Source organism: Miscanthus floridulus, chromosome 19 (genome assembly GCF_019320115.1).
Source record: "Miscanthus floridulus cultivar M001 chromosome 19, ASM1932011v1, whole genome shotgun sequence".
Taxonomy (NCBI): domain Eukaryota; kingdom Viridiplantae; phylum Streptophyta; class Magnoliopsida; order Poales; family Poaceae; genus Miscanthus; species Miscanthus floridulus.
In genome coordinates this window covers 31034592-31106680 of record NC_089598.1, presented here as the reverse complement: position 1 = coordinate 31106680, position 72089 = coordinate 31034592, and the positions used below count along the sequence as shown (strand labels likewise).

Below are 72089 nucleotides of genomic sequence, written 5' to 3'. Positions count from 1 at the left end.
TGGGAGGCTGTGGTACCGAGCTTGCAAGAGCCTTTTTCTGTACTGATCTAAAGAGTTTGTGGAGCTTGGAAGGCACACAAAGAAAAATATGTATATTTGGACAAGCAAAGGATATGGCGCGGAAGGTTGTAGGATAGGAAAAAAATGAGTATGGCACTGGACTATGGAATGAATGCGAAACACTCAAAACTAGGGGATAAATATGAACCTAAAGGTATACCTTAGCTCTGATTACCACTTAATGGAAACGGGGATCCCGATCTTCCGTCAGGTAGAGGTAACTATCGTTGTGGCAGAGAATGACACACCGATCCGGCTTCAGATAGAAAGATCGAACCCTGGAATCTTAGCACCACAACTCCTCTGGTTATCAACTGAGACATGGATCCGGTTGACCTCGCCAAGAAGGCTAATCCCTGCCTACGTAACGAAGAACACAAGCAAGAACAAGAAACATAATAACCAAATTGCAGATGAATGATTAATCTCATGATGTTGGGGTCTCACAAACCGAAGAACGGCGAAACTGTTCTTAATAGATTAATCTAAGTAAAACCCAAAACCTAAAGATGGCGGCCGTGTATGAATATAAAGGTCTTAGGGTCATCGCCTACCCTGGACGCACCCCCTAACGGGCTGAAAGACGATACACGGCCCATTGGACCAAATACGGTGACGTAGTACCTAGACAGATTCTGGATGCTAACTTGTTTCGACAATTCCCGTGGATTCTGAACATCTTTTGAGGTTAGACCACTTGGATTGGCTTCCTTATCAAATTATCTTTCCAACCATATGTGGATCGTCGAAAACGGAGTCCAGATACGTCCTGGGTGACCAGTTTAAGGCAGACTGGTCCTGGAGGCCGAGACAGACTCGAAATCATGTTGGACCGGGCCTCCGGTTTCTGTTGGACGTCCTTGCTGGTCATCATTGCCTCCACCTCTTCCTCTAAGTCCCTCATGACCCTATCCAATGTTCCTAAGCAAGATAACATCATTAGGTAGTACTCTATTCTCAAAAGTATGAAAAGGATCGCTTAAGAACGATCTCACCTCTAAATTGAGTTGACGCATTCGAGCTCGGGTCATTGGACCTTGCATGACGGTTGGAGGATCAGCGGGTACATCCGAAGGAGTGATGTCCTCATCACTTGGTGTCTTGATCAGCAGGTGCAGGGCGTGCTTCTTTCATTGTAGTCACCCATAACTACCTGGAACCTTTGGCGGGTCAGAGCTAGGACCACCCCACCATCCCAATTTTATTCAACTAAATTGTTGATATGTTGGCAATTCTAGTTCCTCCATTATTAATATTTGTAAAGGGTGTGTGGGTGTCAAGATAAATGCATGGTGATGTTGGAGACTTCTTTCCCACACACAAAATGTCTTAGGCATGGTGGTCCACTTTTTTCAATTTTATACAACCTAATTGCTAATCTATTGGCAATTTGAATTGCTGGAGCAAAAGAGAATATTACCAGTTTGTGGGTGGGAGTGATTCCACATTTAGTAGATGAGGTCTACCAATCTTACAATAAGCTGATGGCAAAATATTTTTTTGTCGATCATGATCTTGAACATGCAGAATATATCAAACTTCTTTTAAATGCTTTTGAATAATTGTCTTGGCTCTAAATCAATTATGTGCTCCTAGAGGATGATCGAGACAAATCCAACGAAAAAGACATATCCAATTACGACCGATATAGATGGAATCAAAGGCGTTAAGCAATATGCCAATTAGTGTGTAGATCCAAAATGTCATAAAAACGAAGCTTCCTCTCCCTCTAACAATGCAAAGGAATGATACGGTTTACCGTTACATGAGAGAACACTTTTCTCAAGATTAAATACTTGACCTGAATAATGTATCTTTATATGGGTGTCCGGTACCTTTCAATTAATTTAGAGAACGAATCTACCAGTATGTTTATGTGAATGTAATAAGGGCAGCTCCAACAATTGACTCATGAGCTAGATCTAAACATTTTCTTCATATTTTAATAAGAGAGATAGAGAAAAACTAGCTCTTGATCAAGAGCTAGCCTCGTACATACATGTCAACATCATGTGAGGGTATCTTGTAGGGCTATCCATATTATATGCTATATGCTAAAAGTAAGTGGAATCAACATCCTAATCTAAATTAATACCTTGGGTACCAATACCAAGGTCAAGCATTTCAGTGTAAACAGAAAGCACGGTAAGTAATTCCTAGCCTATGATCAAAAAGCAAATAGCGAATTTGGAAATGATGGGCTAAACCCTAGCACCCCAAGTGCAAGAGCCCCAAACTGAACTTGCCACAAATCCTATCTGATCAGTAAAGCCAGCTCTATAAAAGACCAGCTGCATGACCTCAAAATTGACAGTTGCCAGCTCTAGAAGTGAGTGCCAGATCTGGGGGTACCTTGCTGGAGCCAGTCGGTATCGATGCAGATGGGGCCTTGCAAGGAGGACGGCGGCTCAGAAACACCTGGAAGGAGCAAACGTTGACCAGGTCCTGGCGGTGATGAGGGGTGTGGCGCGAGGGTAAACCTACAAGACGAGGCAGTGGGGCTCAGATCTGGCCGGGTGAGACTGCGGCGGCATGGGATCCCGGGTGTTACCGTGCTGGAGGGAGTCGTCGTCGATGGAGGCGGGGTCGGGGAGGGAGGCGGAGAGCACTATCACCGAGGCCCGGCGAGAGTGCGGGGAATCCCTAGCCACGCAGGGGTCAACCAACAAGACAATGAGCTAGGGCTCAGAGGCGGCCGGGTGATAGGACGGCGGCGTGGGATCCGAGGGTTATCTTGCTGGACGAAGGCGCCGTCGATGGAGGCGGGGTCAGGGAAGGAGGCGGAGGTCACTATCACCGCAGGCCTAGCGAGGAAGACGGCGTAGAGAGGTGGGAGCAGATGGATCCGATGGCCACCGACGGGGCCAGGAGATGCGGCGTTGACGACCGACGAGAATCGAGCGCGACACGCGGACGAGCGGCGAGAGTGCGGGGAAACCCTAGCCGCACGGGCAAAGGGGAAAAGAGGACACAGGGAGTGGCATGCAGTGCCCGGTCGTCTCTTATCTCCAGCCGTTCGGCTGGGGCTAGGCTGATAAGCCCCAGCACATTCAGCACAGCAAGGCCTGCCAAACAGGCTAAATGTCTTTGTTTTGCTGTAGAACATTAACATCGCCGCCCAGAATTGAGTTTCTACCGCCACACTGAAGATTTTGTGCGCACGTACATCCGTCATCCTTTCATCGTTCATACAGTTGCTAGCTGTAACATGAAATTTGCAATAGAACAAAGAAAAAAAATAGTGTAAAAGCGACTGCACTACCACCCGCCAGCACTTTTGTAGCATTGTTTGTAGAAGAAAGCCAGCAAGGCGGTGGCTCGGATTTTACTTCTTTATTTATGGATTTTACTTCTTCGCCCGACAGTTGCTATTTGTTTCGACCTACAAGCCCAGCAGGCCCTATGGAACCAGTGCAGGGCCGTTAGGATTTAGGAACCCGTTTGCACTGATGTCAGCAGGATGTAAGCAAACACGCACCCTAATAGACACCTCGTGATGCTAGTCGCTAGTTGTTACTAGTCCACGCGACCCTCGCGTCACTGCTTCGCGGCGGACCGCGGATGCATCTCGGGATATCTAGCGAAAGAAAAAAAAAATTCTCCACAGTCCGGCGGGGTGTTACCATCAGCGATTCGACCACGCGGCTGGCGGTGGGTCCGCATCATTTGGTAGATACTCACACTATCATAAAAATCCTAATATTATCCCAAATCAATATTTATTTTTTTAACTAAAATATAAAAATTTATAATACTTACGTAGTAAGTGTCATTGACTGGTCACGAAAAATGTTTAATATTATATATATTGCACCCTCCATTTTCTCTCTTTTTTTTGGCTCGTGAGGTAGTTTTACCTATACCAAGGAACATGGCAGAAAATTAGAGCAACTCCAACAGATGTGGTATCCATGTTGTGTAGGTTATATTTAGATTATTAGAGCAAAAATTGAACTCCAACAAATATGATATTTGATTTTCTATAATAGCAAGTGGACTATCCTTGAAATCTCGGTAGGCAAAGAAAGCGAGCAAACCCCGCTCGCCATCATCCGAATCGCTCGCCACGTTGGCTGCCCCCCGCGCGCACGCTGAACTCTCCCATCATGGGACCAAGGCCCAGCTCGCTCCAAATACTCACGAGACGTATGTACCGATCTTCAAATCGCAAAGAAGGAACGAGCTGTCCCCGCGGTGACACCCAGGCGGTTGCTGTCGTCGCACCCGCTGGGCTTCGCCAGAGCCAGCGTCTCCAGGTGGAACGTCGGCCGGCTGCGCACGCCACCAGGATGCCACAAATTCTTAGGGCACGTTTATTTGTCTGGCCCAACTGGGCCACTACGCCCTAGGAGTGCAATATGGGCAGTTTTGTTGCCTGGACGGGCTTGGAAGCCAGCCCCGCACGCTCCCTAAAGCACCCCTTGGCCTGGCCCTGGGGAACAAAAATGATTTTTGTTTCTCCCGGGCTTGGCCGAGCGGGCGCAACGGAGCCAAGCGGTGAGGGATTCCGTCACCTCCGTGCCTCTCACCTCCTCTTCGTGTCGTCTTCTCCACGAGCTCGCGAACCACCTCCGCAGCTCTTGAGCTCAGATCCATGCAGCCCTTGAGCTCCTCTAGGTCGTCGTCGGTCATGCTCCGCGCCCTTCCCATCCCGCCGCCGCTCTCCCCTGAAGTGGCGGAAGCGGCGTCCGAGGACTCCTCGCCGGCGACCACCACGGGCGTCGACGCCCGCCGCGGCCACGCCTCCCGTTCCCACATCTGCTGCAGCCCGCGCCAGACGTCCTCCGCCTCGGCCTCCTCCTCCACGGGCTCGTCCTCCTATCATGCGCTGCTGTTATTGGCAGGGAGGCACTAGGCGCGGCTTCGCACACGCTGGCGCTGGCGCCGAGGCGGCGCGAGCGGCGTCGACGGCTGCTGCGCGAGCGACGAGGTGGTGGTCGTCATGTCACGTGCTCGTCGCGATCGGAGTCGGAGCCGGCGCCGGTCTCCATCTAGTGAATACTTTTCTCAAGATTAAATACTCTAGATAGATAAGAGCATCTCTAAATACCGAATGAACTCTCTATTAGAGTTTTTTTAGCAAAGGAAATAAAATGCCCCTACAATAACTTCGTAAAACATCTCCTTAAAAATAAAAAGTTGCTAAACTTTTGTCCAACTTGTAACTTTTCGTGCTTGATAGGAACTCCCTATCTACCTTGGTTCCGAGTTTTCCCCTGACTCCCGCCCCCTCGTGCCTTTTTCTGTTTTTTAGTGCAAGTCATGGTGTTCCCAGCTCCTACCACCATTGTCCGGCCTCCTACCACCACCACCAAGTCCCAAGGTACGTGCTTCTCCTAATCCTTTCCTTGCTGGACCATTGCGGACTCACCAGGACACCGCCTAGCCTTTGTCAGGCTGCCACTGGCCTCGGACCTCTGCCATCGTCGCGTCTGCTGCTCTCAGCATGCCCCTGGACATGCCCAACCGTAGGAACAACCCTACTCTGCCATGGCTGGCTGTGCCAGGCTAGGGTTAGTGATTATTTTTTATTGGATGAACAACACATCAATATGTAGAGCGACATTTTGATTTTATATCGCAACTTAAATTTCTCGTCTTATGGATATATTTTTGACATGTATTGATCAATCATTCTGTCGTCTGTAATATAAATCATGGAGAATTCAAGTTTTGGACTGGCTTGATGAATGGTGAGGATGATGGCATGTCTTTCGATGGGGCTGGCTACAGCCGGCCATGGCATGCCGCGTGCGTGCCCATGAAGAAGAAGATGGATAGATAAGTAGGATAAAATATAGGGTTCCATGTGAGAAGGGGGTAAGAAAAGAAAAAAAAACATGAAAGGCTCGGTTGTTTTAGAAATAGTCTATTGTTCCCAATGCAAAAATCATATAGGAACTTAGGATAGAAAACACTTAGAGATCATATAGGAACTTAGGATAGAAAACATTTAGAGATGGAGAAAAAATAAGGGCGGTGCTCGGAAGAGCTTAAGAGCCGCCGCTGCAACCATCTACGGGCACAATCTCCTCGGGGGAGTACTGTAGCAGCCAGCTTCTGTTAGAAGATTTGGGTTGGCCCAAATAATAATTCCAAATAAATTTCAAACGCCCACTCATACATGCATGATATGGTGGGGGATTTTAGTCCCACATTGCTACTCTAGAAGGAGTTGAGGCCAACTTAAAGGGCTGAATTGGCTCCATCTAATTGAAACTATTGGGGAGAGGAAAGGGAAGAAATACGTGCTCGCTCGCTCGCCTCGCCGGGGCAGGCGATGGGAACGGGCGCGCGTCATGCGTGTGGATGGTCTGGCGATTTCTCGCTTCGACCTTGCGGGTGTGTAGCTTCCTTTTGCTACTCTATATTTTTGCGTGCATGAAGAAAATTGCGCTGGTCCATTTTGGCAAGCAATTATTCCCGTATTAATGGTGATTGCTCTAATTGTTCTAGTCAACTAATGACAGAACAATCACCATTAGTGCTGTGATTGCGCGGCTAATTACTTACCTTAGCTGCGACTCGTGTATATATATTGGGACGAGACGTCGTCCTCAAAATAGAGAATTCATCTCTTCCCTTTGCCACTGTACTGCGCTGCCGCCATCTTTCCCATCCCACCGCCGACATGACATCGGCGCCGGGAGAGTAGGTTTTCGAAGCCTTCGTCTCCTTGTGTCCTTGCACGGGGTAGGGGGCGTATCTGGTTTTTGGGAAGCACCGTCATGACTGTTCGCTGGACGTCTTCTTCCCTCTACGCCAGTGTTCGCCGATCTTCATCGACGGTTTGCTTTGTCTTCTTTTGCGCTACTGCTAGCGCCGACAACCTCACGGTAAGAATGTCTATTCTTTCTCTGTTGTTCGTTCTTATGTTTCTACTGCTACTAGCACTAGAGAGTTCAAATTTGCCTTGGGTCATAGTGCTAGTGTTAAATCACACATCTACGATACATGCTGCTGTTCTTTTTCTCATTGTCGAAATTAATTTACGCGTTACTAAATTGCTATTATTTCCAACAGCTACAGCCGCTGCTGTTTAGCTCAAGTGGATGGGGGCAAAGGTTGCTACTTATTTTGTCAACTTTGGTAAACTCATAGTTTAGCAAGTGAATTATATGAAACACTTGGAGATGCTCTGGTGTATCTTTATATTGGTGTATGCTAACTTCCAACTAATTTATACTGTTAGAGTGCGCAGCGGAATCTGGCCCAGTTTGCTATAACCCATGAGTCGGCGCCCCTCGGACCTAGGTCCACCGGAGCTCAAAACATTCTCAGGCCTTAGGCCTAACTTCAACCCAAAAGACTAGCCTGATAGGTGAGGGCTGCTCCCACCTTATATCCACCATCAACTACCGATTTGGGAGTGCGCAGCAGAATCCGGCCCAACTCGCTATAAACCCACGAGCCGGCGCCCCTTGGACCCAGGTCCACTAGAGCTCACAACATACCCAGGCCTTAGGCCTAACTCAACCCAAAAGACTAGCCTGATAGGTGAGGACTGTCCCCGCCTTATATGTTGTGCTCTCCCACCATTAATTACTGATGTGGGACTAAACCTAACATATACAAAGTGCTTCTGATGCTGTTAGCAAATAAAGATAGAACCTGAGACACAAATTTTTACTTGAAAAACCCTTGTGGGGAAAAATCACGAGCATCAACCATCGATTTTCATTATATGAGGAGATTTTACAAAACGCTGGGAATATAACGAGTCGTCTCATCTCTTTCCGTGTGGCTTACAAGATATATTTATAGAACGATTACACGGTAATAGGGCGTTAATTAACATAACCCGAACCGCGGACACTCCAGATGTTCCAGCCCGTAAGTTGGAATTCCGATCATACTTCGACACATGAACTTCGATCATTCTAATGACCGCACCGACAAGTACGGCGGTAGCCTGGAGAATCGGTGCCGCTTCGCCGTGGAGGTCATCGACGCCATTGTCCGCGAGGTGGGCGCGCACCGCGTGGGCATCAGGCTATCGCCGTTTGTTGACTTCGTGGATTGCGTGGATTCCGATCCTATGGCGCTTGGCCACTACATGATCCAGCAGCTCAACAAGCACGAGGGTTTTCTCTACTGCCACATGGTGGAACCTCGAATGGCGATCGTCGACGGCCGCAGGCAGATCCCTCACAGGCTCTTGCTGTTCCGAAAGGCGTTTAACGGCACGTTTATCGCTGCTGGCGGATACGATCGGGAGGAAGGCAACAAGGTAGTGCCAGAAGGCTATGCTGACCTTGTTGCATATGGAAGACTCTTCTTGGCTAACCCGGACCTGCCTAAGAGGTTCGAGTTGAATGCGCCACTGAACAAGTATGACCGCTCTGCCTTCTACACGCAAGATCCTGTTGTTGGCTACACGGATTACCCTTTCCTTGAAGACGGCAGCGATAATGATGAGTCAAGTTCTCAAGCTTAATCATGCAGATAATCAAACTGATCACAACTAATAATGTGGATGGTTCATCAAGTATGAGTTCATCATTATTTCCACCATTCTTTATTGACATTGTGGGAGAGTCATTTATATCATGTTGTTTCATTCTGTACTATTGTGAGGTGAAATAAATGTGCTTGCTGGAATTATTTGAAAAAATATCTACTATTTTCTAGATCGTCGGGTTTGGAGACTTGTTCAAGAAGAATTTTTGTCACCCGTGCCTTTTCGTAATTCCCTTCTTTGGAAGACTACAATGGAATCCTCTTGCAGCGTTTCATTGTACCGTGTGAGCTTATAGCTTTTTTTGAGCTTACAAAGTGTTTCTTTAGTCTTCTTCTGCAAATTATGACCCTGTTCACTTGAGCTATTTTTTAGCCATAGAACAGTGTTTTCCTCTCACAATATTTCAGCATCAGCATCAGCATAAGCCAAATTTCAGCATAAGCGAACATGACCAATGTTAGTCTAAATCCTTATGCGTCAACTCATTGAATCCTTATTGACTCTATATTCTTCCAGTTATAAAAATATTCAGTCAAAACTAGATTTTGTAAGCCTCTGTTTGGATTACAGGATCTTCAAAGGAATTCTAAAGGAATCAGATTCATGTAGTTTCAAACACTAAAGTAGCGTTTGGAGTGGAGGATTTGTGAATTTTTTTCTAGAGCGGAGGATTTTGCGCTTGTACGTTTTGAAGGAATGAGAGAATCCACCGCCACCTCTTGGTTCCAGTTTCTTCACGAAGTTTGAGAGACTCATGATTACTAATGTTATTGGCGCATGCTTTCATGGAAGCAACCGCCAAGCACAAATTGATTAACACTAAAAAACTAGAGTCCATGGTTTCAACAAAGCACTAGCATAAGTGGCCGACCAGGATATCTTGATTTATTAACTAATATATGCTACTTTATGAAAGAAAAAAATTCTTTATGTAGTTCTTGTTTAGTCCAAGCAATTATGTTTATCACTAATCCTTAAATTCCCGTGGTGCTCATATTCCTTTGGCGCAAACACCAAATCTTTGAAAATTGCAGTGTTTTAGGTTCCCTTGTTATACACACCTATTCCTTTTCTATTCTTGTATTTTTTTTTCTATTCCTCTACTCCGTAAACTCGGGGATCTAAGGTTTTGCTTGCATACTTGAGATTGCGTTCTTGAGTTTTGAGTAAAATATTGCCAACATTTTGTTAGCATCTAGCATTCTAATTTCATTTGTGACTAATCCTAGGAACATCTAAACTGTGGAATAATTAGGTTTTCTAGTGCGGTAACCTAAATTGGGCGAATGGCATACATGTTGCTTGTTTTTTCAAGATGAAGCCTGACTTTTTTTTAGCTTTTTAGTATTATAAGTATGAGAAACAATTTTTAATTAACAACATATCTAGTGATAGTAGTTTTCAGAAGGTCGGTCTCTACAATTTTCAGAAGTTCAATCTTTATGAAGTTCCCATGATCCTTGTGGCCTACAAAGATATCAGCAAGAGCATTGTCCCCGTTGATTATATCATGTCTGTTTCATTCATTGCTTCTTTTATGGAGTTGTTGCCATCTATTGTGACATGTAGTGTACCATAAAAATCTATTGATTCATGTTAACCCTTAGAGTCTTGACTCGCCTAACCTATGAATACCCCGAACACTTAATTCACAACTTGAAAAGTGCCCTAGGGTTGTTGAAGTTCCTCGGTGTAGCATGTGTAGATATTTAGGCGAATTTGAGTATAATTTAATCCAAAAACTTGGTAAAATATTTTTGACAAGCATGTGCACGTGTGATCTATCCGTTTACGTTATATTGATCATATAAAAAGAAATAAAACAATTGGAGTTGTAGCAATATACCCTAAGACAGGACCAAGGCCGCGACTTCGTTCCCATTTGGCGACATAGGGAGCTTACTAATATCGTAGACCATAGTCGATGCAACACGAGGCACGCAATACAGTCCTGCGAACAACCATAAGAAAGTAGTCGTACATGTACTACTAAAGTAGATGTTCTCCTTCGTCGTGGATTGAATTGCCAGGAACAGGAGTGTGCTATACGCCGGGAGCAAGGAGAGAGCACAAAATTGTTGAACAAGAAGTCCTTCACCTCTTTAATCAAATTAAGGCTGATTCCAAAGATCAGTACATCACCGACATACGAAATCAAGAACACACCTTCACCCCTACCATAGAAATAGTACACGCATCTGCCAGCCTCATTCACAACAAAAACTAGCATATGTCAAAGTTTTGTCAAACTTCTCATGCCATTGCTTAGGTGCTTATTTCGGACCATACAAAGACTCAACTCTTCTCCTATGAGTGTCTTTGTCCTAGGCTTCTCTTCAACATCAAGAGATCCATTAAGGTCAGCAACTCTTGTCGCTTGTGTGTTTGGAGCAGTGGAAAATTCCCTCCATGATTGTGGTAACTTTGCGATGATACCACCAGCCAGAAACTTGTTAGGCAACACACACGGGGAATGTTGTTCTTTTGCCATTTCCTTATCTCATGTGCCTGTTCTACTATAGAACGGTCATCGGTCATCTTGTAGTCATATAGCACTCACTCCTAGCATTAGGAAACGCCAAATTTTGTCTCAATCACTTCCCACATTTCTTTGGCAAAAGACAACATGTAGATGTCCACAATGTTTTCACCTAAAACATTTATTATGACATCTCGAAACAGGTTTTCAGCAACCTTGAAAACTTGCTCTTGTTCAAGAGTAAACTATTTGGCCTTTCCTTATGCAATATAAAAGATGTTCATAGTTGTCAACCACAAGACCATATTAGCATGCCAGCATTTGTAATTCATATAATCAAATACATTTGGCTTCGAAGCAACATCAAAACCAGTAACCAAAATGTACCTATTATAGGGTTTTTGGATCGTTAGATGTTTAGGAAAATTCGGGCATAATTAAATCCGAAAATTAGCAAAAAGTTTGTGAAGTATATACATGTGTGATCTACCCATTGACATCATATTGATCATATAAATAAGAAAGAAATCATTGGAGTTGTTGCCCACTAGGTGACATAGTGAGCTTGCTGAGATGTTGTGAACCACCGTCGATGCAGACCGAGGCACACAATTCAGTCCGGCGAACGGCCACTCGGAAGCAGATCTACTTGTATTGAAGTAGCTGAAGTAGTTGTTCTGTTTCATTGCGTACTTGATCATACATAACATTTAATCTAGGTCTTAGGATTTATTGACTTTAGTCGAATAAAATTATAGCAAGGCCAATTAAGATCTAACAGCATGCATGGTGACCGTGTAGACTTGTTGGTGTTAGTAGTAGTTATCGCCATCGTGGGGAGGTAAGCACTGGCGTAAAATTATCTGCCTTGCTAATGGAAACGGGGATCCCGATCTTCCGTCAGGTAGAGGTAACTATCGTTGTGGCGGAGAATGACACACCGATCCGGTTTCAGATCGAAAGATCGAACCCTGCAATCTTAGCACCACAACTCCTCTGGTTATCAACTGATACACGGATCTGGTTGACCTCGCCAAGAAGGCTAATCCCTGCCTGCGCAATGAAGAACACAAGCAAGAACAAGAAAGAGAACAACCAAATTGCAGATGAATGATTAATCTCACGATGTTGGGGTCTCACAAACCGATGAACGGCAAAACTGTTCTTGACAGATTAATCTAGGCAAAACCCAAAACCTAATGACGGCAGAGGCGTATGAATATATAGGTCTTAGGGTTGTCGCCTACCCTAGACGTGCCCCCCCTAACGGGCTCAAAGACGATACACGGCCCATTGGACCAAATACGGTGACGCAGCACCTAGACAGATTCTGGACGCTGACTTGTTTCAACAATTCCCATGGATTCCGAAGAGCTTTTGACATGAGACCACTTGGATTGGCTTCTTTATCAAATTAGCTTTCCAACCATATGTGGATCGTCGAAAACGGAGTCTAGATGCGTCCTGGGTGACCAGTGTAAAGCAGACTGGTCCTGGAGGCCGACGCAGACTCGAAATCATGTTGGACCGGGCCTCTGGTTTCTGTTGGACGTCCTTGCTGGTCATCATCGCCTCCACCTCTTCCTCTAAGTCCCTCATGACCCTCTCCAATGTTCCTAAGCAAGATAACATCATTAGGTAGTAGTCTATTCTCAAAAGTATGAAAATGATCGCTTAAGAACGAGCTCACCTCTAAATTGAGTTGACGCATTCGAGCTCGGGTCATTGGACCTTGCACGATGGTTGGAGGATCAGCGGGTACATCCGAAGGAGTGATTTTCTCATCATCCTCCCCTCTTGAAACTGAGTCGTCCTCGACTCAAGCTCATCTTCTTCTCCCAAATAAGGCTTCAAATCTGCAATATTAAAGGTTGGACTAACCCCGAACTCGGGTGGCAACTCCAGTTTGTAGGCATTATCATTTATTTTCTCAATTATCTTATAAGGACCAGCTGCTCTTGGCATTAATTTAGACTTACACAGCTCAAGAAATCTATCTTTTCTCAGATGTAACCAAACCAAATCACCAGGTTCAAGTTTTTTTTCTACCTTTACTACCAGTAATTCTATACTTTTCATTTATTCTTTCAATATTTGCTTGAGTTGTTTCGTGCAACTTACGAATGAAATCAACACGCTCTCTAGCATCCCTATGTGTTCTTTAAGTGGTAGGTAAAGGCAAAAGATCAATAGGAGCACAGGAGTTAAAACCATACACTACCTGAAAGGGACTTACCTTGGTGGTGGAATGTTCCGCCCAGTTATATGCAAACTCCACATGCGACAAACACTCTTTCCACATCTTCAAATTGCGCTTCAAAATTGCTCTCAACAAGGTGGACAATGTTCGATTCACTACCTCAGTTTGCCCATCAGTTTGGGGATGATATGTTGTAGAAAACAACAGCTTGGTCCCCAATTTATTCCACAAAGTGCGCCAAAAATGACTCAAGAATTTTGCATCGCCATCTGAAACAATAGTAGAAGGCATACCATGCAAGTGAACGATTTCTTGAAAGAAAAGGTCAGCAATATGAACAACATCATCGCTCTTATGATAAGGAATAAAATGTGCCATCTTAGAAAAACGATCAACCACCACAAAAATACTATCCCTCCCCCTCTTAGTTCTTGGCAAACCCAACACAAAATGTCCCATCAATCTGCCTCCATGTGACTCCAACACGATATACCTCCTCCGTCTTCTTAGCACCAAAATGTCCCATCAATCTGCCTCCATGTGACTTCTGCAACAACAAAAGACGAACGGAACCAACTGGAATGCATAAGCGGTTAGCTCTAAACAAAAACCCATCATTGATCATAAACTTATTTCATGTATGTCCCTCTCTACAATTCAGCAACACGTCCTTAAAATTAGGATCAAGCGCATATTGTTCTTTTATTGATTCAAGCCCAAAAATCCGACAATCAAGTTGGGACAGCAAGGTATATCGTCTAGACAAAGCATCAGCAATCACATTATCCTTCCCTTTCTTGTGTTTGATAATATAAGGAAAAGATTCAATAAATTCAACCCATTTAGCATGCCTACAATTTAGATTTTGTTGAGAGCAAAGATACTTAAGTGATTCATGCTCAGAAAGAATAACAAATTCTTTAGGCCACAAATAATAACGCCACGTCTCAAAAAAACGGACAAGTGCATACAATTCCTTATCATACGTGGAATAATTCAGAATAGGGCCATGCAATTTTTCACTAAAGTAAGCAATGGGTTTACCATCTTGTATCAAAACACCCCCAATGTCAACTCCACTAGCATCACATTCTAGCTTAAAAGTCTTACCAAAGTTTGGAAGTTGCAGCAATGGTGTGTGTGTGAGCTTGTTCTTCAAAGTGTCAAAGGACTCCTCATGTGCCTTTCCCCAATGAAACACCACCCCTTTCTTCGTCAACTCATGCAATAGGGCAGTAATGGTGCTCAAATCTTTGACGTAGCGGTGGTAGAATCCTGCAAGACTAAGAAAACTCCTCACCTGTGTGATGGTTTGGGGAACCAGCCAGCTCTTTATGGCTTCAATTTTCATCTCGTCCACCTCAATTCTCTATGGAGTTACAACATAGCCAAGAAAAGAAACTCGATCCGTGCAAAAGATGCACTTCTCAAGGTTACCAAACAATTGTGCATCACGTAAAGCATTAAAACAGCACGGAAGTGATCCATATGTTCAACAAAAGACTTGCCGTAAATCAATATATCATCAAAGTAAACTACCACAAAACGACCAATAAAAGCTCTTAAAACCTCATTCATTAAGCGCATGAAAGTGCTAGGTGCATTTGTCAAACCAAAAGGCATTACTAACCACTCATATAACCCGAGTTTGGTTTTAAACGTGGTTTTCCATTCATCTCCAAGTTTCATTCTAATTTAGTGGTAGCCACTTCGCAAGTCAATGTTGGTAAAAATTATAGAGCCACACAACTCATCAAGCATGTCATCTAGCCTAGGAATAGGACGACGATACCGAATAGTAATATTATTGATGGCTCTACAATCAACACACATACGCCAAGTTCCATCTTTCTTAGGAACCAAAAGTATAGGAACGACACAAGGACTAAGGCTTTCACATACATACCCATGGTCTAAAAGGTCTTGGACTTGCCGCTGAATTTCCTTGGTCTCCTCAGGATTGGTTCGATAGGCAGCACGGTTGGGCAAGGTTGCTCCCGTAATCAAATCGATTTGATGCTCTATCCCTCTCATAGGTGGCAGCCCCGGGGGTATCTCAGCTGGAAAAATTTCCTCATACTCCTCCAAAAGGTTAGTGACAGTAGGAGGCACCGAGCTAGCAATATCATCAAGCAAAAACATAGCTCGTTTGCATACCAAAGCATAGCAAATGTCATCATCAGAAATTTCAGCAAAGTCACATTTTGTTGCAAGCATAACACCACCCAAATTTAATCCCTTCTGCCTTAGAAATAGATGTAGACTTATCCTTTTTAGGTGGGAGAATAGAATTAGCAACTTGCTGATTTTCAGATTGAACGTCATTCAAACTAGCAGCGCGTTCTCTATTAGCTTGTACAATTTAAGCAGAGGTCAAAGGTACCAAAGTAATTTTCTTTCCTTTATGCACAAAGGTGTATTTATTACTTCTACCATGGTGTGCAGCATAATTATCATGCTCCCAAGGACGACCCAATAAGAGTGAACAGGCTTGCATAGTTACCACATCACAATCAACAAAATCAGCATAATAACCAATGGAAAATGAAACTCTGCAAGTTTGTGTTACCTTTGCTTTTCCAGAATCATTTAGCCACTGAATATGGTATGGATATGGGTGCGGACGTGTGGTCAAGCCAAGCTTCTTGACCAATTCAGAACTCACCAAATTATTGCAGCTACCTCCATCAATAATGACACGTGCTCGACGATTGCTGATGATGAAGAAAATCTGGAATAAGTTATGGCGTTGTAGCTTCTTAGGTTGCTGTACTTATGAGCTGAGCACCCACTGTACAATGATGCTCCTATAGGCCACCGTGGCCTCGTCACCAAGGACTTCACCGTCCTCCTCATCTATATCTTAGTCTTCTTTATCCTCAATGTCAGAGGTGCGGATGTAACCATCTTCTGTAGCAATGTATGCCCACTGACTTGGGCATTCCTTCTGCACATGGCCAATGCCATGGCAGCGGTGGCACTGAATGCCCAAAGTGCGTTCCATCGCTGCAACGGATGAGGCACTCTTGGTAGGCACCTGCAAAGAATTTTTACCTAAATCTAAAGATTGTGCGGGAGGTGCCTTAGGTGTAGCAGTAACTCTAGAGGCTGTTGGTCGCTTGCTCGCTGGTGGAGGTGCCCGAAAAGTGGTTGGCTTGGTCAGCCCCGAAGATGGTGCCGTGTGTGGCGTGTATGTGGTGCTGACCTTGCTCTTGCTCTACTATTCATGCCCCTGCAATTCCTTTTCTGCAAGCATAGTGAACTGAAACAACTGGTTGATAGTGTTAAATTCTTTATAATCTATAATGTCCTGAATCTCGCGCCTCAAACCCAAATAGAAACGATAAATGGAATCTTCGTTCCCCTCCATAACACTACAACGCATCAATCCCTTTTGGAGCTCACCATAGTAATCCTATACAGATTTCTCTCCTTGTTCTAAACGCATCAATTTCTTACGCAAGTCTCTGTGATAAGAAGGAGGAACAAAATGATCATGCATAGCTATCTTAAGTTCTTCCCACGTACCAGGTAAAACATTCCGTGCAGCTAGCCCATTCCACCAAATAATGGTAAAGTCCTTAAACTCACTAGTAGCTTGTCGAACTCTATGATGCTCAGGCACAAGGTGGGCACTAAACTTTTGTTCTACTGTCATCTCCCAATCAAGATATCCCTCAGCATCATAATGACCCGAAAAAGGTGGTATTGTGAACTTAATCTTAGCATAAGGATCATTGGGCACACGATGATTATTACCTTGATGGTGGTGGACACCACCCATACCTGTCGTGTTACGGCGAAGACATTGTCGTAATCTTGCTTGTCGGAAGGCTGCTCGATCTATGTTCCCAGTAGCATCATGCACCGTGTCTTCTGGTAAGAGACCATCCGTGTTGCTGCCTGAGACATCGTTGTTGACCGCCACCAAGGTTTCCAACTCAGTAACCTTATCGGTTAGCGTGGAAATTCGTTTGTCCAATCTCTTCATGCTGTTGCCAATGTTGAGTTCAATGAGTGCGTTAGTGATGGCATTCCTGATGGCCTCATTCATCCTTTTTTGGGCATTCTCTATAGCAGCTTGCAGTTGCTCTTGGCTGACACACTCGTTGAAATCCTTGGGACTATTATCTCCAGTCTGATCACCTCCTGCCATTGCAAACACAAAAACAGGAACAAACGGTGAAAGTTATCCCTACCAAATGATTACGTGGTTGCAGTGGTGTCACTTTTCATAGCAAGTGGAAGCGTCTTACCAAGCTCTTACAAAGTTCTTACCAACACAAGCAGTGGGCGGTACAAACGGCGGCTGGTTCGTGATACATGTGAGGCAGTGGTACCGAGATTGCAAGAGCCTTTTTCTATACTGATCTGAAGAGTTTGTGGAGCTTGGAAGGCACACAAAGAATAATATGTATATTTGGCACACTAGTCAGTAACAGAAAGTAACGCTGAATTATAGTCCAAAGTACTTGTTCTCATTGCTGGTCTAAAATGTTCCAAGTGCCAGGTGTGTGACAAACAAGTATGGTGGATAGCAAGGTGCCAGGTGTGTGAAAAACAAGTATGGTGGATAGCAAGAGCAACACAAACAAGGAACCAAAAAGCACACGCTAACACAACTCACTTTGGCCTTCTCTATGTGCTCCTTTAGATATTGTTCCTCTTTTGCCCCTCTCTTTTTTCTATTTTTTGGGTTGTCGTTGTTTTTTTGGGAAACTTCGACTTTTTATTTTTATTTTTTTGATATTTTTTTCACTTCGGAGCACAAAAGAAGTAACCACAGAAAATATGAGCTTAAACAAGTGAAAGGCGTGGCCTGTAGAAAATTCAGAAGATGTGCTCAAAATTGACAAAAAGCTTGTGACCACGACAAGAGGATCTTGTGACCAGTTTTTGGCCAAAATAAAATTTTCTGACACCGCATACGCGGGGACGAACGGATCTGAAATTTTTTTCTGATCAATTTTGATATATGGAACGTCGAAATCTGAGTTCGTATGTGAAAACTAGACCAGTTTTACGAACTGACTCCGAATTAGAGGACAAAACGGGAATAATGCGCGCAAACTTGGTCATAGCAGCAAGGATTTGATGGAAACGATGGGGGAAACACACGAACTGGACTCTAACACGACCTAACCAGCAACAAGACCTCGACAGGGACACAAACTCAGCACGACAAACTCTGAAACTGAAATATGCAAAGGCTATGACGCGGAAGGTTGTCGGATAAGAAAAAAACGAGTATGACACTGGACTATGTGACGAATGCGAAACACTCAAAGCTAGGGGATAAATGTGAACCTGACGGTATACCTTAGCTCTGATTACCACTTAATGGAAATGGGGATCCCGATCTTCTGCCAGGTAGAGGTAACTATCGTTGTGGCGGAGAATGACACACCGATCCGGCTTCAGATAGAAAGATCGAACCCTGCAATTCGTCCCGTGGATTCTAGACGCTGACTTGTTTCGACAATTCCCGTGGATTCCGAAGATCTTTTGCTGTGAGACCACTTGGATTGGCTTTCTTATCAAATTAGCTTTCCAACCATATGTGGATCGTCGAAAACAGAGTCCGGATGCGTCCTGGGTGACCAGTTTAAGGCAGACTGGTCCTGGAGGCCGAGGCAGACTCGAAATCATGTTGGACCAGGGCTCCGGTTTCTGTTGGACGTCCTTGCTGGTCATCATCGCCTCCACCTCTTCCTCTAAGTCCCTCATGACCCTATCCAATGTTCCTAAGCAAGATAACATCATTAGGTAGTAGTATGTTCTCAAAAGTATGAAAAGGATCGCTTAAGAACGAGCTCACCTCTAAATTGAGTTGATGCATTCGAGCTCGGGTCATTGGACCTTGCATGATGGTTGGAGGATCAGCGGGTACATCCGAAGGAGTGATTTTCTCATCATCCTCCCCCTCTTGAAACTGAGTCGTCCTCGACTCAAGCTCATCTTCTTCTCTGAAATAAGGCTTCAAATCTGCAATGTTAAAGATGGGACCCAGCAAGTCAGCCTGGGCGTTCGGTTTTAACCGATGGTTCGGTTCAGTTTCTTCGGTTTTCCAAAATTTTGGTTTTCAGAAAATGACCCCCGATCGGTTTGCTAAAATTTCAAAAACCGACCAAATTCAGTTCGGTTTTTTAGTTCGGTTTTTCTGTTAAAACCGAATAAACCGATGCAAGAAAACATCAGACAGGATTTAGAACTGACAGCACAGCACAGTATATTATTTGAAGACTCAAGACTGTTACAAACTTAACAATTCAATGCTCAAATCAAATATTACAAATTTGTAATTCATTCTTGATAATAAACCACAGTACTCCATTAGTTTTGATAAACAATAGGAAAAAAACAGGTTCTAGCCAGCAGGACTACCAACTATTCGGTTTCTTGGTACTTCGGTTCGGTATGGCACAGAAACCGAAACCGAAACCGAACACCAAACTTCACAGAACTGGAAACCGAAACCGAACCAAAAACCGAACTACCGACTATTCGGTTCGGTTCGGTTCGATGTTTGGCTTTCGGTGAAAAAGCGCCCAGGGTGACCTGCAAGGAGGACGGCGGCTCGGAAACACCTAGAAGGAGCAGACGTCGACCGGGTCCTGGCGGTGATGAGGGGTGCGGCGCGGGGGTAAACCTACAAGACGAAGCAGTGGGGCTCAGATCCGGCCGGGTGAGACTGCGGTGGCGTGGGATCCCGGGTGTTACCGTGCTGGAGGGAGTCGCCGTCGATGGAGGCGGGGTCGGGGAGGGAGGCGGAGAGCAATGTCACCGAGGCCCGGCGATAGTGCAGGGAAACCCTAGCCGCGTGGGGGTCAACCAACAACACGACGAGCTAGGGCTCAGAGGCGGCCGGGTGAGAGGACGGCGGCGTGGGATCCGGGGGTTATCTTGCTGGACGAAGGCGCCGTCGATGGAGGCGGGGTCGGGGAAGGAGGCGGAGATCACTGTCACCGCAGGCCCGACGAGGAAGACGGCGTAGAGAGGCGGGCGCGGACGGATCCAGTGGCCACCGACGCGGCCAGGAGATGCGGCGTTGACGACCGACGAGAATCGGGCGCGAGACGTGGACGAGCGGCGAGAGTGCGGGGAAACCCTAGCCGCGCGGGCGAAGGGGAAAAGAGGACGCAGGGAGTGGCACATTCAGCCCAGCAAGGCCTGCCGAACAGGCTAAATGTCTTTGTTTTGCTGTAGAACATTAACATCGCCCCCCCAGAATTGAGTTTCTACCACCACACTGAAGATTTTGTGCGCACGTACATCCGTCATCCTTTCAGCGTTCATACAGTTGCTAGCTGTAACATGAAATTTGCAATAGAACAAAGAAAAAAAATAGTGTAAAAGCGACTGAACTATCACCCGCCAGCACTTTTGTAGCATTGTTTGTAGAAGAAAGCCAGCAAGGCGGTGGCTCGGATTTTACTTCTTTATTTATGGAAAAGCTGCATTGGCTTAGGGCCCGGTGGTGAGGCTTCGTCTTCGGCCCACAGTTGCTATTTGTTTCGACCTACAAGCCCAGTAGGCCCTATGGAACCAGTGCAGGGCCGTTAGGATTTAGGAACCCGTTTGCACTGATGTCAGCAGGATGTAAGCAAACACGCACCGTAACAGACACCTCGTGACGCTAGTCGCTAGTCGTTACTAGTCCACACGACCCTCGCGTCACTGCTTCGCGTCGGCGGACCGCGGATGCATCTCGGGATATCTAGCGAAAGAAAAAAAAATTCTCCACAGTCTGGCGGGGTGTTACCATCAGCGATTCGACCACGCGGCTGGCGGTGGGTCCGCATCATTTGGTATATACTCACACTATCATAAAAATCCTAATATTATCCCAAATCGCTATTTATTTTTTTAACTGAAATATAAAAATTTATAATACTTACGTAGTAAGTGTCATTGATTGGTCATGAAAAATATTTTAATATTATATATATTGCACCCTCCATTTTCTCTCTCTTGTTTTTGGCTCATGAAATAGTTTTACCGATACCAAGGAACAGGGTAGAAAATTAGAGCAACTCCAACAGATGTGGTATCCATGTTGTGTAGGTTATATTTAGATTATTAGAGCAAAAATTGAACTCCAGCAAATATGATATTTGATTTTCTATAATAGCAAGTGGACTATCCTTGAAATCTCGGTAGGCAAAGAAAGCAAGCAAACCCCGCTCGCCATCATCCGAATCGCTCACCACGGTGGCTGCCCCCCCCCCCCCCGCGCGCGCCAGAAATTAGCTTCCCGCGCGCACGCTGAACTCTCCCATCATGGGACCCAGGCCCAGCTCGCTACAAATACTCAGGCGACGTACGTACCGATCTTCAAACCACAAAGAAGGAACGAGCTGTCCCTGCGGTGACACCCAGGCGGTTGCTGTCGTCGCCCCCGCTGGGCTTCGCCAGAGCCAGCGTCTCCAGGTGGAACGCCGGCCGGCTGCGCACGCCACCAGGATGCCGCAAATTCTTAGGGCGCGTTTATTTGTCTAGCCCAACTGGGCCACTACGCCCTAGGAGTGCAATATGGGCTGTTTTGTTGCCTGGATGGGCTTGGAAGCCAACCCTGCACGCTCCCTAAAGCACCCCTTGGCCCGGCCCTGGGGAACAAAAAAGATTTTTGTTTCTCCCGGGCTCGGCCGAGCGGGCGCAACGGAGCCAAGCGGTGAGGGATTCCGTCACCTCCGTGCCTCTCACCTCCTCTTTGCGTCGTCTTCTCCACGAGCTCGCGAACCACCTCCGTAGCCCTTGAGCTCAGGTCCATGCAGCCCTTGAGCTCCTCCAGGTCGTCGTCGGTCATGCTCCGCGCCCTTCCCATCCTGCCGCCGCTCTCCCCTGACGCGGCGGAAGCGGCGTCCGAGGACACCTCGCCGGCGACCACCATGGGCCTCGACGCCTGCCGCGGCCACGCCTCCCGTTGCCACATCTGCTGCAGCCCGCGCCAGACGTCCTCCGTCTCGGCCTCCTTCTCCCTGGGCTCGTCCTCCTATCCTGCGCTGCTGTTCTTGGCAGGGAGGCTGTTGACACCGTTTTTTGTACGTGATGGTGATCGGAGTGGATTAATCGGTGAGGGGAAGGTTACTGTGTACTTTGATAGCCGATGGAAGCCAGCTTGTAAAGATAGTTGCCGATAGCTGGTGGTGGTCGATGGAAAGGTTGGTTTGGATTCGGGCGTTGCCGATGAAGTTAGAGGTGTTATTGTCGATGCCGATGAGAGGAGATTTGAAGACTACTGCCGATGAAACAGGGAATATGCCGATGAAGGAAGGCTTGAAGACTACTGCCGATGAAATAGGGAGTATGCCGATGGGAAGGAGGACGGTGAGATTTCCATCGTAATTGAGGTGGACAGGGAAATAGATAGAAGTTGATTTCCTTTTTTTTATATTAGTTAGAGTATGATTCATGTAAGAGTCACGTGTTTCCTTAGATATGGGATTGGTGTCCTAGTTGTGTTTGGTTGTGTCTCTTTAGATCAGGGTATAAATATGGAGTAAGGGGCAATGTAAGAAAGATATCAATCAATATCAAAACCAATTTTTACTCCTATTTGCATCTACTTACTTTTCGGCGACTTCGTCAATTTGCATATTTTCTTTCTTTTTACGAGTTCTCATTGATTCGGCGAGCTGCATCGTTTCAGTACGACCTTCGGCGATTCTCGAGTTCCGCGTGAACACCTCTTGGCCGTGACTTCCGGGCGTATCGCTGTTGTCAGGACCAAAGTGTTCGTATCTTCATCCTTGTCGATTAGCAGGTCAAATCGACTGGCACGCTTTGGATATCGATTCGGGTATTAGCCCTTTGTGTTTGCAGATCTACTTTTGCATCAACACATCTTTTGGCACGCCCAGTGGGACCAATCAATCAATATGTTCAATTCCGAGATCGATCCAGGGAACATCATCGCAGTATCAGAAGAAGATCTCAAGGAAGAACAGAGGCAAGCTATGGAAAAGGCTGTAGAAGAATACAAGCAGCTTTGTCTGAGATCGTTTAGCTTGAACAAGAGTGGACAAGTCATCCAGAAGCAAGATTTGCCGTTACCTCGGCAGGTTACCTTTGATTCCAATCCTGGTAAACTTCAAGAGATGGTTAATTCTGCAGTAAATCATGCTTTGATTAATCATTCCAGTGTGCTGTCCAATACTGTTCATAATGCTGTGGTTCGAACTCTCAAAGAAGGACAAGCGGCACCACATTACGTTGGGCCTGCCTATCATCAACCAGAGCCAGCATCTGTAAAAACTCCATCGGTTCCTTCGGCCGTTGTGGCTACAGAAGTTACTTCCCCTCCAGTATTGGCAGGCTCACCTAATATACAATCTACACCGATACAATCAGATCAGGTGTTACCAGGAGGGCGAGTTCAGCTTAATACAGATCTATCGGCATCAGCTATGTCAGGCCCTGTGTCTCAGAATAACCAGATTCCTACTAATTGGTGGGGATATGGCATGCCTCCAGAGTCATCTGCTTTCAATCCTAGATTACCTCAAGTATTTGATGCAGCAGGAAGAGCGCCTATATCATCGGCCGTTTCACCGATGGCTCAAGTGCCTCAATATGCCGCAACTACTTCTGTACAACCAACTCCAGGAGGTTTCCAGATGCCTATGATTCAAACATTCAATTCAAGTCCATCGGCGAGCGTACTGCCGATGCAGCAGAAAGCCCCTGCTATGAGTCAAACTGGGGTTCAGTTCATACCTCAAACCGGTTATAATTATCCAACAATATCAGCAAATTACCAGCCATCGGTAAGTTTTGTACCGATGAGTTCTAATAATGATTGGTCAGGACAGTTACCTGTTCAACATACAGTTCAGCGAAATCAGCAGGTTGCAGGGATTCAACAAGGTCATATGCAAGCTGGTTTCCAGAATCAAGCATCGGCAGTCCAGCCGATGAATCCTTTCCAACAGGCTAATGGACCACAAGTAGCGGCAAATATGCCGATTGCTGGAGACCGTGGGCTACAAAGATATGTGGAGGGATGTCAGCAAGCACCTCCTGTAGAAATTCAACCAGTTCGTCAGCAGGAGGCTGATGCTTTTTGGGCCGATAAGATAGCAGAAATTGTGAAGGATCAGTTTGGGATAAAGCCCAAGGTCAATACTTATTCTTATCGAACTCCATACCCTCCTGCTTACGATTTAATTCCTCTCCCAAATCGGTACAAGGTACCGGATTTCACTAAATTCTCTGGGCAAGATGATACATCAACAATGGAACATGTCAATCGCTTCATTATTCAATGTGGAGAGGCAGCTAACAGAGATGAGTTAAGAGTTCGATTATTTTCATCATCTTTGTCTGGATCAGCATTTACATGGTTCATTTCATTGCCACCAAATTCTATTATTACCTGGGTTGATCTAGAAAAACAATTTCACAAGTATTTCTTTGCTGGAATCCATGAAAAGAAGCTTACCGATTTAGTAAAATTGAGACAACGTAATGATGAATCGGTAGAGAGCTTTGTACAAAGGTTACGAGATGTAAAAAATAAGTGCTACAGCCTGGTGCTGGATGATCGGCAGCTTGCCGATTTGGCTTTCCAGGGGTTATTGCCACATCTTAAGGACAGATATGCTTCTCAGGAGTTTGAAAGCCTCAGTCATCTTGTGCAAAGGATCTCTGATCAGGACACTAGGGTTTTTGAACCTAAAAAGAACTGGAGTAAAAAGGTATCATTTGTTGAAGAGGTAGGAGATTCTGACTCTGATGAAGAACCAGTTATCGGCTTAGCTGAGTGGGTTAAGAATAAAAAGCCGATATCATGTCCCTTTGGTCAAAAAGAGCCAGAAAAGTTTACCTTTGATATCACCAAGGCCGATAAAATATTTGATCTTCTGCTTCAAGAGGGCCAAATTAAGCTGTCACCTAATCACGTGATTCCATCGGCAGAAGAGTTGAAGAAGATTTTGTACTGCAAATGGCACAATGCAACTTCACACAGTACAAATGAGTGCAAGGTATTCAGGCAACAGTTACAATCGGCTATTGAATCTGGGAGAATTAAGTTTGGTACTTCCAAGACCCAGAAGCCGATGAAAATTGATCAACACCCTTTTCCAGCAAATATGTTGGATGCCAAAGGAAAGACCAAGGTATTGACATCAGAAGCTGCTGAGAAAAACGCGTCAGTAGACCCCCAACATCGGATAACTACCGATGATGCAAAGAGTAAGGGTTTGCTAGGGGAAAGCAGTAGTTCCAAAAAACCTCCTCGACCTGGCATTGTGATTACTCATCGAAGGCAGCAGGAGGGTTGGCGTCAACGTAATGACCGATATCGGCAACAGCAAGAAATGAGACGTCAGGAAGAGTGGAATCGACATAAAAATCATTGGAGATGTCCGTTCTTCATCCATTGCTGGGAAGAAGGTATTAAATTGCCAACTGTTGAAAATTGCCCTGAGTGTAATGGTTATTACGGAGTCAATCGTTCAGAAAGGATGTTTCAACGTGGTAATCAGGGTTTGTCTATCAACGAACCGATCAGAGGCAGAGCATCAGTGCATGATCGGCTGGGGGGCAGACTTAGTGTACATGAGAGGCTTGGTAAACGCGCTGGATATTTTCCAAGGAATCAAGAGGAGCTTGAGGAGATGGCAAACGCAAGAGTTCCTGATGAGGAGATATTCTACAGGGACCCTAATATACGTTGCGTAGAACTAACTAGGACTTGTTATCAGCCGGTTTGGAAAACCAAGTTTCCTCGATGGTGCCCAGAGGGTCTGACAAAGACGCAGAGGAGGAGGATGCAACGTGAGCGTTAGGAGGATTTATACCAGGAGGAAAATTCCTCCAATGAAAAGCCTGGTCATCAGCAGTGGCAGGTAAAACACAAAAATAAGGGTCCATCGGCAGATGTTAATATGGTATTCATGTTGCCGATGGAGTTTTTGGCACTATCTGATAATGAGGAAGAAGTTGTTCTCTCTGATCAAGTAGCTCAGTTAACACTAGATCCAATGATGGCCGTTTTTGAGAAACCTACCGATGACGAGAGACAGCATCTTAAGGCTTTATTTGTGAAGGGCAGAGTTGATGGGCAGCCTGTGTCTAAGGTACTTATTGATGGAGGGGCTGCGATTAATATTATGCCTTATGTGATGTATCGGAAACTTGGTAAGGGGGATCAAGACTTGACCAAAACCGATATGATGTTGAAAGATTTTGAAGGCAATGTGTCACCGGCTAAAGGGGCAGTGTGCGTGGAATTGACCATCGGCAGCAAAACCTTGCCAACGACGTTCTTTGTTATCAATGGCAAGGGTGCATATAATCTCCTTCTAGGGAGGGATTGGATTCATGCTAATTGTTGTGTTCCTTCTACAATGCATCAATGCCTCGTACAGTGGATTGGGGATAAGATTGAGATCGTCCCTGGTGATTCTTCTTATATCATCGCATCGGCAGAATCAGATACTTATGAGCGAACTAAATGCATATCAGGAGAAGCTTGGGAAAAAGAGTTCCTTAGAGTTGCTGATTATGAAATTCCACCGATCCAAGCAGTCGGTTCTGAAGAGGAGTTTTAATGGATAGGTTTGCCGATGATGGGAAATTAGGTCAAGGGTTCACATCGGCAGATGATTTAGTAGAAGTAGATATTGGTGATGGTAATAGGTCAAGACCTACTTTTATTAGTGCTAAGTTAGATTCCAAGTGTAAGCAGCGAGTAACAGATTTATTAAAAGAATATAAAGATTGTTTTGCTTGGGATTATACTGAGATGCCTGGATTAGACCGATCGATAGTTGAACATCGGTTACCTATCAAATCTGGATTTCGGCCACATCAGCAGCCAGCGCGCCGATGCAACCCTAATGTACTTCCTGACATTAAGGCCGAAATAACTAAATTAATTGAAGCAAAGTTTATTCGGCAATGTCGATACGCAAAAAAAATCGGCAGTTGATACCGATGACTGGAGGAAAGAGATTGTCGATTATTTAAAGGATCCAGGTAGAAAGGTTGAGAGACGTATAAGGTTCCAAGCTACCAAATATGTGCTCCTCGATGATGAATTATATTATCGAACTATAGATGGAGTTTTACTCAGATGTGTTAACAATGATGAATCGAAAAGCTTGATGGGTGAAATTCATGAAGGAGTATGTGGGGCACATCAATCGGCTTTCAAGATGAAATGGATGATCAGAAGGAATGGGTACTATTGGCCGACTATTCTTGAAGATTGTTTTAAATATTTTAAGGGATGCCAGGGGTGTCAAAGGTTTGGTAATATTCAAAGAGCGCCTGCGTCGGCTATGAATCCTATAATCAAACCATGGCCGTTCCGGGGATGGGCTATTGATCTCATTGGTCAGATTTATCCGCCATCGAGTAAGGGACATAAATTTATCCTGGTTGCTACCGATTATTTTACAAAGTGGGTTGAGGCAATTCCTTTAAAAAAGGTGACATCGGTCAATATGATTGATTTTGTGAAAGAGCATATTGTTTACCGATTTGGTATTCCTCAGACTATCACTACCGATCAGGGCACTATGTTTACATCAGGAGAATTTGATGAGTTTGCTGTGGGTATGGGAATTAAAATTTTAAATTCTTCTCCATATTATGCTCAAGCTAATGGTCAAGCTGAGGCTTCTAACAAAGGGATCATCAAACTCATTAAGCGCAAAATTGAAGAAAATCCTAGGAGGTGGCATACAGTATTAAATGAAGCCTTGTGGTCATATCGGATGTCATGCCATGGTGCAACCAAAGTAACGCCTTATCAGTTAGTATATGGACACGATGCAGTGTTGCCTTGGGAAATTAAGGTTGGCTCTAGACGAATACGTTCTCAAAATCAGCTGACAGCCGATGAGTATAATACTCTTATGAAAGATGAGTTGGAAGATGTGGCGGGTCATCGGTTAAGGGCTTTAGTTAGTATTGAAGAAAATAAGAAAAGAGTGGCTAGATGGTATGACAAGAAGGTGAAAGTAAAAGAGTTTGCCGATGGAGATCTGGTCTGGAAATTGATTTTACCGATTGGGACTAAAAGTTCAAAGTTTGGAAAGTGGTCTCCTAATTGGGAAGGTCCATATCGGATAAATCAGTCTATTCCTGGTAATGCATATATTTTAGAAACCCTCGAAGGGGTTGTGATTCCCAGAGCGTTAAATGGAAAATATTTAAAGAAATATTACCCTAGTATCTGGACAGATGCATAAGAGTATAAGTGCCGATAACAGTACTATCGGCTGGAATTATGCAAGAGTATCAATGTCTTATAAAGTGCCGATACAATAAATAAGATTACACGCTCAGCAAGGATTGGATAGCTAATATCGCACGCAGGCGAATCTGGTCGGCTTCTTCCATTTCTTTGATATCGTCATCGGCAGCACCCTCCACAGGCTTGAGTTTCTTCTTCATGGCTAAAGCTTTGCGAGCTTGGATGTCTCTTTCTTGCTGAAGGGCTTTGACGGCATTGGGTAGCTGGCTTTCTTCTTGTTGAGCATGAGTTAAGGCTGCATCGATTTCTTTCAATTCAGACAATAGAGCTGCCTTCCTTGCCGATAGATCCAAGATTTTCTGCTTAAGTGCGGCACCCGAAGTCTGCAAGTTGACGATACCCTTGTGCTTCTCATCAGCGATTTGTTTTAGTTGTAGCATCTCTCCTTTAAGTTGAGCTTGAGCTGCTCTATCGGCAATGCGCTGAGCAGCCCGTTGATATTGCAGTTGACAGCTTTCTAAGTGAGCTGCTGGGAAGAGTATTTCTTCAACATCGGCAGGGACCTGGCCACGAATTGTTTTGAAAATTGCCTTTGCGGGGTCCGAGTCATCTACCAGTTGGGCGGTACTTTGCTGTAGCAAGTTCAGGAGGGTTTCCAACTTGGATTTAGTCTCTGCCGATATTGTTCCCAGTGCAAGGGAAGAACTTGTTTCCTCTCCATCGTCGTCAGAAATGTCAATGGCAAAGGAAAATAGGCTGTTCGGGGAATCTTGTTCCTGAAAGAAAGACAAGGAGATCAATCAGGGGTAAGTATGAGTATTGCAAAATCAGATAGGTTAATCGGTTTACCTGTTTCAAGGCAATTTCCTGTGCTTGACTGGAGGAAGCAACCTGGAGTATGTCGTGTGGATCGGCTGAGCTTGCCGATGGGATATCCTCTGTGACTTCATCGGTGGTGGGCTCTTGAGGTATGATGACCGATAACATTGGGGCAGATGTAGGGATCGGCATAGACCTTTGTCGTTTTGGCTGTGCTTCAGTATCTGTTGAAGCTTTGCGCTTTGCTTGGACATCGGCAACGATTGGCTGGGGGGCATCGACACTTGATTGTGAAGCTTGGGCATCTGGTACGTTTGCCGATGTACCCAATTGTTGCTGCAAAACAAGTGTAAGATATGATATTTAACAGATAAAATGTAAAGTCAAGAAGCTACCTCTGAAGGAGTGGTGCTTGATATCGGCGGAATTGCCGATGACGATCCCGTAGCAGCTCTTACCCCCTGATGATTAAGGTTAATATAGTTTGTGATCGGCATAAGTGAAAATAAACAAGGTTGTTACCTTAAAGGCTTTGACCAAGGTTGTAGCAGCGGCCGATGGGGTAGCCCTGGATGTAGCCAATTTGGACTTAGAAGTGATGGTCTTAGTAAGAATCTTCTGGTGGGTCAAAGCGGCTAAGGTGGGAGCGTTGTAGCCGATCGGCGATGTTGGGGAAACAGGCCGGAGGTTGAAGGGTTTCCCACTTTTGCTCACCGATGGTGCTGGGTTGTTAACCTGTTACAAGGGAATCAGTTACTGATAAATGAAAGGAAAAGCAGAAGGGAGTTCAAGGAAACTTACTGCGTCGTCAGGGATTGCATATTCAGAATCGATCATGTGCCGATATGTGTGAACAGAAGTCACGAACAATTGCTCTTTCCACTCTCGCCACCATTGCTTGTATGACTCGGTGATGAAAGATATTGGTGTCCAGGTGGATATATCGACATCTGTGGTATCGGCATCAGGAGAAAGTTGTACTACCTTGTTCCAGTCTGTTCCGCAGGTGATTGTTTCCCTGGGTTTGATCACATCGGCAAAGCAGAGTTTGATTGGCAGTTGCCCAAAAGCCAATTGGCGGGATACTGCCGATGGGTTGTAAAATTCATATGTAATGTTGGTGTTTTTCCCGCTGCCGAATGTGTTTACTGGAATTGCCCTGGGAGTGATAATAGCCATCATAATCTCATTATCTTGATTCAGAGTGTCATCGGCAAAGTTGAAAAGAAGGGGGAATCTGTTTTCTTCGTCGATATAAGGTACCCAGGCCCTATGATCACGAGAAAGACCATTATAGAAGCTTTGAAAGAATCTGCCGATTTGGTCTTCGTTGGCTTCTGTTCCAGGGAGGACGATTATGGCTTCACCAAAATTGAGGGGTGAGCGTGTTGCCGATTCATCATCCCCGAGCACATAATCTTCAGCAATTTCTCGTGGGAATTGTTGAGCAAAAAAGTCCCATTGCAAACGTTTGTGCATATGGGCATTCAGCCACATGTTGATAAACCACCACGGGCCTCCCAGGTTGCCGATGGGTTCGCCAAGCAGAAGCTTCTGAGACACTTGGTGAAGAAGATGATAAGTGGAGCTCAGAAGGTATCGGCCAAGAGGAAACCTTGCGCCATTAGCTAGAAGTTCAGCTGCAGGGAGGAAGGCGTTGGTTGGTCCTACTGATCGACCACAGAAGATAAATTTTTCTAACCACATATTCAGGAATGTGGCATGTTCCCTCTGGCTAGGTGTCCCGGTTTTCTGGTATTCTTGAATATATCCTGTCCAACCGCCGATGTTACAGGTATTCACTCTATATTCAGGCTTTCTACCATAGATGGAGCCTTCGTCGGCAGTTGAGATGTCCAAGCCAGTAAGCATGTGGACATCGGCAAGGGTAGGAGTAGCTGGGCCATGTCCAAACATAAAAGTATTGGTTGTATCTGACCAGAAATAAGCAGCTGCAATTATCATTGATTCATTTTTCTGCATATCGGCAATAGAGAGCCTGATACATTGGTCTAATCTTCGTTCTGCCCAGTATACTTGCATCGAGTTATTAACTCTCAAGTACCAGTCTTTCCACCCCTTGGTGGTTTTGGGCCAAGATCGGAATGTGTCTTTCCACAAATTCAGAGAGAAATTTTGGGCTCTAAAGGGGATTCTGTTAACCTCTGCATTGATCAGATCGGTTGGATCTGGGTTGCCCATTGGTCCGAGGCATTGGACGTGCGGCTGATCGGTTGGGATAATTAATTTGTTGCGCAGTTCCTAAGGTTATAGAATCCAGAGAATAGAAAAAAGGGAAAATCACCAACTGAATGAATTTGCGAAAAGATCAAAGTAAAGGGTAATGGAAGTGGAGCGAACCGCGGGGACGTTGAAGTTGATGGCCATGGTCTTGAGGAAACTTGAAGTTAGCACCGGAGAAGAGTTCTTCTTGGTTGAGGTCGCGCGGTTGTTCGTCGGAGTCGCCGCCGGAGAGAGAAAATGCCAAGGATCGGAGGCTGAAGGTAGAAAATGAGGGTTCCGGAGAAATCTATTTATAAGCCGCCCGGAGTGAGGGTATTTTGGACTTATCTCTATGTCGCGCGCATATAGGTCGAGACAGTTTAGAAGGATATAGTAACTGTTCGCGCGATAATCAGGGGATTGTACAGATGAGTTGATGACAAGTAATCATGACTTAGAAGGGATATCGATACAGTATATTTTGATTCTGAAAATGGCAGCATTATCATGTTAAGATCTTGCCGATGGGTTATTGTTTCGGTATCTCAACCATAATCAAGGCAAGAGTGGTTGGCGATTGTGCGATATTTACTGAAATGCGTGAATCAAGATTAGATTTGATTGGATTTGATAACAAATCAAGTTTTGGCTTGGAGAATGAGTTATGATAATCGGGCAAAAGGCAAGTGTTATCTGGAGTAAATTTCGGAACATTAATGGTTTTATATTCCGAAATTGGGGGGCATGTGTTGACACCGTTTTTTGTACGTGATGGTGATCGGAGTGGATTAATCGGTGAGGGGAAGGTTACTGTGTACTTTGATAGCCGATGGAAGCCAGCTTGTAAAGATAGTTGCCGATAGCTGGTGGTGGTCGATGGAAAGGTTGGTTTGGATTCGGGCGTTGCCGATGAAGTTAGAGGTGTTATTGTCGATGCCGATGAGAGGAGATTTGAAGACTACTGCCGATGAAACAGGGAATATGCCGATGAAGGAAGGCTTGAAGACTACTGCCGATGAAATAGGGAGTATGCCGATGGGAAGGAGGACGGTGAGATTTCCATCGTAATTGAGGTGGACAGGGAAATAGATAGAAGTTGATTTCCTTTTTTTTATATTAGTTAGAGTATGATTCATGTAAGAGTCACGTGTTTCCTTAGATATGGGATTGGTGTCCTAGTTGTGTTTGGTTGTGTCTCTTTAGATCAGGGTATAAATATGGAGTAAGGGGCAATGTAAGAAAGATATCAATCAATATCAAAACCAATTTTTACTCCTATTTGCATCTACTTACTTTTCGGCGACTTCGTCAATTTGCATATTTTCTTTCTTTTTACGAGTTCTCATTGATTCGGCGAGCTGCATCGTTTCAGTACGACCTTCGGCGATTCTCGAGTTCCGCGTGAACACCTCTTGGCCGTGACTTCCGGGCGTATCGCTGTTGTCAGGACCAAAGTGTTCGTATCTTCATCCTTGTCGATTAGCAGGTCAAATCGACTGGCACGCTTTGGATATCGATTCGGGTATTAGCCCTTTGTGTTTGCAGATCTACTTTTGCATCAACAGAGGCGCTAGGCGTGGCGTCGCGCACGCTGGCGCTAGCGCCAAGGCGGCGCGAGCGGCATCGACGGCTGCTGCGCGAGCGGCGTCGATGGCTGCTGCGCGAGCGACGAGGTGGTGGTCGTCGTGTCACGTGCTCGTCGCGATCGAAGTCGGAGCCGGCGCCGGTCTCCATCTAGCGAATACTTTTCTCAAGATTAAATACTCTACATAGATAAGAACATCTCTAAATACCGAATGAACTCTCTATTAGAGTTTTTTTAGCCAAGGAAATAAAATGCCCCTACAATAACTTCGTAAAACATCTCCTTAAAAATAAAAAGTTGCTAAACTTTTGTCCAACTTGTAACTTTTCGTGCTTGATAGAAACTCCCTATCTACCTTGGTTCTGAGTTTTCCCCTGACTCCCGCCCCCTCGTGCCTTGTTCTATTTTTTTAGTCCAAGTCATGGTGTTCCCAGCTCCTACCACAGTTGTCCGGCCTCCTACCACCACCACCAAGTCCCAAGGTACGTGCTTCTCCTAATCCTTTCCTTGCTGGACCATTGCGGACTCACCAGGACACCGCCTAGCCTTTGTCGGGCTGCCACTGGCCTCGGACCTCTGCCGTCGTCACGTCTGCTGCTCTCAGCATGCCCCTGGACATGCCCAACCGTAGGGACAACCCTACTCTGCCATGGCTGGCTGTGCCAGGCTAGGGTTAGTGATTATTTTTTATTGGATGAACAACACATCAATACGTAGAGCGACATTTTGATTTTATATCGCAACTTAAATTTCTCGTCTTATGGATATATTTTTGACATGTATTGATCAATCATTCTGTCGTCTGTAATATAAATCATGGAGAATTCAAGTTTTGGACTGGCATGATGAATGGTGGGGGACTTTAGTCCCACATTGCTACTCTAGAAGGAGTTGAGGCCAACTTAAAGGGCTGAATTGGCTCCATCTAATTGAAACTATTGGGGAGAGGAAATGGAAGAAATATGTGCTCGCTCGCTCGCCTCGCCGGGGCAGGCGATGGGAACGGGCGCGCGACATGCACGTGGATGGTCTGGCGATTTCTCGCTTCGACCTTGCGGGTGTGTAGCTTCCTTTTGCTACTCTATATTTTTGCGTGCATGAAGAAAATTGCGCTGGTCTGTTTTGGCAAGCAATTATTCTCGTATTAATGGCGATTGCTCTAATTGTTCTAGTCGACTAATGGCAGAACAATCACCATTAGTGCTGTGATTGCGCGGCTAATTACTTACCTTAACTGCGACTCGTGTATATATATTGGTACGAGACGTCGTCCTCAAAATAGAGAATTCATCTCTTACCTTTGCCACTGTACTGCGCTGCCGCCATCTTTCCCATCCCGCCGCCGACATGACATCGGCGCCGGGAGAGCAGGTTTTCGAAGCCTTCGTCTCCTCGTGTCCTTGCACGGGGTAGGGGGCATATCTGGTTTTTGGGAAGCACCGTTGTGACTGTTCGCTGGACGTCTTCTTCCCTCTACGCCAGTGTTCGCCGATCTTCATCGACGGTCTGCTTTGTCTTCTTTTGCGCTACTGCTAGCACCGACAACCTTACGGTAAGAATGTCTATTCTTTCTCTGTTGTTCGTTCTTTTGTTTCTACTGCTACTAGCACTAGAGAGTTCGAATTTGCCTTGGGTCATAGTGCTAGTGTTAAATCACACATCTACGATACATGTTGTTGTTCTTTTTCTCATTATCGAAATTAATTTACGCGTTACTAAATTGCTATTATTTCCAACAGCTACAGCCGCTGCTGTTTAGCTCAAGTGGATGGGGGCAAAGGTTGTTACTTATTTTGTCAACTTTGGTAAACTCATAGATTAGCAAGTGAATTATATGAAACACCTGGAGATGCTCTAGTGTATCTTTATATTGGTGTCTGCTAACTTCCAACTAATTTATACTGTTAGAGTGCGCAGCGGAATCTGGCCCAGCTCGCTATAACCCATGAGTCGGCGCCCCTCGGACCTAGGTCCACCAGAGCTCAAAACATACCCTTGCCTCAGGCCTAACTTCAACTCAAAAGACTAGCCTGATAGGTGAGGACTACTCCTACCTTATATCCACCATCAATTACCAATTTGGGAGTGCACATCAGAATCCGGCCCAACTCGCTATAAACCCACGAGCCGGCGCCCCTTGGACCCAGGTCCACTAGAGCTCACAACATACCCAGGCCTTAGGCCTAACTCAACACAAAAGACTAGCTTGATAGGTGAGGACTGTCCCCGCCTTATATGTTGTGCTCCCCCACCATTAATTACTGATGTGGGACTAAACCTAACATATACAAAGTGCTTCTGATGCTGTTAGCAAATAAAGATAGAACCTGAGATACAAATTTTTACTTGAAAAACCCTTGTGGGGAAAAATCTCGAGCATCAACCGTCGATTTTCATTATATGAGGAGATTTTACAAAACGCAGGGAATATAACGATTCGTCTCATCTCTTTCCCTATGGCTTACAAGATATATTTATAGAACGGTTACACGGTAATCCAATACGGACGTTAATTAACATAACCCGAACCGCGGACCCTCCGGACGTTCGAGCCCGTAAGTTGGAATTCCGATCATACTTCAACACATGAACTACGAATACATTTATGTGAATGTAGTAAAATATCAAAAAATTATACAGGAATGATCAGCGAAGAAGATCCTACCTGTAAAATGTCACACGTGGTAGTAGGGTCATCGCTTATTGCAGGTGACGTGCACTTTTCGCACCACAACTCCACAGGTCAAAAGAGGCCGCTGTCTGATAGGTGAGGACTGTCCCCGCCTTATATGTTGTGCTCCCCCACCATTAATTACTGATGTGGGGCTAAACCTAACATATACAAAGTGCTTCCGATGCTGTTAGCAAATAAAGATAGAACCTGAGACACAAATTTTTACGTGAAAAACCCTTGTGGGGAAAAATCATGAGCATCAACCGTCGATTTTCATTATATGAGGGGATTTTACAAAACGCAGGGAATATAACGAGTCGTCTCATCTCTTTCCTTGTGGCTTACAAGATATATTTATAAAACGGTTACACTGTAATCCAATACGGTCGTTAATTAACATAACCCGAACCGTGGACCTCCAAACATTCCAGCCCGTAAGTTGGGATTCCGATCATACTTCAACACATGAACTACGAATACATTTATGTGAATGTAGTAAAATATCAAAAAATTATACAGGAATGATCAGCGAAGAAGATCCTACCTGTAAAATGTCACACGTGGTAGTAGCGTCATCGCTTATTGTAGGTGACGTGCACTTTTTGCACCACAACTCCACAAGTCAAAAGAGGCCGCTGCCTGAACTTCACCTGTGGTTGGAGCCAAAACACGACCCGTTATAATGAACCTGCGTGAGAACAGGAGAAATCATGGGCGCATGGCCGTGGTTGCACGCTGCTGCCGCCGCAGGTCTGAACAAACGGCTGGCGGGCACACCAACACGTATATAAACAGCGACACCTCTTGTGTAAAGCCAGAAACAAAGCAAGCGAAGCAGAACAGAAGCAAAGCGAGAAACAGAGCAAGCGAAGCAGCTAGCAAGTGACTGCAGTGTTGCAGCACGCCGGCGAGCGAGAGCGACCAGGCAGGCAAGATGGTGCAGCAAGCTTCGAAGGAGGTGATCCCGCTGATGACGCCGTACAAGATGGGCCAGTTCCAGCTCTCCCACCGGGTGGTCCTGGCGCCGCTGACGAGGTGCCGCTCCTACGGCAACGTGCCGCAGCCGCACGCCACCGTGTACTACGCGCAGCGCGCCACCAAGGGTGGCCTGCTCATCGCGGAGGCCACGGGGGTGTCGCCCACCGCGCAGGGGTACCCGGAGACACCTGGCATCTGGACGCAGGAGCAGGTCGAGGCGTGGAAGCCCATCGTCGACGCTGTCCACCGGAAGGGTGGCATCTTCTTCTGCCAGATTTGGCATGTCGGCAGGGTCTCGACCAATGGTATGTTCCCATCTAGTACGAGCGTATCTTTGTCAGCTCTGATTATACTCTATCGTTTGATCAGGAGCTGGTTTTCCTGATTTTCCTTCAACCCAATTGGCAGATTTTCAGCCCGACGGGCAGGCGCCTATCTCGAGCACGGACAAGCAGATTTCTCCGGACGCCGAGTCCGGAACGGTGTATTCGAAGCCGCGCCGGTTGCGAACCGAGGAGATCCCCGGCAACGTCGATGATTTCAGGCGGGCTGCACGGAATGCAATTGAAGCCGGCTTCGATGGGGTTGAGATCCACGGTGCGCATGGATATCTCCTCGAGCAATTCATGAAGGACGGTTCTAATGACCGCACCGACGAGTACGGCGGCAGCCTGGAGAATCGGTGCCGCTTCGCCGTGGAGGTCATCGACGCCATTGTCCGCGAGGTGGGCGCGCACCGCGTGGGCATCAGGCTATCGCCATTTGTTGACTTCGTGGATTGCGTGGACTCCGATCCTGTGGCGCTTGGCCACTACATGATCCAGCAGCTCAACAAGCACGAGGGTTTTCTCTACTGCCACATGGTGGAACCTCGAATGGCGACCGTCGACGGCCGCAGGCAGATTTCTCTACTGCCACATGGTGGAATCTTGCTGTTCCGAAAGGCGTTTAACGGCACGTTTATCGCTGCTGGCGGATACGATCGGGAGGAAGGCAACAAGGTAGTGGCAGAAGGCTATGCTGACCTTGTCGCATATGGAAGACTCTTCTTGGCTAACCCGGACCTGCCTAAGAGGTTCGAGTTGAATGCGCCACTGAACAAGTATGACCGCTCTACCTTCTACACGCAAGATCGTGTTGTTGGCTACACGGATTACCCTTTCCTTGAAGACGGCAGCGATAATTATGAGTCAAGTTCTCAAGCTTAATCATGCAGATAATCAAACTGATCACAACTAATAATGTGGATGGTTCATCAAGTATGAGTTCATCATTATTTCCACCATTCTTTATTGACATTGTGGGAGAGTCATTTATATCATGTTGTTTGATTCTGTACTATTGTGAGTTGAAATAAATGTGCTTGCTGGAATTATTAGAAAAAATATCTACTATTTTCTAGATCGTCTGGTTTGGAGACTTGTTCAAGAAGAATTTTTGTCACCTGTGCCTTTTCATAATTCCCTTCTTTGGAAGACAACAATGGAATCCTCTTGTAGCGTTTCATTGTACCGTGTGAGCATATAGCTTTTTGTGAGCTTACAAAGCGTTTCTTTAGTCTTCTTCTGCAAATTATGACCCTGTTCACTTGAGCTACTTTTTAGCCATAGAACAGTGTTTTCCTCTCACAATATTTCAGCATCAGCATCAGCATAAGCCAAATTTCAGCATAAGCGAACATGACCAATGTTAGTCTAAATCCTTATGTGGCAACTCATTGAATCCTCATTGACTCTATATTCTTCCGGTTATAAAAATATTCAGTCCAAACTAGATTTTGTAAGGCTCTGTTTGGATTACAATTCAAAAGGAATCAGATTCATGTAGTTTCAAACACTAAAGTAGCGTTTGGAGTGGAGGATTTGTGAATTCCTTTCTAGAGCGAAGGATTTTGCGCTTGTACGTTTTGAAGGAATGAGAGAATCCACCGCCACCTCTTGGTTTCAATTTCTTCACGAAGTTTGAGAGACTCATGATTACTAATGTTATTGGTGCATGCTTTCATGGAAGCAACCGCCAAGCACAAATTGATTAACACTAAAAAACTAGAGTCCATGGTTTCAACAAAGCACTAGCATAAGTGGCCGACCAGGATATCTTGATTTATTAACTAATATATGCTGCTTTATGAAAGAAAAAAATTCTTTATGTAGTTCTTGTTTAGTCCAAGCAATTATGTTTATCACTAATCCTTAAATTCCCGTGGTGCTCATATTCCTTTGGCGCAAACACCAAATCTTCCAAAATTGCAGTGTTTTAGGTTCCCTTGTTATACACACCTATTCCTTTTCTATTCTTGTATTTTTTTTCTATTTCTCTACTCCGTAAACTCGGGGATCTAAGGTTTTGCTTGCATACTTGAGATTGCGTTCTTGAGTTTTGAGTAAAATATTGCCAACATTTTGTTAGCATCTAGCATTCTAATTTCGTTTGTGACTAATCCTAGGAACATCTAAACTGTGGAATAATTAGGTTTTCTAATGAGGTAACCTAAATTGGGCGAAAGACATACATGTCGCTTGTTTTTCAAGATGAAGCCTGACTTTTTTTTTTGCTTTTTAGTATTATAAGTATAAGAAACGATTTTTAATTAACAACAGATCTAGTGATAGTAGTTTTCAGAAGGTCGGTCTCTACAATTTTCAGAAGTTCAATCTTTATGAAGTTCCCATGATCCTTGTGGCCCACAAAGATATCAGCAACAGCATTGTCCCCGTTGATTATATCATGTCTGTTTCATTCATTGCTTCTTTTATGGAGTTGTTGCCATCTATTGTGACATGTAGTGTACCATAAAAATCTATTAATTCATGTTAACCCTTAGAGTCTTGACTCGCCTAACATATGAACGCCCTGAACACTTAATTCACAACTTGAAAAGTGCCCTTGGGTTGTTGAAGTTCCTCAGTGTAGCATGTGAAGATATTCACTACCGGAGACTGTGTAGTTACCGAGTGCCCATATATTTACCGAGTGTCAAAAGTCGGGACACTCGGAAAACATTTATTACCGAGTGCCAACACTCGGAAAACATAAACACCCGGTAGTAGACCTATTTACCGAGTCCGAACACTCGGTAACCTCAAACACTCGGTAGAACTACAATTTTACCGAAGGGGCGCACTCGGTAAAAAGAGACACTCGGTATTGAGCTGCCACGTCTCCTAGTGTACCAACCGTGCGCCAAACGGCGTCACGGCATGACATGTTTGCCGAGTGTAGAAGTATTTGCACTCGGTAATAATAAAGTTTTACCGAGTGTAAGTTCACAACACTCGGTAAACACTATCTTTTACCGAGTGTAAGTTCACAACACTCGGTAAACACTATCTTTTACCGAGTGTACTGGAGCAACACTCGGTAAAATTCAACCAAATTTCTTGTTTGTTCCCTTCATTCTTTTCCCTCTATCCACATATGATATTGAGTTTTTTACCTATGTGCCATTATAAAATATTGAAATGACCTGTGTACCATTGAAATTTGAAAAGGTTCTCCAATACCCTCTTTGAAATTTCTTTTGCTCTGTATACCACTTCCGTCAGCTTGCCATTCAATTCTAACGGAGGTGGCTACGAACCAGAGTAAAAATTACCTTTTTTACCCGTGTGCCATTATAAAAGTTCAAAATGACCTGTGTACCATTGTACCATTGAAAAAACGAAATTGCTTGTTTAAGGCCCTAAATGAATTCAAATCAAAAAGTGGTCAACTACAAAGTTTCATAACTTTTTGAGATCTACAATTTTCATTTAGTAAGTTTTTCCATCCGAGGTCGTTTGAAAAATTTGAATTTTAAATTTGAGAGATTCAAACGTAGTTTTGCATGATAAGATGATTTCAAATCAAAAAGTTGTCAACTACATAGTTTCATGTAACTCTGAAAGTAGTCAACTACATAGTTTTATGTAACTCTGAAACTATGTAGTTGACAACTTTTTGATTTGAAATCATCTTATCATGCAAAACTACGTTTGAATCTCTCAAATTTAAAATTCAAATTTTTCAAACGACCTCGGATGGAAAAACTTACTAAATGAAAATTGTAGATCTCAAAAAGTTATGAAACTTTGTAGTTGACCACTTTTTGATTTGAATTCATTTAGGGCCTCAAACAAGCAATTTCGGGGCATGAAATAATTGGCATTTTTTCATTTTTGTTTTGCATGAAATAATGGAGACTTTTACCGAGTGTGACCTAAAACACTCGGTAAAGATTAGCCACGGCCCACCTGCCTGCCATGCTTATGTTTACCGAGTGCCGTAGATCGGGGCACTCGGTAAACATGTACCAGGGCTGCGGTGCTTGAGTTTACCGAGTGTCGTACATCTAGGCACTCGGTAAACAGAAGCATTCAACAAGCCGTTTCTCCCTCAAATCGTTTCCTACTTTCACACACACACCGCACACGCCTGATCCCCACCGCCGCGGCCGCCTCCTCCCCTCCACCACCGCCGCCACCGGGCGGTCCCCCACAGCCGCCGCCACCGGAGAGACGGAGAGAGAGAGAGACGGAGAGAGAGACAGCGGCACCGGCGCACCGGACGACGATCCCCTCCGCCGACGCCGCCCCGTGCTCCCTCCTTCGCTCCCGTTCCCGCGAGGTGGGGTGGGGTGGGCCCCAGCAGCAGCGGCGACGGCGAGCACTCTCTCCCCTCCCCTGACCGCGGCCTCCCCTTCCGTACGTGCTCCCGCCGCACCGGTGGCGACAAGGGACCCCTGCCTGCTCCCGTCGACGGCAGGTACCTGCCCTGTTGCCCACCTCTCCCCTCCGTCTGGTGGCGCCGTGATGCAACTAGTATTAGTAGATGGCTGCAAACATCATGGCGCCGTGATGCTTTTCATTTGATTGAGTGTCCTTTTTTTCTAAGTAGGTCATGATTTGTTCAACCTGAATGTAAGGAACCTTTGTTTACAACTACATGACACAACTGATATATGTTCACCACTAAGGCCTGATTTGAGTCTACAGCTAGCCATAGGAACTCCTAAGTACTTAATGGGCCATTTACCAATTGCACAGTTGAACATATTGGAAAATTCCAGGCTTTTAGTGTCATCTTGACTTATCTAATGACCTCACTCTTAGAGAAGTTAATTTTCAGACCAGACATCTTCTCATAAAGGTAAAGAAGAAGTTTGAGATGAGCAGCTTGCTCTTTATCATCTTGGACGCACAGAATCATGTCATCATCATACCGAAGAACTGCTACCCCATTTTCAATATATTCAGGAACCAACCCCTTAATCAGATTATTACTTTGAGCAAGAGAAATCATTTTAGCCAAAGTATCAGCAGCTATGTTGAAAAGGAAGGGAGACAGCAGGGGATCCCCTTGTCTAACCCCTCTACCAGATTTAAAATAACTTCCATTAGAATTATTCACCTTGACACTAACAGTGCCAGAGCTCATTACTAACTTAATCGAGTCACACCATTTAACACCAAAACCTCTTTGCTTGAGACATTCAAAAAGGAAGTCTCAATTCTGTTTGTCAGTCTTTCTCAAAGTCCAACTTGAGAATTTTTCTTGGTGCAAACCTTGCATCCCATTGGCCACTCATGAAGTCGTCCAGTGTTTGGAGTCTGCAATCGGCTCAAGTTCCTGCGTAGCTCCTACTTGGAGCTGCTGCACCCGCATGACAAGACTGGGCGGTGTCCAAATGCATTTGCAGTTTAGTAATAGTATTGTAGTTTAGTTATTTCTCTCAAATAATTATACTGGGTAAATCGGAACCGAGTTTAACTATCCTTGCACTAGTGCTTTCTGATTTGTGTTGAGGCTGAAAAACTCGAAGAGTGTGTGTTGTCATCAGCTTCGGCTCTGTACTGTGAGCTGGGAGTTAAATAACAGCACAAGATTGTTTACTTCTGTGGGTTTAAGCCACATATTTTGCCTTTTCGTTGCAACATAATTATTTTTTCAGCCTTCAGAACAAGGAAGTTAGCTACTTATATGTCAGACTAATTCATCTGTCTGATGTACAACCTCTGTAGTTTTGGCTGCCTTTGCATGTAGCTCACGCCCTCTATTGACTAGTTGTATTTATAACAGGACTGACCAAATTGATTTGAGCTTGTATAGAAATCATTGGAATTATTTGCTAGGTTGGCCTGGTTAGTGGCTACTGTTAGAACCAAAACACAGGTTTGGGGCAAAATTTCAGATTTCATTAGCCATGCCACAACTATGGAAGGGTTGGGATACATATAGGATAGCTTGCTTGAGCCTTAAGAAAGCTTGCTTGAGCCTTAAGAAAGCTACAGCATATTCTAGAGATGCTAAAGTAGATGCTAGGGATAAAGATAAGGGCTGACACAGCCACCAACTACTTTAGATAATTATCCTAAGTAGATGCTATTTTCTCTTTGTTCCAGGCAGCATCATAGACTGGATTCGTGTCTTCTTTTCTGTGTGGTTACAATGGTTCATTTGAAATGAGAGTGGTGAAGAGCAACTTTTGGGGACTAGAGTTTCAGATATTATCATGGTAGTATTTGACAATCAAACCCTTGGCTGTCTGAGCTCCTAAGTACCAGTTCTCAACCTTTTTATTATTAGTTTATATACATTTTTCTTTACTTCCTGCTCTGAGAAGTTAGATTTTGAGTGGTGATGAGCAATTGTGTTTTGGACTAGAGTTTCTGATAGTACTTGTGGTAGTTGAAGACCAAACCCTTGGCTGTCTGAACTCATCTAACAAGTGGAAGGCAAGGCCTAATTCCTTGACAACAGAAGTGAAGTTCTCCAAAGAGCTTAGGTTCTTGACACCATAGATGCCTAATTCCTTCAATGCCTTTGCGTGGAAGGCAAGACTAGGAGGCATGTGGCTCAACTTGCACATGTTGAGTTTAAGCCTCTCCAAGATAGGCATGGCTTTCACTTGTTCCTCCCACACCCATTCCTCCCATTCGAAAAATCTACCAAAAATCAAATCATGTAATCTGGGAAACGCAACCCCTACATGATTGCTTGGTTGTAGGAATTCAAGCCCAACACGCTTGATTGCTGGGGCACGAACAATCTGCAGAAGCTCCAAGCAGGGGAGCTGACTCAAGCCACTAGGAAGCTCTGTGCAGCAGGCCAAGTCATCCATCATTAGAATCCTCAAGCTCCGAAGTGGTGCGACTGCTGTCGGCATCATCCATCTTGGGAGCCGCTGACCAAAATACCCTTCAACGTTAAGGTTTTCTAAGCCAAGTGGAGGGCAGAGCTCATCAAAAACCTCCTTGATTTGCCACTTATCTTTCTCAGAGATCCCTTCTTCCTCTTTTACCAACACACCATCATCGCCAAGTCTACTGGTACAACACAGTGACAGATATCTTAGGTGGTACTTTTCACCAAGTTTGGCCAGTATAGCAGATGAGGAAGAAGCTACATTCTCCAAGAAACAGATATGAAGATCTGTTAGCTGGGAGAGCGGCCCTAGTTCTGTTCCTTTGCTTTCCAAATCATGTTGTTCTGTTCCTTTGCTTTCCAGAGATAATCTAAAAAACTTTTGCGATTTAAGTTTGTCGATATCTTGCACATAGAGGAGACCTAAACAGCAACTAACTTGATATGTGTTATCTATTATATGCCTATATATTGATGTCACTGTTAACTGGTCTTTCGAAGGAATATTTGAATTTGGCATACTACCTTATGATTAATTGACAAATATGTTTATTTTCTTTTGCTCCCTCATTCCAGGGACCTTCTACAGCTGGATCGAACAACGATCAAGACTTGGACTTGTCTCCGTTTCTCGGTAGGGCTCCGACCATGTGACAGGACCATGTTTCACTTGTTTGTATGTTGAACTTAGAAGTGGGTTGAACTTTGTGGACTTTGGACATGTTGATGGTGTTTGTGGACTTTGCATTGTGCTTGTGACATTTGTTGTAGCTATATGTTGGTTATAATGAGTGGATGTGACATTTGTGGACATATATGTGATATATATTGTCTATCTGTTGGTAACTGTGATATTCTGTTATAATTGTTGTTAATTGTGGCTGGATATGCACTGAAACAAACAAAAAAAATACTGTGGACAAGTTTTACCGAGTGTTACACTCGGTAAAGGTCATGTTTACCGAGTGCTACACTCGGTAAAACAGAGAACAGAACCAAATTGGTTCTGATTCTGTTAATTTTGCCGAGTGGTGCCATTTTTTACCGAGTGCCACGACCCACTCGGATATATGTGCCATTTTTTACCGAGTGGAACACTCGGTTAACGAGTTACATGTTTACCGAGTGTTACTGGTACACTCGGTAAACTATATTAGGGAAAAATATTTGCGGAATTGTTTTAATCATGAAAATGGTTATCTGTTTACCGAGTGCTATGTATAACACTCGGTAAACGACGCCGTTAACGGCGAGCTTGGGGACTGACGACCGTCACGTCGTAGTTGTTTACCGAGTGCCGGCGTAGCACTCGGTAAGATTTATTCTCCGAGTGTCCCGTTATTTGACACTCAGTAAACTAACTTTACCGAGTCGTTGTTTACCGAGTCATGTTTACCGAGTGTGGCACTCGGTAAACAATTTACCGAGTGTTTATCCATATTTGCCGAGTGTTTATCACACTCGGTAATTAATCAGTATCCCGTAGTGATTTAGGCGAATTTGAGTATAATTTATTCCAAAAACTTAGTAAAATATTTTTGACAAGTATGTGCACGTATGATCTATCCATTGACGTTATATTGATCATATAAAAAGAAATAAAACAATTGGAGTTGTAGCAATATACCCTAAGACAGGACCAAGGCCGCTACTTCGTTCCCACTAGGCGACATAGGGAGCTTACTGATATTGTAGACCACAGTCGATGCAAGACGAGGTACGCAATACAGTCCTGCGAACAACCATAAGAAAGTAGTCGTACATGTACTACTAAAGTAGATGTTCTCCTTCGTCGTGGATTGAATTGCCAGGAACAGGAGTGTGCTATATGTCGGGAGCAAGGAGAGAACACAAATTTGTTGAACAAGAAGTCCTTCACCTCTTTAATCAAATTAAGGCTGATTCCAAAGATCAGTACATCACCAACATACGAAAACAAGACCACACCTTCACCCCTACCATAGAAATAGTACACGCATCTGCCAGCCTCATTCACAACAAAAACTAGCATATGTCAAAGTTTTGTCAAACTTCTCATGCCATTGCTTAGGTGCTTATTTCAGACCATACATAGACTTAACTCTTCTCCTGTGAGTGTCTTTGTCCTAGCCTTCTCTTCAACATCAAGGGAACCATTAAGGTCAGCAACTCTTGTCGCTTGTGTTTTTGGAGTAGTGGAAAATTCCCTCCATGATTGTGGTAACTTCGCGATGATACCACTAGCCAGAAATTTGTCAGGCAACACACACGAGGAATGTTGTTCTTTTGCCATTTCCTTATCTCATGTGCCTGTTCTACTATAGAACGGTCATCGGTCATCTTGTAGTCACATAGCACTCACTCCTAGCATTAGGAAACGCCAAATTTTGTCTCAATCACTTCCCACATTTCTTTGGCAAAAGACAACATGTAGATGTCCACAATGTTTTCACCTAAAACATTTATTATGACATCTCGAAACAGGTTTTCGGCAACCTTGAAAACTTGCTCTTGTTCAGGAGTAAACTGTTTGGCCTTTCGTTATGCAATATAAAAGATGTTCATAGTTGTCAACCACAAGACCATATTAGCACACCACCATTTGTAATTCATATAATCAAATACATTTGGCTTCGAAGCAACATCAAAACCAGTAACCAAAATGTACCTATTATAGGGTTTTTGGATCGTTAGATGTTTAGGGAAATTCGGGCATAATTAAATCCAAAAATTAGCAAAAAGTTTGTGAAGTATATACATGTGTGATCTACCCATTGACATCATATTGATCATATAAATAAGAAAGAAATCATTGGAGTTGTAGCCCACTAGGTGACATAGTGAGCTTGCTGAGATATTATGAACCACCGTCGATGCAGACCGAGGCACACAATTCAGTCCCGCGAACGTCCACTCGGAAGCAGATCTACTTGTATTGAAGTACCTGAACTAGTTGTTCTCTTTCATTGCGTACTTGATCATACATAACATTTAATCTAGGTCTTAGGATTTATTGACTTTAGTCGAATAAAATCAAGGCCAATTATGATCTAACAACATGCATGGTGACCGTGTAGACCTGTTGGTGTTAGTAGTAGTTATCGCCATCATGGGGACGTAAGCACTGGCGTAAAATTATCTGCCTTGCTGTCTTGATCAACAGGTGCAGGGCGTGCTTCTTTCATTGTAGTCACCCATAACTACCTGGAACCTTTGGCGGGTCAGAGCTAGGACCACCCCACCATCCCAATTTTATTCAACTAAATTGTTGATATGTTGGCAATTCTAGTTCCTCCATTATTAATATTTGTAAAGGGTGTGTGGGCGTCAAGATAAATGCATGGTGATGTTGGAGACTTCTTTCCCACACACAAAATGTCTTAGGCATGGTGGTCCACTTTTTTTTTCAATTTTATACAACCTAGTTGCTAATCTATTGGCAATTTGAATGGCTGGAGCAAAAGAGAACATTACCAGTTTGTGGGTGGGAGTGGTTCCGCATTTAGTAAATGTCTTACAATATGCTGATGGCAAAATATTTTTTTGTCGATCATGATCTTGAACATGCAGAATATATCAAACTTCTTTTAAATGCTTTTGATTAATTGTCTTGGCTCTAAATCAATTATGTGCTCCTAGAGGATGATCGAGACAAATCCAACAAAAAAGACATATCCAATTACGACCGATATAGATGGAATCAAAGGCGTTAGGCAATATGCTAATTAGTGTGTAGATCCAAAATGTCATAAAAGCGAAGCTTCCTCTCCCTCTAACAAAGCAAAGGAATGATTCGGTTTGCAGTTACATGAGAGAACACTTTTCTCAAGATTAAATACTCGACCTGAATAATGTATCTTTATATGGGTGTCCGGTACCTTTCAATTAATTTAGAGAACAAATCTACCAGTATGTTTATGTGAATGTAATAAGGGTAGCTCCAACAATTGACTCATGAGCTAGAACTAAACATTTTCTTCATATTTTAATAAGAGAGATAGAGAAAAACTAGCTCTTGATCAAGAGCTAGCCTCGTACATACATGTCAACATCATGTGAGGGTATCTTGTAGGGCTATCCATATTATATGCTATATGCTAAAAGTAAGCGGAATCAACATCCTAATCTGAATTAATATCTTGGGTACCAATACCAAGGTCAAGCATTTCAGTGTAAACAAAAAGCACTGTAAGTGATTCCTAGCCTATGATCAAAAAGCAAATAGCGAATTTGGAAATGATGGGCTAAACCCTAGCACCCCCAAGTGCAAGAGCCCCAAACTGATCTTGCCACAAAGTCTATCCGATCAGTAAAGCCAGCTCTATAAAAGACTAGCTGCATGACTTCAAAATTGACAGTAGCCAGCTCCAGAAGTGAGTGCTAGATCCGGGGGTACCTTGCTGGAGCCAGTCGATGTCGATGCAGACGGGGCCCTGCAAGGATGACGGCGGCTCGGAAACACCTGGAAGGAGAAGACGTCGACCGGGTCCTAGCGGTGATGAGGGGTGCGGCGCGGAGGTAAACCTACAAGACAAGGCAGTGGGGCTTAGATCCGGCCGGGTGAGGCTGCGGCGGCATGGGATCCGGGGGGGTTACCGTGCTGGAGGGAGTCATCGTCGATGGAGGCGGGGTCGGGGAGGGAGGCGGAGAGCACTGTCACCGAGGCCCGGCGAGAGTGCGGGGAAACCCTAGCCGTGCAGGGGTCAACCTACAAGACGACGAGCTGGGGCTCAGAGGCGGCCGGATGAGTGGACGGCTGCGTGGGATCCTAGGGTTACCTTGCTGGATGAAGGCGCTGTCGATGGAGGCGGGGTCGGGGAAGGAGGCGGAGGTCACTGTCATCGTAGGCCCGACGAGGAGGACAGCGTAGAGAGGCGGGTGCAGACGGATCCGGTGGCCACCGACGCGGACAAGAGACACGGCATCAACGACCACCGAGAATCGGGCGCTGAGACGCGGACGAGCGCCGAGAGTGCGGGGAAACCCTAGCCATGCGGTTAAAGGGGAAAAGAGGACGCAGGGAGCGACACGCAGTGCCCGGCCGTCGCTTATCTCCAGCCGTTCGGCTGGGGCTGGGCTGCCGAACGGCTGGGCTGATAAGCCCCAGCACATTCAGCCCAGCAAGGCCTGCCGAACAGGCTGAATGTCTTTGTTTTGCTGTAGAACATTAACATCGCCGCCCAGAATTGAGTTTCTATCGCCCCACTGAAGATATTGTGCGCACGTACATTCGTCGTCCTTTCAGCGTTCATACAGTTGCTAGCTGTCACATGAAATTTGCAATAGAACATAGAAAAAATAGTGTAAAAGCGACTGCACTACCACCCGCCAGCACTTTTGTAGCTTTGTTTGTAGACTAGGTAGCGTGCCCGTGCGTTGCTACGGGACAACTAAACTTTTGTACTAAAAACACATGGATCGCACGATAAGATAACAATACTGTAATACATTAAACTGACATTTAATCCAAAAAGCAAAGTTTGTGAAATTAACTCTCACTAAGAGCACAGCACTCTACTTTATAGACCTTTCTGTGATGCGCCTAAGATAACGTTTTATATCGACAGGAAGAAATCTTTGATATCCATTTCTTTCGTAAGCCAATAAATCCACGAGTAAGTTCCATCGCATCTCCATACCATCCTGTACAAAGGCTCGAGTGTATATGTCAATATTAGTGCCTGTCGCAGGGGTAATACTGCGTCTCTTGAAAAATCTTCCATAAAAACTTAAAACAAAGTGTTATACTCACCGTATAAATATGTGTGGCTTTTGGTCTATTCCACGCAGACATATACTATAGAATAAGATATCCACTTAAGTGTGTGTGGCAAGATTCACGATCAGCGATATATAGAAATAATTAAATCATAGGTATTATTATTGCAAGCTATAGTGACTCTGCGTTAGTTACCCATCTATGTCCTCTGTAATGTTTCCTTCCCGTCTGAATTTCCATTTGAAGACATGCTCATTCCATCCGGGAATATGTACATTCACATTGTCCATGTACTGCAAGGTAAATCCAAGAGTGTACCTAGCATACATCAGCGATGTTGTGTCTTTACACCAGTCTTCAATAGGTCTAGGATCAATCATGATAAGCATCTTCTCCTTCTAATCGAAAACATAAAGCATATACTTTCGAACATGCAGCCATGGCAAAAGAAACTGCAAACATGGTAGCGTTTAGAATAGTATATAGGAAACAAGTAATAAAAGCAGGGGCAAGCGACTTACATATCTACATTATGCTAAGTTGTATTCCATATCCTCACATACACCAATCGCAGCAGCCATTTCTTTCTTAGTGTATTTTTATGGTATTCTGGCATTTTTGTTAAAGCACACATTTTCTAGAAGAGAAGGATATCGAGAGTCGGGATTAGTATAACTTGGCCTACTTTATACAATTAGGAGAACAACAAATAAGACAATATAATATAGAACGATAAGAATTTTAAAAATGTGCTTACACAGAATCTTAGGTCCATGTGATGCTTCGTAATACTATTGTATTTTTTCATTGTATTGTACTCTCGAGCTGCCGGAAAACGGACACATAAGTTGAAACAATTCTCAGAGATGTCTCGATTGTTCATTAACAACTCTTGTAGGTCCTGACACTTAGGACAATCATGGAGGGATGAAAACCTTTAACCCAAGGCTTACTGGAAAGCATTAGACACAGATGATGGTTTTTGTCATATAAGATAGCACACTATTATTAGTAAATAAAGTAATTAAAATAAGCATGTAGCTTACTTCAACGTCGCTTCATCCTGAATTGCCATGATGTAATCACACAGTAACTCAGTCATCTCTTCCTTGTTCATTGGCATGTCTTTCATGGCATCAAATGCCCAAAACTCATCAGGGTCTTGGTTGGCATGGACTTGTGGGGATTTATTCTGAGTTTGTATTTGTTGAGGGGTGCCCGTTTGAACCACTAAGCATTTGGCCTCCTCATAATGTTTTCTCTTTTTCGTGGACACTTGATCAGCCATCTTTGGATTCTCTATTATGGCACAGTCGCTTGGGCTTCCAATATTTTCATCCCTATCAAGATATGGAGCACCCTCTCGTTTGTTTTACTCTGACGATAGCAAGATCGCCGCAAGCATCAATCTAAATTCTTTCATATCATCCTACACGATAGTATGAAACTAATTAATTATTAATTAAAAACCCACAGCTAGTGCACACTCATAACTTGTGGTAAGACGCATAGTTTACCTGATTGAACTCGTCTGACAAATCATTCCCTGTCCAATATTCCATAAAGTTTATTAAGAATAAACCACATGAAAAACTACATACAACATTAATAGAGGATAAGGCTCACATTAGATCAAAAAGGAAAAGACACATAAAATTCAACTTATATGACATGCTATTATTTCTGACGTACCCATCTGTTTATAATAATTTGCCGTGGAAAATCTCCCTAACTGGCCAGGTATCAACCTCAAAATCTAGCCATTTGTGCTCTTTCGGGCCTGTCTCTTCCAATATGAAATCTATCTGTTTTCGCAATCCACCTCGCTATTTGTTCATAGAAGAACGAATCAATCAGCATTTCTAAAATATCAAATGTGTACAAATAGCTGTGTTAGGAAATACCCACAATTTTATTGAGGTCAACACGTCCGAACATCTCACCCAAAGAGTCTAGCACCTGAACCTCATGTTTGTCGACGTTTATAACAGCAAGGTACCAATGTGTATTTGTAACATTTATTGGAAGGAACACCTATCAAATCAAACAATAAACATTTTGCCAGGCATAAAAAATTGATAATGAAAGACTAATAGATCGTTTAAAAAAATTGCTACCATGTCATGCTTCAAGTAAGCTAGCACCCTTTGAACTAAACCAGGACACTGTGAAGTGCCACGGTTAGGGTAATTGGCTTCAATGGTCTCATCCTTTTCTACATCCTGCTTCATGATTGCAACTAAACACGCAGTTTCAAGATAGACCGTACCTCATGGCCTCTTTTTCAAACCCTCCTGGGCCTTCAGCAGTTTAATATAAGCATCTATGACCTGCATACATTTCCCCATTAGAGAGAAAGAGCATTGAAGTTGGCAATGCTTGATTGAGTATTATGACTTGCATCTGTTACCTCGTCAGACAAGTATTCATATGGCTGAAAAAGACATTCCATGTGGTTTCTCGACACCAGAACATCATCTATGAGCACAAGCTCCTCATTCCCAGGTGAAGATGGATTTTTTTGACAGATTCAATTATGGCTCTATCAGTATTGGTACAAACATAATCTGAAAAAGAGGGTTAAATTAAAGTATACAACAATAGTTAGCAGTTTTTCTAGGTTAATCCATCAAAGAGAATATCAATACCTTCTGGGGCAACCAGTGAAGACAAAGATTTTTTGGGTTTATTTTGTACGATTATGATTTTCGAAAGTCCTTTTTCTCCAGTCGGATCCACCCCAGAAGTTGATAGGGCCTTTTCATCATGGGCCGTGCTAAAGCCCTGGTCAACTGGTAGAGCTTTGTGGGTAACTTCTGTACTCATGCTTTCTTGCAACCATCTAGAATCATCCATAGGTTAACCGAATTTTTCTGTTTGTACAATATCTTCTAAGTGGCCTCCATTTTTCTTCGAAACCTTTGCATCTAAACTATCCATCGAGACCTTCTCTGCTCTTTTGAACCTTGCAATCTCTATTCCTGTGCTGTTTATCTGAAATTTGGAGATACCTAGACTTGTAATTAGTAATAACCAGTCATACGATTAAATGATATGAATATGAAAATCAACTATCAATATGAAAATCAACTATCAAACCAATCTTGGTTACAATTGTCGGACCATGAACAGTAGACAGGTGTGAAAACAATATATTTTTACAAATAATGTCAGTACGTTGCACGGATCCTGTAAATTTTATCTACACCAATAACGATGCATGTGCTTATAGCTTAGACGATAGAAATTTACAAATCTAATTTTATTTTAAAAATATAAAGCCCATCTCATGATCTTTATGACCTATGTCGTATAGATTAGTTTATACAAAGCTAATAAAATTAGTTTCTCTCTTTTTCCATACTATTTGTATCACCTGTATCATTCAACGCGGACTCCGCAGCAGAGCCAAAGCGAGGCAGTGTAGTTTTTTTTACGAACTCTACACTGTCCGCGGATGAACGACGACGTGGGCTGGGGCTTGCCTATGCAGGCCTTGTGCATCGCGGCGCTGTGTTCCTGCAGGGCTTGCCCATCGTCGTCGACACGGACTCGACCAACGCACGCCGCCACCACCCATATATGTCTTGCCCAGCGATGGAGCCTCTCAACAGCTTAGCAAAGAATTCATGGATGGTTGCAAGTTCTGACTTCTGAGGCACAACCATTGCATATGCTTACCATTAGATTACATAATCTGAAATTCGATAGTTTGAGTACTTGCAAATCATGTTTTCTGTGGTCAAATACTCAAATGCAATGGCTCCAAGCCTCCAATCAAGAGACCGGCTGTAACAAGTATGCAACTCTGAATATGTTTTAAACAGGACAAGCAAGAAACAATGAAGCAATCAAAAATTCATATGGCCGCCACGGAAGTACCTGCGGAGTAGCGGCAGGGCCTTATGAATGAAGCGGCCAGTGCCGACGTTTACGAAGCGTCGCTCCGGTGGATCTCGTATCTACGGAGGAAGGTGATGAAGGACAGGTAAAGGAAGAAGGGGAAGGAGAGGTATGCTCTATGAAGGACAAGTAAAGGAAGGGGAAGGAGAGACGGCGTGATATACGGGTTTTCTTTTAGGATACGGAATTTGACTGAGGAACGAGCGGAGTGATACGGAGAGGCGATGATGATACCCTTACATATTTTTTAGGATACAACCGAAGAAGCAAAGATGTGGTAGTAGACTAAGTGCACTATAATTTTTCTAAATTTTATTCATGCTGCACCACGCGAAATGCAGTAGTAACTACACAACCAGGTGAAGGCATATGTCATGTTGCAGTTCTGAAAGAGACCTAGTTTGTACAGCGTGGCAGTTTGCTGCAAGAAGCAAAGAGGTGGCAGTAGACCAAGTGCACTACTTTTTTTAGATAAAGGATATTTCATACCCGGCTTCATCTACCTTGCGGTAGATTCAGGCCAATTATTACAAGATTTTGGTTGATAACCAGTATTCAAAGGACAATTCTTGGCACCTTACAGCCACAAACTAAGAAAACAACCCATAAAAGAAAGTCCAGACTAAGATAGACCAATAAACCTATTTGACAACCATCCATTGGAACTAAAAAAATGCAGAGCGGCTGTCTCCAAACGTTGACCAGCAAGAAGGAGCTGTTGTCATGTGTTGTCATGCCGCTGCAGTCCGACCCATTGCCTTAGCCAATAAGTTCCCCTGAATAACACTTGCAAAAAGGTTTTTGGTTTATATTTGTCAAAAACTACCTCATTTCTTGTTATCCATATTATCCAACATAATGTTGTTACTGCAGTTAATAACAATGAATTATGTCTTTTACTCCCTCCCTTAGACCAATTTGCAAATAAATCATCAATACTAAGAGGTGGAGATAAGCCAAACATTAAATGTACAGCGCACCATAAGAATCTAGCATGATAGCATTGAAAGAAGAGGTGTTGAATTGTTTCTGGATAATGGCAAAAACAACAACTCTTATCACCATTCCAGTTACGTCTAGCAAGATTGTCCTTAGTCAAAATAACACCTCTCTTTAAGTACCACAAGAAAATTTTTATTCTTGATGGTATTTTAATTTGCCATAAATCTTGGGACACCCTGACCCCATTATTAATTAACGCAGCATACATAGATTTTACAGAAAAAATGCCTGATGAATGCAAAGACCAGATAAACTTGTCCCTTTCCCCCTATAAGTTCAAATCTTGTAATGAAGCAACAATTCTAAGCCAATCCCACAAATTTCTACCAACCAGATTACGGCGGAAGGAAATATTAAGCGGGGCTGATGCAAGTACTGATGCTACAGAGTCCTGTTTCCTTCTCACAATATTGAACAATGCAGGAAATTTATCTTTTAATGGTTTGTTCCCCAACCAAGTATCAAATCAAAATCTAGTTTGAGATCCGTCTTTCAGCTTAAAGGTACTGAGGCTCAAAAAAGTATCTTTAACCTTCATCAGACCTTTCAAAAAATGAGAATCCGTTGGTTTTTTTGTGCAACACCCAAGTGGTTTGTCTTTTAAATATTTATTTCTCAACTGTTCTTGCCACAGACCCTCCTCATTTAGCAACTTGAACAGCCATTTGCTCAGCAAACACTTATTCTGTATATCCAGATTCTGTATTCCTAAGCCTCCTTGGACTTTTGGTTGGCACATAAATTCCCATCTAGCCAATCTAAACTTACGTTTGTGTTGGTTGCCTTGCCAATAGAATCTTGACCTAAAGCAGTCAATATTTTCTAAAACTCCCTTCGGAATCTCGAAAAAAGATAGCATAAACATCGGTAAGCTTGAAAGCACCGAGTTTATTAAGACCAAGTGCACTACTATTTTTATGAAGTTACTTATTCTCAAATTCTCATACCCAAGCAATAATTTAGAGCAAGGGAAAAACAAATACAATGACAAACAGCCAAGCACGCACAGAACCTTGACTAAATATCTCGATCATCTAAAGCTTGACTAAAGAATTTGTTATTTGCCTGACATGTCAATTGTTTTTAGGTCCTAATATCAACTGCTAATTATGTAACACCTTAACTGGTATATGCCTGTGCGTGCAATGAATTTATTCTTTAAAAAATGTTCAGTACAAAAAACAGGTAGGTTGTCTGAAAGTCTTTTTCTATGGCAATCAGTACAAAGTTGCTTATCAAGTACGTTAGTGTGTTCCTCTAGGTTCGTGCCTGTTCATTTCATCCTGAGCTGGATCTATTGATTCATACAGCAAAAAAAATATGGTAATTCTAGTTCGTTGCTTCTATTTCCGCGGTGCACATTTTCATTTATATGTTGAAAACCATTAGTGGTAGCATGCAGGTTTAGAGCTGCTGCAAGACTGACAACAGGTACTGACAACAGGTAGGTTTGCAAAGCAATGGTTTCAAATTCGAAAAGATCTTAACACAAATACTCACTGTGAAGGAAAACACAGGTCTGGTCTTTAACTAACACCCAATTAGTACAAACAACCTTTATCTCTTTATTGGTGTATAGTATTTACGTTTGATTTTGTTGCACAGATGACTCAACGACACTGGCAGAAAACATTTGCAGGAAAGGTAAATGCAGAGTGGAGGGGTCAAAATGAAGGATCTTGCAAACCTGAATTTACCAAAACCCCCTGAGTCGCTTGAGAATGTAACACCCTAAAATTTGACTCTTTTGAAAGTAGGTTTAACATGATTTAATTCTGTATTTTTGTGCTTATGAAATATAGGAAAATAAAACAAATTTGATTAATTTAAAATTTATCCTAAGGTAGCAACATGTATGTGCATACATACCGGTGCAATTGATTTATTGATTGTGTGGTTTGAATTAAGTTCAAAATAGGTTGAATTGCTTTTGGAAATACATTTGAAAATGGCTTTGAAGTAAAAGAAAAGGAAGAAAAGAAAGATATTAGGAAAAAGAAGAAACTCTCTCTCACCCTCTCCCCTCTATTCGGCCCAGTAGCAGCAGCCCGGCCATCCTCTTCCTCTCTCCCTAACTGGCCCGAGGCCCTTCACTCTCTCTCCCATGCCTCCGTAGCCCATCCGCACAGGCCCATTCCTCCTCTCCCCTTCTGGCTTCAGCCGCAGTTGGCCTGCCCTCTCTTCCCCCTCCTTCTCGGGCCGAAGGCCATAAGGTCGGCCCACGCCAGCGCGCAGCTCTTCCTCCCCGCGTCTGGCCCAGCAGCGGAAGCCGCGCAAGCGCACTCTCCTCCATCTCTCTCTGGCTGACAGCTCGACCCCGCCTCTTCGCTCACCGCCAGGTGGGACCTACCTGCCAGTTTCATCCCTCAGCTTGAACTCGTAACCGGCACGGAGTTCTTCGGCCGTGTCCGACCCCGCCCTGCTCCGCCGACTTGCATGCGCTGCAAGCCAAACCGCCCCATAAATATCATCCGAGCGCGCTCGCCGTTTTCCCCGAACCCGAGAGCATGCCGCCTTCGCTGCACCGCCGCTTGTGCCCAGCGTCGCCATCCGAGCTCGCCGAGAAGAAGCCGACGCCGTCGTGCCGGTTAGCCGTCCCTCCATCACGGTAAGAAGATCCCCGAGCTTCGGGAGTACTTCTCGAGCACTCAGAGTCCCTTTTCTTCCTCTTTTTCCCCGTGTGCTGCCCCGCGCCGCGTAGCAGTTGCTCCACCGCCACCATTGGTCATCGCTCACCATCTCTGTTCGCTCATGGCTGCAATTGATCGCCGATTTGAGTTCATAGTGACCTTACCCGTCCCACTGTTCCAAATCAGAGTTGAATTAGAGCCCTAGGCGCTTTGTCCAATAGCTTCGGCGAGCAATCAAGCTATGCCGGCGACAAATCCCCCACCGAGCTCCTGTTCCGGCCGACAGCTCCTCCCTCTACCTTTCCGATCCAATCACAGCCGTCTATTCCTAATCCGACGACCCCAGACGGAGGATACCCCTTCGCTGCTAGATTTGCAAAAGAGCCCTTATAAATATTTGAGACTAAACTCATGGTCCACAGCGTAATCAGAGATTACGTTTTCTTCTTTGGAAAGCGTAGTTTCTTCGGTTTAGATTTAAAATACGTTTTCAGTTATTTACAGATTTGCCACTGATCTTGTTTTAGCCATAACTTCTCCGTTTTAACTCCGATTTGATCCGTTCAACTCGCGTTAGGTTCGTGTTTGCCTAATCTACATGTTCATACTACTGTTAGATATATTTTCAACTTTTAAAATTTGAGGTTAGATCTAATCTATTATTTTATTAATGGAAATCTTGTTTAATTCATATCTTCTACGTTTTAGCTCTGATTTGACCTGTTCAAGTTGCGTTAGATTCATAGCGACGAGATCTACGCGTTAGTAACAGTGTTTACTATATTACTATTTCTAGAATATCATGGTTTAAATCATATCTTGATTAATAATTATGCAACTGGATTTTATAAGTAAAATATGATTTGTTTTACTTTAGTTTTATAAATCAAATCTAAATTTGACTTAAATTATAATCTCTAAAATATCTTATATATGTTTTTATACCATTAAGACACATGAAGCTAATAGTTTTATGAGTAAATCTATCGGTAGTTGTATCTTTTCAACCGTAGCTCCGATTAGCGTGCTTTTCGCGTCTGTGTGTTCGTAGTGAGACGTAGATTCGTTGTACAAACTTTTTATCTTGATTTTATGTTTGGTGTACTATTTTAATATAGATCTATTGTTTGCTTCGTGTATGATTGTATGGATGCTTGTGTGGTGCTTTATGATTTCGTCCAGTCGGTGAGATATACGTGGTGATCAAGAAGAAGAAGAAGAACGTTGAAGATTAAAGCTTACCAAAGGATCAGTGTTTTAAGGCAAGTATAGCATGGGATCTTCCTTGTTACCTATTCACCTTTAAGCATTTAATTCATACTGCATGTGTCTACCTTGGCAACCATAGTAATTTTCCTAGCACTTTGTTACCCTGTACCTTGATACCTTTGGGTTATTGCATTGAGTAGTATGATGCTAGTGCTCAATTAAAGACCATGATCTTGTAACTTGACTAATGGTATATGCAATAAACACTAAAAGATGCTTTTTAGCAACAAGAAACAAGGGGGCTAGAGCATTGGGCTATTTATGGTGCTCTAGATTCCTCTCCTTAAGGACTTATCTGTAAGTGATCATTCGGGACTTATAGTACAACTGTGAGGGCTATATGGCACTGGCTTTAGCTCAGTATGAGGACCTTTTCTAGCTTGTTAGAGGTTACCTTTATGGCGCAAGAGGGGCTCCAGTTCGTATGATCTTGGCCTGCCAAGAGAGTGCACTTTGGTTTCTTTGTATATTGATAGTCACTCCTTGGAGGGGGGGTTCATGCGTATTGATGGGGAAACCTTAGCGGCCCTAACTTGTTAGACGAACCTTTGAAAGGCTTCATAGTGAACCCTGCCGACCTTCCTTGGTAGTGGGTCAAGAGGTTGGCCGCCTCGGGCGAAAGGGTAAATCATGACTCACAGTGAAAGTGTACAACCTCTACAGAGTGTAAAACTGGTATATCAGTCGTGCTCACGGTCACGAGCGGCCTTAGAACCCTTATGGAATAGATGATGAACACTAATGATATGGATGATGAAGATGCTCACTAATGGTTAATTGTTTATGCTATTCATTATTCATGTTTACCTGATCATGGGTTTATATGGGCTTGTGATAAACTTGTTGCTACTCAATTGCTAAAATCATGACTCATTAAAAGCTAATCGCAGTGAACCAGTGTCAGCCTTTTGAGCCTCATGAACCCCATGTTACATTTGTTGAGTACAACATGTACTTACGCTTGCTTTATTTTTCAATTATTTGGATAAAAATCCCAGATGGGTACCAGATTGCTAGAGTTTGGAGGAATTAGGCTTGTGATCAACCAGTCAGTTGTCCCTGTGTATTTGGAGTCTTGACTTGAAGATCGATGTCGTCTTTCCGCCGTCTATACTCTGAGGTTATAATCTTTATACTAATACACTGTGTATTTAAGCATTGTCTTTTGATATTACATTTATTTGTAGCTATATGTGAGATTTGACTTTCTGGGCTCACATATGGTGTGTATCTGCTTTTGTTCTTAAAACCGGGTGCTACAAAGTGGTATTAGAGCAATGATGACTGTAGGACGCAAGCCTAGTTAGAAATTGGTCGTCTTAAGGTTTTGAAATTGATATAAAATCCTTGTTCTATAGACCTTGATATTTTCTTCTCTACTATATATCTATCCTTGATATTTATCTCTTCCTAGGTGCTTATTTTAAAGTCTTTGTTCTCATCTTCACTCCTTAGTTTGATATGCTTTTAGAATTGTTCCTCATCACCTTCTTGCGTAATCTGAAGACGAGTCTTAGGATTATTACCCCTAGCATAATAAAAACGATAGTATCACAAGTTGAGTCAATAATTAAATTGTGCATCTTTATTGTTTGTTGAGTTGTCATTATGCTTATGATTGTTTCGAATCTTTGTAATGATTACAATGATCTTGTTGGGTGTTCCCACAATTTCATTTAGTTTATAGGCCTAAGGTATAAGGATCAGTGCAATAAATAGTTGGGTTATGGTTTTCTTCTGTTCTCTTGATCCTATCTTTTCGGAGCAGTCTACACTCTTTGGTTTATATCTCTATTCTTGGACAACCACAAATCATGAGAAAATTTTGGACAATAGTAGACTTCAATATCTTTCTCTGAGCGTAAGAATCAGCCTGATAGCTATTTTGGTTATGGAGATACGAAAGTCACAAGGCGATGCATCTGTGCTGTTTGGAATCTAGAGTAGTTTCTATTGTGCACTATTTTTGACCAAGTTAGCTATAGAATTTGGAAAAGTGTTCTGTAAGGAAGTTGTGGAGAATTTGGTAAGCTTTCCAACGGTATAAGCTACAACTTCATTGGATTAACAGAATGGGAGTCACAACTTTTTTACTGTGCTGCTGTTTTTCTGCTCGCGAGGAATTTTAGAATTTCTTGATTCTTGCCTATATACGAGAGTATCATTAGGATGTCAGAACATCTTGGTACTAATTAGCTCATCTAGAAGAAGATGCAAGCTACCTTTTTTTTGTGTTCCCTAGTTGATCTTTTCTTAAGGGGGTAGCTAAGTTGAAGGATTTGTAAGAGGAAGTTTCTTACATTCTAGCGCTTCGTTTGGAAGTATTAGTTATCTCTGGGGTTTGGTGTTCTCTTGTCTCAATTGCCATCGATCCTATCTTGTCATCTTTTGAAGCTACAATTAAGGATGTTATGAACGACTGAGTTCTAATTCATACATGTTGAAAGCAGATGGTTGCTACCAGGAGAAGTGCTTCACAAGGTGCTGGAAGGAATCCTGCCAATTCTAGTCCACCCCATCCAATTCCCCAGCTATAGAGCAAGCTTTGATAACGCAGACTCAGTTATTACAGACTATTGCTCAAAATGTGTTGAATAACCCGCATCAAGCGTCACCTACTGACAAGCGTAGTGAGTTTATGAAGGGACATCCACCGACATTCTCTCATACAAGCAAACCACTAGAAGCTGATGATTGGCTTAGAGCTGTGGAGCGACAATTGGACATAGCTCAGTGTGATGACCATGAAAAGGTGCTTTATGCTTCTGGTCAACTGCAAGGAACTGCCCAAGATTGGTGGGAGTTATTTGAGAATGGGCATCCCAACAATGCTCCTACTATCACCTGGCAGGAATTCAAGGAGAATTTTAGGTCCTACCATGTCCCGTTAGGTGAGGTAGAACTTAAGCAAGAAGAGTTCCTCAACTTGAAGCAAAGATCTATGTCAGTGTGTGAGTATCGTAACCAATTCACTCAATTATCACGCTATGCTCCAAAAGAGGTGGATAGTGATGCTAAAAAGCAGAAATGCTTTTTGAAAGGACTGAATGATGGTTTGCAACTATAGCTGATGACCGTGGTGTATGCCGACTATCAAACATTGGTGGACAGAGCAATTGTAATTGACAACAAGCGTCGAGAGATGGAAGAGAAGAAGAGAAAGTGTGACCTTCAATGCCAGTTAAGAAATACTCGTCTCCATTTCGCTACACAACTAGAAAATCAGTCACACCCTATGGATTTGCTTAGAAGTAATGATCAAGATCAGTATCATCGACCTAATGATGAAGTCTAGCATTTTAGTTCTCAAGAGCCATATCTGTCATCTCCCACTATCACCTTTATAACGACAAATACCTCTACTAGTAAGGAAGGTTATGATTGTGGTGAGATTGAACACTATAAGAATGATTGTTTTGAGAAGTTTGACGAGAGTAATCGAAGCCTGAATCAACAGTAGCCAGAGCCAGAACAGAACGTCCATAAGGAGCAGGTGCAAGGCAATAACTTAAAGTGAAACTACATTCAAGGCTGGTTGAACAATGTGGGTCTGATTACCACTCATGGAGCTAAGGAGGTTGTTTATGGTTTGATTGCAGTAAGCTCAAACACTGCTATGGTGTTATTTGACCCCAGTGCTTCACATTCATTTATCTCTATGGAATATGTGGAAGAACATAAGATGACTATGCTTCCGATGAGGAAACCCCTAATAGTTAACTCTCTAGGAGGAGAAAAGAAGGCAAACCGCTTATGCCCAAAAGTTAGTCTTAACATAAAAGGGAAGAACTTCGAGGCAAACCTTATAGTCTTGGAATTAATGGACATTGATGTTATCCTTGGAAATAGATGGTTATCTGCTTGTAAAGGAGTGATTAAGTATGCCCAACGTTCGGTGCTTTTAACCACACCGTCAGGAGAAAGAATTGAGTATGAGGGTATTCAACCTACACCTGAGGAATACGAAAATGACCTAATAGAAGGTGCATCCTGTGAGGATAGTAAAGTGGACTGTGAGTTTTCTGTTGTCAGTGTAAAGGAGCAAACACCATTGGAAGATCTCAATACGAGAGACGATCATGCTTATGCAGATTAGCCAACCAGGATCTTAGAATGGCTCTTAATGAAGGATGTAACTTAGAAAAATGAGGATACAATAAATGCCGAGTATCCATATCTCTTTTATCACTATCTTTTGAATCTCGAGGACGAGATTCATCTTAAGGGGGGTAGAATTGTAACACCCTAAAATTTGCCTCTTTTGAAAGTAGGTTTAACATGATTTAATTCTGTATTTTTGTGCTCATGAAATATAGGAAAATAAAACAAATTTCATTAATTTAAAATTTATCCTAAGGTAGCAACATGTATGTGCATACATGCCGGTGCAATTGATTTATTGATTGTGTGGTTTGAATTAAGTTCAAAATAGGTTGAATTGCTTTTGGAAATACATTTGAAAATGACTTTGAAGTAAAAGAAAAAGGAAGAAAAGAAAGATATTAGGAAAAAGAAGAAACTCTCTCTCACCCTCTCCCCTCTATTCGGCCCAATAGCAGCAGCTCAGCCATCCTCTTCCTCTCTCCCTAACTGGGCCGAGGCCCTTCACTCTCTCTCCCATGCCTCCGTAGCCCATTCGCATAGGCCCATTCCTCCTCTCCCCTTCTGGCTTCAGCCGCAGATGGCTTGCCCTCTCTTCCCCCTCCTTCTCGGGCCGAACGCCATAAGGTCGGCCCACGCCAGCGCGCAGCTCTTCCTCCCCGCGTCTAGCCTAGTAGCGGAAGCCGCGCAAGCGCACTCTCCTCCATCTCTCTCTGGCTGATAGCCTAACCCCGCCTCTTTGCTCACCACCAGGTGGGACCTACCAGCCAGTTTCATCCCTTAGCTTGAGCTCATAATTGGCACGGTGTTCTTCGGCCGTGTCCAACCCCACCCCGCTCCGCCGACTTGCGTGCGCTGCAAGCCAAACCGCCCCATAAATATCATCCGAGCGCCCTCGCCGTTTTCCTCGAACCCGAGAGCATGCCGCCTTCGCTGCACCACCGCTTGTGCCCAGCGTCGCCATCCGAGCTCGACGAGAAGAAGCCGACGCCGCCGTGCCGGTTAGCCATCCCTCCGTCACGGTAAGAAGATCCTCGAGCTTCGGGAGTACTTCTCAAGCACTCAGAGTCCCTTTTCTTCCTCTTTTTCCCCTGTGCTGCCCCGCGCCGCATAGCAGTTGCTCCACCGCCGCCATTGGTCGTCGCTCACCATCTCTGTTCGCTCATGGCTACAATTGATCGCCGATTCGAGTTCGTAGTGACCTTATCCATCCCACTGTTCCAAATCAGAGTTGAATTAGAGCCCTAGGCGCTTTGTCCAATAGCTCCGGCGAGCAATCAAGCTATGCCGGCGACAAATCCCCCACCGAGCTCCTGTTCCGGCCGACAGCTCCTCCCTCTACCTTTCCGATCCAATCACAGCCGTCTATTCCTAATCCGACGACCCCAGACGGAGGATACCCCTTCGCTGCTAGATTTGCAAATGAGCCCTTATAAATATTTGAGACTAAACCCACGGTCCACAGCGTAATCAGAGATTACGTTTTCTTCTTTGGAAAGCGTAGTTTCTTCGGTTTAGATTTAAAATACGTTTTCAGTTATTTACATATTTTCCACTAATCTTGTTTTAGCCATAACTTCTCCGTTTTAACTCCGATTTGATCCGTTAAACTCGTGTTAGGTTCGTGTTTTCCCAATCTACATGTTCATACTACTGTTAGATATGTTTTCAACTTTTAAAATTTGAGGTTAGATCTAATCTATTATTTTATTAATGGAAATTTTGTTTAATTCATATCTTCTACGTTTTAGCTCTGATTTGACCTATTCAAGGTGCGTTAGATTCATAGCAACGAGATCTACATGTTAGTAACAATGTTTACTATATTACTATTTCTGGAATATCATGGTTTAAATCATATCTTGATTAATAATTATGCAACTGGATTTTATAAGTAAAATATAATTTGTTTTACTTTAGTTTTATAAATCAAATCTAAAGTTGACTTAAATTATAATCTCTAAAATATCTTATATATGTTTTTATACCATTAAGACACATGAAGCTAATAGTTTTGTGAGTAAATCTATCGGTAGTTGTATCTTTTTAACCGTAGCTCCGATTAGCGTGCTTTTCATGTCTGTGTGTTCGTAGTGAGACGTAGATTCGTTGTACAAACTTTTCATCTTGATTTTATGTTTGGTGTACTATTTTAATATAGATCTATTGTTTGCTTCGTGTATAATTGTATGGATGCTTGTGTGGTGCTTTATGATTTCGTCTAGTCGGTGAGATATACGTGGTGATCAAGAAGAAGAAGAAGAAGAACGTTGAAGATTAAAGCTTACCGAAGGATCGGTGTTTTAAGGCAAGTATAGCATGGGATCTTCCTTGTTACCTATTCACCTTTAAGCATTTAATTCATACTGCATGTGTCTACCTTGGCAACCAAAGTAATTTTCCTAGTACTTTGTTACCCTGTACCTTGATACCTTTGGGTTATTGCATTGAGTAGTATGATGCTAGTGCTCAATTAAAGACCATGATCTTGTAACTTGACTAATGGTATATGCAATAAACACTAAAAGATGCTTTTTAGCAACAAGAAACAAGGGGGCTAGAGCATTGGGCTATTTATGGTGTTCTAGATTCCTCTCCCTAAGGACTTATCTGTAAGTGATCATCTGGGACTTACAGTACAGCTATGAGGGCTATATGGCTCTGGCTTTAGCTTAGTATGAGGACCTTTTCTAGCTTGTTAGAGGTTACCTTTATGGCACAAGAGGGGCTCCGGTTCATATGATCTTGGCCTGCCAAGAGAGTGCACTTTGGTTTCTTGGTATATTGATAGTTACTCCTTGGAGGGGGGTTCATGCGTATTGATGGGGAAACCTTAGCGGCCCTAACTTGTTAGACGAACCTTTGAAAGGCTTCATAGTGAACCCTGCCGACCTTCCTTGGTAGTGGGTCAAGAGGTTGGCCGCCTCGGGCGAAAGGGTAAATCACGACTCACAGTGAAAGTGTACAACCTCTGTAGAGTGTAAAACTAGTATATCAGCCGTGCTCACGGTCACGAGCGGCCTTGGAACCCTTATGGAATAGATGATGAACACTAACGATATGGATGATGAAGATGCTCACTAATGGTTAATTGTTTATGCTATTCATTATTCATGTTTACCTGATCATGGGTTTATATGGGCTTGTGATAAACTTGTTGCTACTCAATTGCTAAAATCATGACTCATTAAAAGCTAATCGCAGTGAACCAGTGTCAGCCTTTTGAGCCTCATGAACCCCATGTTACATTTGTTGAGTACAACATGTACTTACGCTTGCTTTATTTTTCAATTATTTGGATAAAAATCCCAGATGGGTACCAGATTGCTAGAGTTTGGAGGAATTAGGCTTGTGATCAACCAGTCAGTTGTCCCTGTGTATTTGGAGTCTTCACCTGAAGATCGGAGTCGTCTTTCTGCCGTCTATACTCTGAGGTTATAATCTTTATACTAATACTCTATGTATTTAAGCATTGTCTTTTGATATTACCTTTATTTGTAGCTATATGTGAGATTTGACTTCCTGGGCTCACATATGGTGTGTATCTGCTTTTGTTCTTAAAACCGGGTGCTACAAAGTGGTATCAAAGAAATGATGACTGTAGGACGCAAGCCTAGTTAGAAATTGGTCGTCTTAAGGTTTTGAAATTGATATAAAATCCTTGTTCTATAGACCTTGATATTTTCTTCTCTACTATATATCTATCCTTGATATTTACCTCTTCCTTGGTGCTTATTTTAAAGTCTTTGTTCTCATCATCACTCCTTAGTTTGATATGCTTTTAGAATTGTTCCTCATCACCTTCTTGCGTAATCTGAAGACAAGTCTTAGGATTATTACCCCTAGCACAATAAAAACGATAGTATCACAAGTTGAGTCAATGATTGAATTGTGCATCTTTATTGTTTGTTGAGTTGTCATTATGCTTATGATTGTTTCGAATCTTGGTAATGATTACAATGATCTTGTTGGGTGTTCCCACAATTTCATTTAGTTTATAGGCCTAAGGTATAAGGATCTGTGAAATAAATAGTTGGGTTATGGTTTTCTTCTGTTCTCTTGATCCTATCTTTTCGGAGCAGTCTACACTCTTCGGTTTATATCTCTATTCTTGGACAACCACAAATCATGAGAAAATTTTGGACAATAGTAGACTTCAATATCTTTCTCTGAGCGTAAGAATCAGCCTGATAGCTATTTTGGTTAGGAAGATACGAAAGTCACAAGGCGATGCATCTGTGCTGTTTGGAATCTAGAGTAGTTTCTATTGTGCACTATTTTCGACCAAGTTAGCTATAGAATTTGGAAAAGTGTTCTATAAGGAAGTTGTGGATAATTTGGTAAGCTTTCCAACGGTATAATTTACAACTTCATTGGATTAACAGAATGGGAGTCACAGCTGTTTTACTGTGCTGCTGTTTTTCTGCTCGCGAGGAATTTTAGAATTTCTTGATTCTTGCCTATATACGAGAGTATCATTAGGATGTCAGAACGTCTTAGTACTAATTAGCTCATCTAGAAGAAGATGCAAGCTACCTTTTTTTGTGTTCCCTAGTTGATCTTTTCTTAAGGGGGTAGCTAAGTTGAAGGATTTGTAAGAGGAAGTTTCTTACATTCTAGCGCTTCGTTTGGAAGTATTAGTTATCTCTGGGGTTTGGTGTTCTCTTGTCTCAATTGCCATCGATCCTATCTTGTCATCTTTTGAAGCTACCATTAAGGATGTTATGAACGACTGAGTTCTAATTCATACATGTTGAAAACAGATGGTTGCTACCAGGAGAAGTGCTTCACAAGGTGCTGGAAGGAATCCCGCCAATTCTAGTCCACCGCCATCCAATTCCCCAGCTATAGAGCAAGCTTTGATAACGCAGACTCAATTATTAAAACCGGGTGCTACAGAGAATCTAATCCACTGGAAGAGAGAACACCTGAAGAGCAGATTTATAGCAGAGCAGTAGGACCTATTGACCTTAAAAAATGAACACAATATCATCATTCATAAATATATGCACTCAATCTGATTAACTGCTATTATCACAGCTGGAATCCGATACAGGAGACACTTGTCATGCATGCCATCTAGTTAGTGGAGAATCGCTTCAAAAGAAGAAGAAAAGAAATAAACATCATTACTAATACATCTTACAATCCATTGCCTCATTATCAGCATATGGCCTCAAACTGACTTTCAACAACAATGAGCTGGTCACAGATTAACAACAATGTTCTTTTCTAAAAACGCAATTGGAATACACATTAACTAAAAATAGGCTAATTGTTCATTATTGCAAAAGCAGTATTGCACGGGAAAATTATATTGTGCTATCATAGGGGCAGGTTCATTATTGCAAAAGCAGTATTAAAGCATGGGATATACAGATAGGCACACATAGAGTACTCACTGTTGAAGAGTATTGGATGCTAAATCTGAACAGTGTATGTAAACTAATATAATGTATGTTCAACAATGTATATAACACTGAGGCAAGTTTAGGTAACAAACAAATAGGTGTGACCAAATTCAATAATTTTCATTGGTGGATATAACAATTTATATAATAATAAGTTTTGGTGTCGAAATTATCATTTTGTTCATGATCACTTCAGTTAGGTAGCAGCCCAAAGATCATTATCGAAATATATGGAACCAAGTTGCAGCTCTAAAAGCTAAGTGACGATTTAGATTCTGCAGACTTCCACAAGTTTCTAACAACCAGTAGGGGTGCCAAAATCATCAAATGGGACCATGTGTTCGTGAGAATTTCTTAAAAATTAAATACCTAAGAAAGTCTACTTATCAGGTTTGTCAATCAGTTAAGGATTAGAATAATAAGCCTAAAGGAAGTAATGAAGTAAACCGTGTCTACAGGTTACAATTTTCAGTACTGTGCTAGTGCTAACAAAACATAAATCTAATTGTCTCATCATCACATATCCTGATCCCATCTGCACTGCCTATCCAAAATGCCACCAAGGTGGGGAGGATGAAGAACAGAAGGGCTAGGAACATTCAGAGCAAAGCACACAGTACCACAGGCGTAGATTTAGTAAAGGACATGGGTGTGCGCATGTACGCATAGGGGTTGAATTTTTCATTACAGAGTATAGTGCAGTTAGTCTGAAAGTGCAACCAAATATTATCCTTGCATTGCCGATGCTATAACATAGATAGTAGTTTTGTATAACCTCCTCCATACTAAGCAAATAATCTCTCTGCAATGCACAGATGTAAATACAAAAGTGCAGGCAGAAATCTGTTCACTGAAAATGGTCACTGAAAATATACTTTTATTAGGCATTTTGATTTATCTAACAATGGTAGTGAACTAAAGACACTGCACATACTGTCTGATGTTTGGAACATGTGATCGAAGGAAAAAAAGGGGTTGTTCTTGTTCCTGCAATATAGGTTACTGGCAGGAAGTTTCAGTTCAGGCTCATAGTTGTTTATGTAATTCCAATAAGTACGCTGAAAAGCCAGAAAGTAAATTTGCTTGCTTAAGAAAAGCTGAAGGCTTCGTGATACGCCAGGCACTCCAAATGACAATTTGGTACTGCTTACTTGAAGCCATGAAGGGTTTTTAGGCACTCCAAATGACAATTTGGTATTGCTGTGAATCTACTCTGCATAAGGAAGGCTCAAGAGATCTAGGTAAGCTACCTAATTAGTAGTTAGTAGCAAGAAAAAAGCATTGCATTTAATAGTTAGTCTACTTAAAAGCAGCAATGCATGTAATCGGCCCATGATATAAATAAACTACATTGGTTTATACTATCTCAAAAAAACATAGAGTGGCCCTGACATTTGATGGTTAAATGAAAGCATGACATCAAATTGAACAGAAATCGATTAAAAAGCGCAAGAACAAGCACCTACGAAAGTCTCTGCAAGATCGTTGCCACTCTAAGCAACCCAGAAAGAGAATTTGGCCCCAACATCTGCTGAACAATTCCACCCCTACTCTAGGATGGCATACAATTTCTTAGCTTTAGACTCTAGTACCCTAAATCCTCCCCCAAGATCCCCAAGAACAGTAGGATTCGATCTCCCAAAGGCCAAATCACAACCAAACAGGAATCGCTCAAGAACGTACCTGGAAACTACGATGCTCCCAAGAATGCACGAACCAGGACCCAATTGCTCCTTTAGGGCACGATTGGAGCCGACACGAAGCAGGGGAGTAGGAGACGCGGGCGAGGTTGCCGTGACGTCCGAGCCTGAGAAGAAGCAGGCGAATCGAGGGCGGGGAGAAAAAAACGCGGCGGTGACGGAGCGGGCTGAAGCCGACGTGAAGCGTGCCGACCCGACGTCGGTGCTGGCGCCGACGACGGAGGTGGCCTCGCCAGGTGAATCAAGGGCGGGTAGAGGAAGACACTGCGGCGGCGGTGGGCGGTCCGCAGGGCTGTCGCGGGCACCTGCGGGCGGGCGCAGGCACCGTCAGTGTGGCAACCTGCGAGTGGGCGCGGCCGGCGTCACGGCCAGCTCTGGGCGGGCGCGGACTGCATCGCGGCGAGCTGCGGGCGGGTGCTGCGGCGGCGCGGCCAGCTACGGGTGGGCAACGATGGGGAGGCGAGCGGAGGAATCACGAGATCGAGGCTAAATCACTAGAGCGGTTTCCTTTTGTGCATCGTGGACTCGCGGTGATCGTGCGGATCGGGCTTACCTTCTGCGGCGTGGACGCAGTCACGCGGCGAGCGGTAGGGGATCACAGGGGAAGGCAGACCGAGGGAGCGACGGGTGTGGGATTGTAGGCGTGGGCAGACGGACAAACCAAAACAAATCTCGCACTAAAAAATGTCCACGCTTTGTTTTTTTAGTTGTAGGAGAAGAAAGCCAGCAAGTCGGTGGCTCGGATTTTACTTCTTTATTTATGGAAAAGCTGCAATGGCTTAGGGCCCGGTGGTGAGGCTTCGTCTTCGGCCCACAGTTGCTATTTGTTTCGACCTACAAGCCCAGCAGGATGTGATGAAGGTTGAACGTTTGGTCTAGGCTGATTTCTTAATTCTGAGGTTGTGACGCTTATTTCGTGGAACCCTATGGAACCAGTGCAGGGCCGTTAGGATTGAGGAACCCGTTTGCACTGATGTCAGTAGGATGTAAGCAAACATGCACCGTAATAGACACCTTGTGACGCTAGTCGCTAGTCATTACCAGTCCACGCGACCCTCGCGTCACTGCTTTGCGTCGGCGGACCGCGGATGCATCTCGGGATATCAAACGAAAGGAAAAAAATTCTCCACAGTCTGGCGGGGTGTTACCATCAGCGATTCGACCACGCGGCTGGCGTGGTGGGTGAAAGGTCCTAATTTAAAAATCTACAAAACAACTATAGCAATTTGATTAGTATGACAAATAGCGAAATGCAAACTTGCTCTAGCTCTACAAGGGTTGCAAGCCACTTATCCAACAATTCTAGTTACAATGATTACTAGGTACACAACTTGCAATGTTACTACTCACTAAGAGCTCTCAATCTTGCTACACTAAAGAGCTCCACTAGATGAACTTAAATAACAAATCAAGCTCTCAATTCTAATTACACTAAAGAGCTTGCCACAACTAGTTTGCAAGAATGTAAAAGAGCGAGTAGGGTGATTATACCGCCATGTAGAGGGATGAACCAATCACAAGATGAATATGAAATCAATCACCGAGAGAATGCCAAATGGCAAGAGACAACCAACACTTGGTGGTTCGGTGGCTAAGAGGTGTTGCACAAACCTCGTCCACACGATTTGACACCACAAGAACCTACCCACAAGTGAGGTAACTCAATGACATGAGCAATCCACAAGAGTTACCTTTCGGCGCTCCGCTGGGGAAGGTACAAATCCCCTCACAATCACCGGAGATGGCCACAAACAATCACCAACTCATGCCAATCCTCCACCGCTGCACCAAGCCGTCTAGGTGGTGGCAACCACCAAGAGCAACAAAGCGAAATCCGCAGCAAAACACGAATACCAAGTGCCCCTAGACGCAATCACTCAAACAATGCACTTGAATTCTCTCCCAATCTCACAAAGATGATGAATCAATGATGGAGATGAGTGGGAGGGCTTTGGCTAAGCTCACAAGGTTGCTATGTCAATGCAAATGGTCAAGGGGTGAGCTTGAGCCGGCCATGTGGCTTAAATAGAAGCCCCCACGAAATAGAGCCGTTGTACCCTTTCAATGGGCACAACACGGGGTGACCGGACGCTCCAGTCATATTGACTGGACGCTGGACCTCAGCGTCCGGTCGTGCGATATGCGCCACGTGTCATCGGCTTCAAACGCCGATCGCCCGATCTCAACGGTCAAGTGATGACCGGACGCTGGACCTCAGTGTCCGGTCGTTTCCAGTAAGATTCCAAATGCGACATTTCATGACCGGACGCGTCCGGTCATGCTCGACCGGACACACCCTGCGTCCGGTCACTCAACGTTTCCTCTGTGCACCTCACGTCAGTGTACGTCAGCACTGACCGGACTCAGACCATGAGCGTCTGGTCAGTTTACACTCCAGCGTCCGGTCACAAGACCAAGACAGTGTGCTCTCTGCTGTCACTGACCGGACACTAGACCTCAGCATCCGGTCACTGCACCACCAGTGTCCGGTCACTCTATGAACCCCTGTCTTTTCTGTATAGGGCACCGGTGGCACCGTCGGACTGTTCGCACTCTACGGACGGAC

At 43.7% G+C, this 72089-nt stretch overlaps 2 protein-coding genes, 1 long non-coding RNA gene, 3 other non-coding genes and 1 pseudogene across 6 annotated transcripts; 6 read left to right on the top strand and 1 right to left on the bottom strand.

Annotated features, from left to right (window-relative positions):
- Positions 1-7924: 7924 nt before the first annotated feature.
- Positions 7925-8723, top strand: LOC136525827 (putative 12-oxophytodienoate reductase 5). Its single transcript, XM_066518683.1, has one exon. The coding sequence runs from the start codon at positions 7925-7927 to the stop codon at positions 8495-8497; it is 573 nt and encodes a 190-aa protein (XP_066374780.1). The 3' UTR covers positions 8498-8723.
- Positions 8724-29399: 20676 nt separating this feature from the next.
- LOC136526897 (uncharacterized) lies at positions 29400-29846 on the bottom strand. The gene is made up of 3 exons (XR_010776628.1): positions 29750-29846; positions 29623-29688; positions 29400-29563 (listed from the first exon to the last, which is right to left on the bottom strand). It is a non-coding gene; the product is annotated as an uncharacterized lncRNA (long non-coding RNA).
- A 6690-nt stretch (positions 29847-36536) lies between these two features.
- LOC136527796 (12-oxophytodienoate reductase 1-like) lies at positions 36537-38059 on the top strand. Its single transcript, XM_066520639.1, has 2 exons — positions 36537-36992; positions 37096-38059. Exons 1-2 carry the CDS (start codon positions 36644-36646, stop codon positions 37893-37895), a joined length of 1149 nt encoding a protein of 382 aa, XP_066376736.1. The 5' UTR covers positions 36537-36643; the 3' UTR covers positions 37896-38059.
- Positions 38060-42244: 4185 nt separating this feature from the next.
- Positions 42245-42346, top strand: LOC136530116 (small nucleolar RNA Z278; annotated as a pseudogene).
- A 105-nt stretch (positions 42347-42451) lies between these two features.
- Positions 42452-42553, top strand: LOC136530204 (small nucleolar RNA snoR97). The gene has a single exon (XR_010777690.1). It is a non-coding gene; the product is annotated as a small nucleolar RNA snoR97 (small nucleolar RNA).
- Positions 42554-43127: 574 nt separating this feature from the next.
- LOC136530168 (small nucleolar RNA Z157/R69/R10) lies at positions 43128-43222 on the top strand. The gene has a single exon (XR_010777659.1). It is a non-coding gene; the product is annotated as a small nucleolar RNA Z157/R69/R10 (small nucleolar RNA).
- Positions 43223-43293: 71 nt separating this feature from the next.
- Positions 43294-43388, top strand: LOC136530159 (small nucleolar RNA Z157/R69/R10). Its single transcript, XR_010777653.1, has one exon. It is a non-coding gene; the product is annotated as a small nucleolar RNA Z157/R69/R10 (small nucleolar RNA).
- Positions 43389-72089: the final 28701 nt, after the last annotated feature.

Coding starts and splice junctions, on each gene's coding strand:
- LOC136525827 (XM_066518683.1), top strand. CDS start 7,925: ATGAACTTCGATCATTCTAATGACCGCACCGACAAGTACGGCGGTAGC.
- LOC136527796 (XM_066520639.1), top strand. CDS start 36,644: ATGGTGCAGCAAGCTTCGAAGGAGGTGATCCCGCTGATGACGCCGTAC. Junction 36,993..37,095: donor CGGCAGGGTCTCGACCAATG/GTATGTTCCCAT, acceptor CCCAATTGGCAG/ATTTTCAGCCCGACGGGCAG.